Source organism: Homalodisca vitripennis, chromosome 5 (genome assembly GCF_021130785.1).
Source record: "Homalodisca vitripennis isolate AUS2020 chromosome 5, UT_GWSS_2.1, whole genome shotgun sequence".
NCBI classification, from domain to species: domain Eukaryota; kingdom Metazoa; phylum Arthropoda; class Insecta; order Hemiptera; family Cicadellidae; genus Homalodisca; species Homalodisca vitripennis.
The window spans coordinates 65844106-65916194 of NC_060211.1; positions in this window are offsets into that span (position 1 = coordinate 65844106).

Genomic DNA, 72089 nt, shown 5'->3' on the forward strand with positions numbered 1-72089 from the left:
ATTCTTGTTAGTAGAATAGAATGGACTCGTTGGAATGGTTTTGATAACAAAATGATATTTTGTCGTGTCATTAAATTAAAATGTTTACGACAAGTACGTATAGTGCTAGAATCATCCTCAGTATGATAACAAAATATTTTTTTAATCCCCACGGAAGATTAAAGAAACCACATGCTTTTCTCTCTCTCATTCAAGAACTCATTCCATTGTGTTGATTATGAAAATAAAACATTTACATTTGAGACATAATTTATATGAACTTTCTTTGTTGCAAACATGAAAGCTCATTGATGTTATAATTTTATTTATACTGCATTTGAATAATATTTTCATATGAAGAATTGAAGCGTTTGTCCTGTTGAAACATTCCATACATTTACAGGGGATGGATTTCTAAAATGTTTAAAATCTCCTAAGTGGTCTTCCATGTTTAAATATTTTGAGTATATGATACACTTTGCTTTTCATCCCAAAATATTGAGTTTTGATTCAGTAAAACAATTTAATACGTAATTTCTACCAATATATATCCTTCAGTCATACTTCGTTTTCATTTTCTAGATTGAATAATCAATATATGACAATTAAAATCCAAATTTGGCCAAAATGAAAAGTAATTTTATTTATAATGTGAACTAGTGATATCCTTCATGAGGAAATCTTCATTAATCATTGGTTCTACTAACATAAATGGGCATTCCCGCTAAAGGGTATTTATTATATTAGGCCTTAACTAGTAGCATGTAATTATTATTTTCCCCCCAACAGTTTTAAAAAACTACTGGCCGATTGTATCTAAATTTTGCATAGTGAGTCCCTAAAACCCTTCGAAGTTACAATGGCATTAACAAATCGTTAACACTCCATTATCCAAATACACAATCGAAACACCACAAGATGTTAGCAGTATTAAGGAAGAAAAGCAGTCCTTCCGTAATATAAAACATTATTGATAATCTCATATCGTGACCCACGGTATGTGTGTTGGTAATACAACGTGACCAAGTGTTGAAGGTAATAACCCTTAAAAGAGTATTGCCTATAAAGTACAGTAATGAAGTCAGTACCTGTAACCAAATTACTTTCTTTAGTGTCATTTACGATGTAATACACTGACTTGTGGACGATGAAAATGTGCACAGTATTGTTTTAAAACATGGAAACTTTGTTCCCGAAGGATATCCGGCTGGGTAGATATATCTTCCTATTGAATCTACTCAGGGCAAAACAATAAACAATATGTTAATTGCATTTTGATAACCCCATTGATGTCTAAAACACACAAGATGAACATGCAACAACAAATCACTTATAATTTGTGTTTATCAACAAATTTCTTTTTCAAGTACCAAACTAAACTATTTAATAATTTTACCTATTATTCTTATTAAGACATATTTTGCTTGAATTCCTTTTCATTACAACATTATTTTCCTTGTTATTATTGAAATAACAAGGAGTAAGCAGATTCTATGTCCTCGTTGATGAGGGTTAGTCTCAAAGACTACATTGTACAGACATGCTCTCAATATTGCCAAGTATAAATAACCTTATACGAGTATACAGCTGATTACTAACAGGTTCCTCCATAGTTCCCGGTAATGGTCGAACATGAAGGTATACAGATATATATATATATATATATATATATATATATATATATATATATATATATATATATATATATATATATATGGGGTAAGACTTATGCACTATGTAATTTGTGGGTCTAATTTATGCTTCCAATGAACGTGATTCATCTTAGTGCATAATTGGCGGAGTTCAAGTGAGAGTGGCACTGTTGCTAGGCTGCAGCGGTTTGTGCTGCAATGTCTTTCCTGTTTAATATATTAATTAGTTTGTAATCTCAACATAACAAATACTAAATGGAAAATATAGCGTCATATTTACAGATTCTCTCCCTGTCGACTATGTCTGGGAACATATACACACAATATGCCAACAAAAACTAATCGGAACCTGTCGTAGGGGTGCTGTAGAGGTCTTAGGTGAGGCTGTAATGATGGAAACGAGTAATACGATACATTAAATAAATTAGCCACTACAGTATATTACAGTGACTTCGAATCTTTCCCCTCTCCTGATGATCTCGAAAAGTGACTTTGAAATGTAACTCTCATCATAGGCAGGTGATTGTAAAACATGAAATCCTCTTCAATGTTGCAGTGGGCAATGTGCTTGGTATCGGCCTCGGCCACAAAACGTTATCATTGTAGTGATATTAGCTCCGCTGTGGGTGATATATATTTTTCCCCATATCTTTCTTCTTTATTCTTACCATGACCACTAAAATACAAATAAACAATAGAATGTTTATATAAAATAATAATATGAGTTAATATGTATATGGTTATTTTTAGGAACCGTTAAATTTACATATTATAATATATATTTTTCACTTGATAGTAATTGTTCAGTCCAATAATTTAATAATGCAACAAGGTAGAAGTAAGCCACACGGTGTGTCACGTAACAGGCACCCTGATATTTCATAGAAAAATGCATAGTTAATTTCATTATTGAGATGGTCTGGAAACTAAAAGCTGACTAATAAATAGCATTTAAATAATATTGTCAACTCTATTTATTTATAATTAGTATAACTGGATGGCGCTCATATGGTCGTTTCTACTATATTTGTCGCAGAAACATAGAATTTACCTCATATTGGTCTAAAACGAACCGAAAATGCACTTTTTCTAAACCTTTAAGGTACTCATTCGTTTTTTCAGTTATTGAAGTTTGAGTATTTATTAGACTGTTTGAAACCTGATTTGATATGATTTATAACCCTTTCAAAACCTGTCTTAATTAGACTAAACAATCTGCCAAAATTACTTGATACTTTTTTTCAATTCATGGATAATATTCAATGTAAACAATTAGTAATTACAAAATATTGAATTTAGGAACTATCAACTTAAAATTATGAGTCGTTTGGATTAGTTAGATTTTATATGTACCCTCGAAGATTTTAAGGTAATCTAGTAAAATTTTAAAATTAAAGCTAACCTCTAAACTTTGTCTACTTTGTAGGATAATATTCTAAATCGTAGGTAAATAAATGTAATAAACTAAGCATTGTTGGTAAATCACACGTTAAAATTATTAATATTTCACAGAATTAGGTTATACATATCGAAAACCTTCTTAAAACTAGTATTTGAAGGAGCGCATCTTAAATATAAATACGAAATTCCTATGAAATAAGTATGGCACTCGTATTTAACCTGCACGCTTAAACATAGAAGTTTAAAAGGCATAACACCTTCATATTTTTTCGAAGCAATTTTTGTAATTTCATTATTTTTGAGGCCGTGTTTGGACCATGTGACAACGTAACTGTTTTATGTTAAAAAGGGGGTTTTCAGTGTTTATCTGAAGAAAATAACAAATAGTTCTGCAGTAGCATGTAAAATAACATATATTTACATGAAAAAATTGAATTTTATCGTACTGAAGAAATAGAGTAGGAGGTAATGTGACGTAATTAATTTGAAACTAATCTTCGGAAAATGCAGGGTCGTTAATACAATTTTATAACAATATTCTCTTATAGTTTTAAATCAAACTAATTTTGGTTGACATTAAGGTACCTATATATTTTTAAATGTATTGCTACTTATTAAAACTTTAGGCTCGAAGAGCTTGTTAAAATACAGATTTGTTCCATAAGTTCGACGATTCTGATGATAATACTTTAGTTGTACATCTCCATACAGCTACACCCGATCCTGATTATTTACACTGTTATAGCACTAATCAAAAGATATAGCTTAGCTAAGTAAGTGATATGTATGGAGAGAACTTCATATTGCACTCAAAATATGCAAGGTACCTAATCTATGGCTAACCTTACCACGAACAATACATTCGAGGACTTTGATGACCAGTAACAAAACGAGTAAGGAATAACACGCCTTTTCATGACCATGAACACATTCGTGCGTCCCCACTTTATAACATATAACGCGTAAGTATTACGTCAATGTATTCAATTTATTATTGGATTCCCAGTTTTGTGGGATTTTTGACAATTTGAGTTAAAGATGCAATTAAAATTCAAACTTGACGAGCTCTGGGATATGGATAGTTTTAATGCCACAATACACATACGTTTATACTTGTTTCTGCTGCAATATAGGATAGTAAGTAAAATTATTCTAAGAAATTCTCCTTTGATATACAAATATTTATTTTTCAAAGCTATTTACCAACTGTATTTAAGTCATTTTAAAATAAACCTTTGCCACATTTACATTGTTAATGCCCAGCAATCTTCAAAGGTTTTATATCAATTACTAATTTATGAAAAGCTGTTCATTATTCTTAACCTGTACAATGTTGAAATATTCCCCGGTAGCTTTAACTTTTAACGTTGGAATTATTGCAATAACATACGAATATGTTCGTAAAATATTCCCCTGTTTATTTAAAAAATGCAACCCTTCTCTTTAGAAGAGTTGGATTTATTAAATTCATATCAGTTTATGTCTCTTTAAGAGCCCTGATAATTGAAAATTGCTTACAAACGCAGAAATTTTAGTCCAGTATTATAAATATTACTAAATGTAAAGAATACTTAACATTTCCAATATGGGCGAGGCCTTTCGAAACCGAAGGTTTCATCATCAGGTCGCCTGAAAAATTAATAAATTGGAAATGTTATGTATTTTTTACATACAGGAATATTTATAAGTTTCTCCAATTGCTCCAAGAGCCTCCAGTATTATAGTTTTGTTTATTGGTTTTATCATTTAGCCTAGCTGATAAATTGTTGTCTGAAAATGTAGCATATGGATCGTGCGCATTCTGTGGATATTTGTCAAACAAAGCTGCCAATCATCAATTAGCAGATAAACGAACAGCAAATACGGCCAATTAATTACCATTGTTATTATTGGCATTACTATGTTTACATTTAATTGGACCTCGATAATTAGATCATTGAAACAGAGACCGTGTGGCATTCAAGGAGAGCGATGAGTGATCATATTAGCTTGTTGTTGGTAATTTCATGAAGTGAAAACAAACCACTAACTTTGCATGTCCTACATTAGACTCCAATGTTAATATGTTTACAAGAAATTTTAGTGGTATTCGACTGCTTAATATGAGTCAACGAATGTTTCAAAATTCATTCAAGCGGTTTTTTATGATAGGTGGAAGTAGTGATTTAGTTCAAAATGCTGAAGTTGAGAAATCCATGAAATTACAATGAATCTTTACTAATAAGCTATTGACATCTTTATGAAACTTCTTTCCCTTTCCTATTCTACTAGTTATTTGTTAAATTTGTGACAATATAATTGAGAAAGTTCCAACTATTTTTGCTGACTTAAAATTACGCATCAACAGCAGAAAGGAACATCCTGAAAGTTATCTCTAGAGTTGCAGATGACAATGCATCTCCAGATCCATGACTTGAACTGGTTTAAGCTGCTACTACGAGCACTACAAGGAATGTTACAATAATGCTTAACTTATTATATGTTATACATACAATTTCAAATATTTATAATATAATATCAGTAAACTGTTACACATAAACTTTTTTATATCCTACTCTGTAAAGAAAATATGTGTTTAGGTGATGACTCCGAGACAAAAAACCACTTTTCAAGCAGAATTCTTTCAGTTTCTGTCTCTAAATAATTATATATGTAAACCAATTTCTCAAAAATGGTATTACAAAATAGTTGAGCGAACCTTTTTGATAAACACAAAAATATGTATTGTTGGCCGGGGGTCAAATTTAGAGTTCAGATGGACCAAAACATATGTACAATACTTCAACATACACAAGATAGTGATTGCTCAAATACAGTAAAATGTAACAAATGTTTTGATGACAACTGTAAAGATACTAACTTTAGTCAATAAATGAATGATTTTGTGTAGAAATATGTTACCGTTTCAGTTTTAAGGTTATTGCATTGGCTCAGTTATTTTAAATTATTAGTTGTTATACATTTCTGTATATCAGTATGTGCAACTAACCATGTTGCCATTCAATATAGTAAATGTAAATATACTTGGCTCGCTTGCCCCCTAAATTCTGTTTGTTTTGCCTTAAAACCTCTTGTTATTTCTTATTATAATAGTTAAATTTCAATAAAATATCTCCATAGATTAATCATTCCTCAAGATCTTGTTAAAGTTAAATTGTTTAAAAACGAGATAAATATTAAATAAAAAAAAACATGTAAAATGTGTTATTATAAACTTCCTTCTTAACTGCACGATTCGATGAAACTAAAAAAAGCTACTTTGAGTGATATGCATAAATTAGTTTTAAATAGTTTTTTCTTTAATATTTGAACGCGTGTTACCAATTACGATGCTCCTGCAATAAATATGGGCTTTATCATTGGGCTTCTGCGCCGTAAGGATTCTGCTGAAGCCATCCTCATAAACTCTAAGAACATATGCAAAGCAGCGTTTTAAACAATAATAATAAATTTAAAATCACAGTACTCCACATATAACTATATCGCAAGTTCCCCGTTCCTCGATGTACTCGCATTATTCTTCGTTTTTATTTACAAATCTTATTTAAATTTCTGGGTGATGGATCTGTAGTCATGTTTATCTATTTATTATAATCTAAAATATTGGATAAAATGGTTTATTTTAATATCCTTCTTATATCGCCCTTGAATTAAACATTTGGTAGGGCTTATATTTTTTAATTCATTAGATATCATTTGTTTCACTGAACCAACCATAATTAAAGAAACTCACAGTCTAGATGTAAGTCTCAGGAGTATTGAAACAAGGGGCCCCAGGAAATATGGATTAAAATAATAATAATTTATACAAAATACATTGAAATTGATTATGTTTGAGTATAAATTATTTTTTTCTCTGAGTGTATTTGTTAGAAATTGAATATCTGTAACATTAAAACCGTAACTGTAATGTCAAAAATATACCTTTTTTTAGAATGCTGATATATTACTTTGGTGACTTATTAAATTTCAAGGGATTATTTTATAGAAGACAAGAATATATGAGAAATACACAACTTGAATTATCTTTACGCTTACGCACGCCACTTTTGTGAGTTAATAGAAAAAGTAAAAAAGTTTGATTTGGTGTGGTTAGTAATTTGTATATTGTTGTAAATATGATATCCACAATATAAGACCAAGTATTATAAATATTTGATAATTCCTAATGTAATCAAACTAATTGGATTTAAAAATTAACTGAAATTTAATATTTCCGTTTATACATATCAGGTTTTTTTAAACGAGTTTTTATTCTTGTCAAAGCTATGCTAAATTCCATTGCTGAGTGGAAACCACTTGGATGATGTTAAACTCAATGGTCACTTCACATAATACATTGCCTTAACTTAGATAATACATTACACATTCTAAACTAACCATGTTATAACCAGCCAGATATTCCAGACAGTTGAAGTGGCTTTGTATCGCTTTCAATATATTATTTTGGATAATAATTTACCGTAATATCTAATGGCTTGTGGTTCGTAAGAAAATTAACACACTCTATAGTTTGTGCTAACAATCAATATTACAGCATGCAATACAGCTCTTCATCCTAAAGAACTATCTTGTCAATATATTTATTTTTACATACATATATGGTGTTTATTTGCCATCTAAATTATTTAATGGTATGTGATTGATATAATATAAAGAAAGTAATAGTCACAGCTCCTGTCGCTATAGCTGTGATTATATATTTCATGGAATAGCGTAGGTAAATTAAACTTATAAATGATTTTAAACACAAAGCGAGTTTCTTTAATTTCAAACATATGACATAAAAAACTTACATCTATAGAAATAATCACTGTTTTGTGTTTAAATTCCTAGTCATTGCCGATTAGATTATGTTTTAGGAAATTTTCATTTTCAAATACTGTTTCAAATGTCCAACTGAAGTACCCACAATATCAAGCTGAGCAATAAGCATTCCAGTAATGAGGAATTTTCATCAACTTGACTTTTACCAATATGTTTTGAAGTTCGAAATCGCCTTGTTTCTCTACATTAGAAATTGCCATGTACCCACTTTCCGTACTAGCCAAACTAGTTCCGGTTTTGTTTTCAATATGTAATAAATTTTTTTTATTCTAACATAAAATATTCCAAAGTTTATTTAGATTCATTTTCGTGGAAACACTTAGTTTTTTATACTTTTACTTGTTATTTACTTGAGTTTTAGTGCACTGTACTAGTCTTTTTTAGGAGAAACCCACCTAACTGCGGTTACAATAGTTTTGACCTCTTAGGCAATGGAACCTGTGACTACGCTTTAACGAATGTCATTGTGGAGGATTTGAAGACTTTTGAAGGCTTTGGTAGAATATTTATAAAAATTAGATTATTCATAAACAAATGATACATCCTAAAACATAATAGGATCTAAGCTACTACAAAAGTAAAATATTTAAAACAGTACAATGTTATGCTAAAACGATTCGGTATCAACAAAAGTTCATCAGGCACGTTGTCGGGATAAAGCCAATTTCCAAAAATACCTTATTTATGAAAGCTATGAATACTATTCTCGAGTTTGTTAGATTTAATCATAATAACAGCTGTTTGAAGTTCAATGTAATTATTAATTTACCTATGTATCATTTGTGTGCATTAAACTAATATGATGGATGCGTAGCAATCTAACAGCATGGAATCTGTAGTTCCCTTTTATTATTAAAAATTTTTACAATTCTCTAGCGGATTCCTTCAGAACTATTCTTACTTTAATAATGCTAAAGTTTTATAAAAAATATTAAAATTAAACTTCATAATTTACTTGCTACACAATCAATGCAGTAAAAAACAATAAGGATTTGGAAAAGTCCTTATACAATGTTCCATATGTGTTAGCTATAATAGTACGTTTACATGAAACCATTCTGGACCTGAGAGTTAAAGAGGGAAATTGCATTAGATTATTCGTGAATGATTCGCTATGTATTTAAAATCAAGACAGTGAAATTAACTCTCTTCTCCAAAGACAATCACCAGACTACAATGCCTCCAGCGTAAGACGTTCCCCTGTGTTTAGCTTAGAGGGCTAAGAGCTATGTTTAGGGTTATAATTAATATTGTTGCAAAGTTTGCTTTGATTCCACTTCCGCTTCCTGTTATCCAAGTTCGTGTGTTGACAATTACTCAATAAACTCCGACTTCAAAAAGAGATGTTATTCTTTTACAGCTACAGCTAAGTGTGGGGTGTGTAAACTTAAATTAGACCAAGGTGTTTTATATATTTATACACCTATTAAGGTGTATACATTATCCCGACACTAGCCCGACTTTATGTTTTAATTACCTACGAACTTATTTACCCCAAGAAGATTCACTTCCGGCAGTTTTATATATTCCAGTTATTCAAGATCCAAATATTCTTTATTCATGCAAGTATACAAGTATACAGGGTGTCCAGCAACCATTCGAACAAACTTTGCCACATTGTTCAGCAGGCCAAACTAACAAATAATAATATAACAGGTGCCCTATTTCGCTTCGTTTAGCGTCTGTCTGTCTGTATGTGTTTTTACTCTGTATATACAGAATTTCGTCACACTTTGTAGCTTAAAACTATATGTATAACCAATTTGATTCCTATATTTTTAATTTACATTACATTAATTGACATTTAAATAACAAACCTGTTTCAAAAAGATGAAAATCTAAAATAAACATAGGTACACACCCTACTATTTAATAATTGTAAAGTACAGTCATTTACAGTATTTACATAATTACATATAATTTACACTGCTAACACGGTTCTGCCGATAAATACATAAATTAATTAGGTAAACTATCCTGATTTTTTAATTTAAAAACTCGTCTTTTGATTAACAGTTAATTTCTAATAAATAAGATTTAAATTTTGATATAAAATAAATGTTACTAACTTCACAAGCTATTTTTTTGGAAGATATGGAAAAAATTTAATCCAGTGTAAGAGGTCTTTTTTGTGTATCTCAAGATTATGTCTTTCAGTAGTTACTAAACTTCTTGATTTATATCCATGATTACATTCTTGCCTGATAAAAAAATAGTTTTGGTGACAGTATTTAAGTGTTCCATTGCTATATAAATCGTACACTGTGAGTATTTCTAAATTCTTGAAAGAATTTTTAACTGATTGATTAAATTCTAAACCAAGCATAATCCTCATAGCGTTTTTTTGTAATATCAATATTTCATCAAAATTCTTTTTTGAAGTTCCACTATATATTCTTATGCCATATAAAATATGTAATTGAAACAATGAAAAGGAAACTGTCTTAAGAGTCACATCACAGTAGTGTATCATTCTCCTCAGAGCGTACTGGCCGAATGACAATTAAAAAAAATCATATTTAACATGAAAATCCCAAGTCAAATTTTCATCGACTAATAATCCGAGAAACTTTGTATCAGTTAGTTTTTCAACTGTAAAATCTTCTATCAAAATATTAGGGCTTATTGGGTTTCGGTTTTGTCTTGGATGAAATGCGATAAAGATGGTTTAGTGATTAGTAATAACTTACTGTTATTCAAAAATTGTTTTATTTTTGTGGATTCTATTGAAGCTATTTTCTCCATTTCTGTTTGATTTTGTCCTGCAAAGAGTATATTAGCATCAACAGCGTAAAGGCCCATACTAACTGTATTGTTTTTACACAAAGCAGGGAATCCAGTAAAATAGCATACAAACAATAGTGGAACCAAAATGGATCACTGTGGCACTCCAAAATTGATTTTACTAATTGATGACCTATGGTTTTGTATAACATTGTCCGATTGAAATTTTATTTCAACAAACTGAGAACCGTTGGCTAAATAATTTTAAAATACTATATCTCTGTACCTTTAATTCCAAAATTATAAAGGACATTAAGCATTCGTTGTGTGAGACACTGTCGAAAGGTTTTTAAATATCTAAAAATACACCAACAACATTTCTTTTCTACCTATTGCATCAATTATATATTGTACAAAATTTTAACCTGCTGTGGTAGTTGACCTGCCAGCATTTTATTGAGATATTTATATCATATATTTTTGAGAAGGAGAAGGAAGTATTGGAACTGGCCTGTAACTTGATACATATTATAGTTTTCCTTTTTTAAATTTTCTTATAACTTTTGCTATTTTTAGTTTGACAGCAAAAATGCCGGTAATTAAATATCGATTTATCACATTAGTGTGAGTGGTTTAAAAATAGTGTCCTTGATTTGTTTGACTAGACTTATAAATATTTTATCAAAACAAGTAGAACTTTTTCTGAAAGAGTTAATAATTTTTAAGATTTCCTTATCGGTAACTGGGGTAAATTTGAAAACTCTGCTGGTTGGTTGAAATTCTACAATCGCGTCTGGATTTGCAGCCAAGTTAGGAATGACACTTTCTCTCACTACATTTGTAAAAAGTTATTAAATACTTGACAGACTGTGTCAGGGCAGTTTGTTATTGACTGATCATGTTTTATTTTAAAATTTACAATGCCATTTGACTGTTTCTCCACCTCACTATTTATTGATCCGCAAGTCTTTACACAATTTTCAGAATTTACTATTCTAGAATTAAAATATTGTTTTTTTTTTACTTCTCTTGTTTTAGTTTGTGTTTCTTTTTTGGCTTTAAGGTAATTTTAAGGTCATCAGTTCTTTTTCTTTAAATATATGACTTAGCTGTGAAATTTTTTTTCTACCATTCCGTATTTCTTAATTTACCTATTCAAATGGTATGGTAACACTAATAATTATTGTTAAAACTTAGGTAATTACAAGTTAAAATAGTTAAGAAAACAGTCCAAAAACAATTTTATTTTGGGTTCTATGTGGCCTGGTACAACTCCATCCAGGCTTGTTGGAGCAATATTTGGGCAATATTTCGATGAAACAATCCTTTGTTTGGTTAATAGATTTCCTGATAGCTTGCTTATATTTCTGATTAGATTTTGAGGGTTCTTGAACTATTTCTACTAACTGTGCGTTTGATCCGAGAGCTCCGAAATTACACCAGTTACTTTTAAATTTTGGATATTACTGAGACAATTAATTGTCAATTGCAGGGACTGTGCTTTCTGTTGTCCTAGTTGGAACGTCCACCAGTTGTTTTACACCAACAGAATAAGTAAATTATTGAATTTTAAAATGGAAGAAGACATTTTCTTTAATACATTAATAATAAAGTCTCAAATTATGATCAATTTATATGAGGTTGATGTTGAGACATTAAACAATATTTGTAACTTATCAAAAAATACGTATTCAAAACATTTTTAGGTGACCTATATAAATAAACTAGTATGACTGGCCATTTGGTGCATTTAAATTTAACCATACGTAATTCAAAAACTTTTTCTTATAATACAGATTTACATTGAGGTATTTCGTATTCCCTGGCCTCAAAATTGATTTTTGGCCTAATTAAAAGTTAATGTTCCTTAATAACAAATTTTCACTGGTCATATAGTGTGATTGGATTGTATGATTTTGATTCAGAAGCAGTAGATGTCCTTACCCAATTCCAATCGGTATGAGACAAGAATAAATACCCCCTCCCATCAGGCGTTCCTTGTTCCACCACTACCAGTGTTTATTTCTGCAATTTCAATGCACGTGCAAATCTAGCTTGAATTTTGCTCTAATTATTAAAGTTCATGTTAATTGATCATCAATAAATAAATAAATAAATGTGTTAAATTTATTTCACCCATGTGTAACATTTACAGCATTCAAAATATATGTTAACGTGTCTGTTTGCCTATTTAGTCTGTGATATGTGTTTGTGTTATCCCTGTGCTAACCTAATTATGTTTTGGTATTGTGTTATTGTGTATGCGCTATTGTGCATGTGTTATTGTATTGTGTTTTGACGTATTTATATGTTGATAATAATTTATTTTCCTACTCCTTCCAAAATGTAAGTTATTTCATATTGCTTATCGATTAGTCATATCTAACGAATTTCCGTTCCCTAACCTCTCTTACTGCAGTATATACACTCTTACTGTAGTATGGTTGTTTTTATATTACGCGGCAACCACCACAAACTGCAGCCCCTCCCCTCTTCAGTCCAGGCTTTCATACCAATGTCAAACCCTAGCAAACAGTTTATTATTGTATCGATAAAATTCATGTGTTATATTTGGCATGTGTTTACATTAAAAAAGTATAATAATTGAACTAATAAACTTTGACAAATACAACTTATATATCTGCAACAACAAAAACAAAAGTTATAGGCTATGCTGTATAAATATATCTATAACAATTTTTTTTAAACAATCCCATCATCACACCAAAACATTTTAAAAACAAAAAAATGACAATTGTTATGTCAGAATTTGCAAACAAATATATAATTTACTCTGTATCTGAGTTTATCTATAATAGGGCAACCAGATCCACCATAGATTCATGAAGCTTAATCAGGTTACATAAATAATTAAAAACTATTAAGCTAGACTATAACACAATAAATAACATATTATAATAACTATATATACTAGGCATATATGTTTATCACATATATAACAATCTAATAATGTTTATTCATAATATTTTAAAAGCACAACAAAACTATAAAAAATATAACATGGACCACAATAACAGATTAATATACACTACGCTTATCACAGCAATAAACAAAATGCAACAACAGACCCCAACAATAACATAACTAACCTATTAAAAATTACAATATTATGGTATAATTTAACAACAAGTTAATATAGACTATATGTTTATCACAGCAACAATCATTATACAACAGTAAATGTCCACAATAACATTACAATAATAACATACATACATACCTACATTAATCACACATTCTCCTTTACTAATTAAGTTAATATAAGTTAATATTAAGTTAATAATATCAAGAAATGTTTATACAGATCTATATTCCAAATTTATAATTCTTCCATTAACCACCTGTAAACCAGTTTTTTAAACTTCCAATAATTATGTTCTTTACAAATATAATTTGGTAGACTGTTAAATAGGCATGGAAAAATATATTTGGACAATCTTTTACCAAAAGTATTTGTTATTCTATAAACTATGATTTTTTAAATATTTCTTAAAGCTATATAATTGTTCTTACTGTTTGAAATTTTATGTTTATTATCTCTAAAGTAATATACAATGATGCTGTACTTGTAGTAATCCCTTGCTGTCAAGCTATTGGCTTGTATATACAACTGTTTTTCTGTCATACCATTAGCTCTGCCATTCAACATCATATCCAGATATTTCTTTTGAAGCTTTTGTATCTTATTGAGGTGGTTGCATGCAGCTGTTCCATATGCAATTAATTAGTAATTCTACTAATTAATATATTGAGTAATTTTGCTTTCAATACTCAATATATTTTTTAATCTATAAAATACAGCAACACACGAGTAAATCTTTTCCTTGATTTTCTCAATGCGGTATTTCCATGTTAAACCATTATCTATTGTTATCCCAAGATAATCATAGGCACATTAAAAGCTTACAAGACAAAAGAAAATTTTAACATTTTTAAAATTTTATATACTAGAAATTTTCTAGGGTATATATTTGCCAGAAGAATGCCAGCCGATTTTAAATAATTGATATCCATACAATTGTAATAATAGTAAGTTGTTTAACAATAAACATTCCTCAATACTAATAAGTGAGAAGGAGAATGATTTCCCTGTATCAAGTCACTTAACAGTGACAGTTTTATATAAAATGCCTAAATGACTGCTCACAATAAAAAATATATTATAATAACATTTGTTTGTAAATATATCTGGTAAATATAGAAATAACTTAACCATATTGTAAGAACAAAATACATATATCATCAACATTTGCTTAGGTCAAAGATTTTTTATGTCCAGGTTTAATAATAAAAGTTTTGTTTTGACATTGAGTGTAAATGTAAATATATATCTGTAAAAAATGCACGCTATAAATAAAATGGCACAAACTTATTTATGTATCTATTCTAGACAACCAAAATGGTATCTGAATAACCTAATCACGTATTCCATACAAAACCCTGACTACAGAAAAACGTTTTTACGTGTCCACCGATCAGAAAATTCTCCAGAGAAAGTTATCTTATTTAAAATGAAGTGGAAAATGTTGAAATTTGAAACAACATATATCACGTTTTCATAATATACAGTACATCCAAATAATTCGTAATGTAAAAACTAGTATGCTCAAATAATTGACGAATACTTTTTTTTATTGCATACGGTATAGTCAACGGACTAGGTCTAGAAGGAATTAAATATTCGGGTTTTGCCTTCCATACAAATGGGGTGATCTAGAATATTGAGGGCTCAGTTTATGATAGAAGGTGTACCCGGTCTATTTTAAAGATTTGATCTCTATTTTATTCATATTAAATTTTATTAGTACCATTAAATAGAGAAATATATTAATCAGTTATTTTTTTTAATTTTGCTACTATACTTGAATTTATCTAAAATAACTGGAACTTTAACTTTATCATCAAGAACAAATACTATGGGTTTATTATGACTAAGTGATTTAAGACTACTATATTTAAGGTGCTAAAAATCTAATTCTAACAAAAACTAAACGTGCGTACGATATTGGTACACATATTCATTCAGCAGCTCGCCGATCTAGTCTTCCTATGGTTACAAAGCGATTTCTATACTTACATACGATATTATAGTAGAACTTTAAAAGAAAACATGCCTTAGCACCCCCTGGTATGATTTTCATTGCCAAAGAACGCACATGGATTAAAAAACCTAAAGCGATATAATCCGTTATTCACTAACGCTGGAGCTATTCTTAAAACTTCCTGCCCGTCTTCTTTGTGGCCGACCATATATCACTAGTATCGTTTCACTTTAATAACAATCTGTAACTCTCTATAATCCCAAATGTTAAAATAAAACATTGCTTTCATCAAAATTAAAAGTTAAATTTAATAAACTATTTCACTTAGTTTAGTATAACATTGATTTTAGTACCGAATATGATACTATAACTATTTATACATTATTTATTATTCCCCTTATATAATCTTATGTGGTTTTTATAAGAGTATGCCAATATTGATTATTATTGCATACAACCTTTTCTTTCCTAGCAGCAAACGATATTCAAAGAGTTTAGGATTATAAGTTAATTCTTTGACCCCAGAAATATAAGAGTTAGAGAACCAAGATACGTGCCAAGTCTTATGATGTTTCTATCGAGTATTACAGATGAAAGTCACGATTTTAAAAAGTTTTGTGATAGCTTTTTTTATTAAAATTAAGTTATTACCTAAAACGTTTTCTTTGCTTCTCAAATAAAATGCTTCCTTATTACTATTACATATGAGACTTTGTAAATATCACTCATACGATTATGAGGAAATATCTTTTTTAAATTTGTGCAAAGTTAGAGAACAGATGTAGAGTTAACATATCTGAGATAGTAACCAATAACAGACTGCTGCAACTTATTACACGTCGTCGCCGATTTCCACTTCTCAGAGCTCTCTACACAACTTCTTGTACTGAGAAGTTGTAACATATTCGTTTACATATTCTCTTTATGTAACGAGCCTCTTTTTGATTAAATCATACTTTATAGTATTGAACAACTTGTTCAATTTGCTTCCATTTGTTTATCACAAAAGATGGTGAGTGAAAGTATATTTATGTAAAATCAATGTAAATTTTTTATGGTTGGCTGCTAAAACAAATTAAAATTAAAACTTTCGTTGTACACGTGTGGTTTCTATAAAAACTTTAAGAAAATCACTCATCGTAATCTTTTAGAGGAATAATGCGATGTTTCCATAGTTTCAAAACACGTAGTAGTAGAGTAGGGGCCAAGCGCTTCGTTTTTTTTTTGGTGGACAGAGACGATTCTCTGTCATGTTTAGGCTTAGAAAAAGCATAAAATGTCCACACAGAAATAATTGTAAGAGGTTATAATGTATATTTTGTAATATTATTATTAGTTTAAAGGTGTTATCGCAAAATTTTCATAAGATATTTAATTTTGTTTCTTTACATTTTATACCTAATAAGTAACGGTAAAACTGCAGAGAAAATTGTTTTTGATTAGACACAAACTGAGAAAACTTGGAATCTAAAATAAAAAATAAATTATACTGTTAGGAAAAAAATTTTAACAGTGTTTTAGCTATCCCTAACAAACTCATTCTGTTGCGTTATATTGTCTGGACATTTACCGAAATCCAAAAGGCAAAGCTTAATAAATAAAAAAACTCATAGGTTTAAGTGTACAGAAATTTCCTCAGTAACTGATTTTGGTAAGATTTTTCAATGTTTAGCAAAATTTAATTTTCAAAAAATTATAACAAGGTAATAGCACCCTATCAGGGTATAATAATACGCTTGATTTGGTCACTTTTAAAAATGCTCTTTTATTTTCCAGGACAGTGATCCAAATGATTATATATATATATATTATATATATATAAAAATATATATATATATATATATATTATATATATATATATAATCGCTGTATCACGCTATAAACGTATTGTTCACGACATCTATGGATAGATTAAAGACATTCTAAGAAGGGTTTGTATCGTCGTCAAAGTCAGAAATTTAGTTAGGGTTATCTAAACTTCAGTAAAACTTCATAGAACGATACTCACAATAATTGAACTTTGTACTGCGTATCTAGAAATAAAAGTTAAAAAATCGTTTTATGACTATAAATGTATTTACTTCGAGCTAACCCTCTCAGAGTCAAATTTTACTACATAATATATAAATACAATAGAAGGAAATGTACCATTATCGAATTCGATATTGCTTATATAGAAACAAATTTAAATTAATACTAGTAATCGATACAGCGAGGGAGGCGTTGCATTCGCCCTACAATGGAAAACATTCCGGCCCGGAGAGCGACTCTCAATTGGTCAATGTGTACTATTAACAATTACAATTGAGGTAGTCTAAGGTGATAACATTTTAACTTTACGTTCAATAGTTCGTAATTTATTTTGACTACAGACAAAGATGGAAACGTGATTTTACTAACTCTTCTGGAATGAGTCTCCTAATTTTTAAACATTGTAACTTCATAAAGACGTTCAAATTGGTGCACTTAGTTTTTAAAACCATTAAAATGAATAAAAAACTTGTCTCTATCTACTTGCAAAAATTATTAAAAAAAATATTTGTACTTAACAAGAGAATTTGATTTAAAATAAATTATAGATATTATACATAAAATCCATTCGTAATTCATTCACCCCATTATCAATTACTACTAATCGCATTCCAAAAATTCACACTAATAAAAGCTTTTTATCCTTTAGGTTGCTATTAAGATGACATTGCAGGTGTGTTTATAGAACCAAATCATCTATATAATAACTTCATGTTGTTACTTTAGTATATTTATACAGCATACTCAGTATGTATATAATTAGTTTATTCTGGTACTCGAGAGACCGATGTAAATAGGATTAATTCCTTGACAGACAGAAATCGGAACTCCCGATGGATCCATTTTTTATTATGAGGTAAATAGGGAATGTTAGAATGACGTTTATTCAGATTTTTACATGCAGTTCCTGACTAACTTTTAATATAAAACAATGTGATATTTTACAATAATGTTTTTCTTAATCAAATGGATTGTAACGTCTTAGAGTTCTTGGAGAGGTAAAGTTTATAAGTAGTTGATATTTATAAGTTAATTACAGTTCAAAAATGTCGCTAGAATTTGGTTAGAAATACCGCATGTAAGTAAACGATATATACAATGTTTTAACGACTTTTTTAGTTAGATTTTACATTTAATTTTTCCGAACAATGCAATATAATTTTACGATTTAAATTTTATGTATGGATTCCTAATTTTCTAAATAGCTATCATTCATATAGCACATATACAACAATACGAGAATGAACGATGCCTATTAAATTCTTCACGACTAAATAACAGCTTGAATTCAATTGTTTTTAATAATTTATATTTATTATTTTTACTCATATCTGGATTAAAAGCCACAAAATTATCATTTAACACCAAAGGAGTATTTTAATTTATGGCTCCAGTTTCTATAATACCTCTTACCTTACAGAAGTGAACGCAAGGAAGTAAGTGACAGAAACTAATATCGTCTTGCAGTAAGTTATTGCAGTTGTTTCCTACCGCGCTACTGGACATTAGAGAGTTCTGTCTTGGGAAAAGTTTACCAATTTTAGGTTTAATGATCCAAGTAACATAAATAGTTGAAAATATTAGTTATATTAAAAACAATATTCATTCTGTACATATGTTGTACATATTGTTTCATAACACTTATGGTCTTTCTATTAAAATTATTTAAACTTCAACAGAACACTCTTATTGTGGAATTACAATTAAGTAACTTACAAAGAATTATTTATAAATGATTACCAGTAAAGGTGTCTTAGCATGCTATTTTCTATTAAATAGCAGGTACGTCATATGTATAACTCTTATAATGGCATAATACACCATCCTGTTAATGGTTAATTGTTACTGGAAGGTTAATTTTCACTGGAAGATACCCAAATCTAATGAAGTAATTGGGAAATAGCTTCATTTTTTGAGAGAGAAATGTTTTTATGGTTTTTAGAACAGAGAAATTAAAAAATAAACCGTAGTTTAAGATTACCAGGATTACAAGATGAATTAAATACCTAATTTTAATTTTTTTTATCTGTGGTAAACGTAACGTATTTATAAAACTCAAACTTAGATCCTGTACTATGGACAAATTTAATTAATGGGAATAAATAGTTTAGTACTTGAATAATTAAGAAAAGTCTGCTAAAGTAATTATTTTAATACTATATAAATTGATAAAGATCTTTAATGACTGAAAAGTTAGACAGGACTGGCTTTTATATGAGTGCGTATACAAACAATAAAGTTTTTAAGCGTGTTATATTTCTATATATAAATGAGCTTATAATACTATTGTACTGGATTCCAACTCTTAGCCACATTAAAAACAAATTATGTTGAATGAACTATTCAATTAATAGATTATTATAAATTAATATATACACGTCTGTTCTGGTATTCTTATTTCTACTTCAATTTTGTTAAGTGGCAGAAGCAAAGTCGGTTTCCCATGTTCACTATAATAAACAAGCACAAACATGAGAAAATTACGGTAGATATAGTCTCTCTCCCTTCCTACTCCCATTCATTCAACCCTCAAGTTAATTACCGATATCTGAGGTTATACCTGACTAACTTAAATGTACTCTTAAAGTTTGTTTTATTGAAATTATCTCTATAAGGTATATGTTACAAAGTGCAGAGTGTATATGCATGCTGGCTGAGGAATATGTCAATTCTGCTGCTTTTACTGTTTGTGTAGGAAGAATCACACAAAATTATTACTTAAAAGAATTTGGGACACAAAAGAGTTTTGAAAAATGTTAATCTGGTTTTTGATAAAGATGCTGCGTACAATGATAAGGTATTTATGATTGATTTTTATCAAACTAAAAAACCGGAATTTAAACATCATGTGTGGATTCAAAGAATATGGGTAAATCCAAAGTAATTTTCAAATTGAATTGGGCGTCAATGAAAACAGTATAGTTTTATTTCCAAGTTTTATTTCCAATATTTCCAAATTAATTTTCTTTTTACTGTGAAGTCATAAATAACATGTAACATGCAAAAATAATTCGTTTGAACAATGAAAATATAAAACATAGAAACCTGGCTGGTATATTGTCGTCAAATTGATCGAATGGTCCAATTGATCAATACCTGAAAATGAGATTTCACAATTAAACTGGAGCATTTGCTAAAAAAATATTGTATAAATTATATAAAATAATATTCTAATAATATAATTTTTAGTACAAAACCACAGGTAAGCCATTCGTGCTGTTGATTTATTTTTACCTGATCATAGCGTTCATACATCTAAGAATTCTTTTTGTAATTAAAAACAACAGTGATATACTAAATTAAAACACAAATCAAAGAGTAAATATAATAAATTAAACTTTACAAACTGGTTAAACTACAGTTGGAGTGAAACTAACTAAACTATCGCATGTGTTCTGTATATTCAAATTTGTAGTGTGGCGTCATCTGAATTATTTAAGCTGAAGCCAGTTTATCAGTTAGAAGTTAGTAACCTTGTCATTACATCAATGTCAGTATTGTGATTTTGTATTGCTTATGTACTAAATACGTAAAATACATTAAAACGGTAATTTGCTAAAATTTATTTCCTTTCTTCGTTAAAAACAAAGGGAATAACACTCTGACATTTTGAAAACTCTTATTTTCAAAGATTGCAATGCTACTAATTATGGGTTATTCTTAGATGATAGTGTGTACATATTTTAAATGTTTCCTGTTTTCTTAATTTCGATGTTATAGCTGCTGAGCTACAACCGTTTATTTAATAATAAAAAATTGATTAATATTATTTGTAAAGAACTTTATAAACACTCTCTCCTAAAGTTTTACTGTTTATGAATTTAATGATTTAACTCTTAATATGTAATTAAATTTAATATGTAACTCTTCCTTTAAATTCATTCATACGAACCAATATCTTCCAAACAGTAACAGTAATTAGAATAATGATGGGTCAAACAATGTAAAATAAACTGTCATTATTACAATCTCTGCTAGAAGACATAGATGTCCGCTTCACGGGCCTTTACGTCTTGTTTAGGCTTTGTAAGCCTTGTATCATTTAGACTTGTATTATGTACTAGTCATAATCATCCGAAAAAGATTAAATTTTAAACTATTACTATAATAGAGTTTATTGTTTCCAGAAATCAATAAAATATAAAAAGTACATATATAGATTTAAAATGTCTACATTAATCAAAAAGACAATTTCTGGCAAATACGTTATACTTTCAGTCTAATGTATTTTCAACACCACAGTAGCTTTTGCATTGTAACCTACAGTGTTAAAATATATAAAATAGAAGTCTGAAAAATCTACTTCCATCAAAGAGCAACAACATCCAGCCATTGTAATTCACTTTCAGTCTAATGTATTTTTGTTGACGTTGGTCTTTTGACAACATAATACATATTTATTACTAACCTATTTAATATAGATTAACCTTTCAAGAACAACGAGATGTTAAAAACAAAATATAGTTCTTCCAACTATACTAAATAAACTTCTCTATTGGCAATGATACACAGTAACTAACTTGCAATGATGACATAATACACTTCAAGGGATTGTCTAGTTTTGTATTTTAAACAAGCAAATAATTGTTATGGCATTTTTATATATTTTAGCTCACTAGTTTAATATATGCTAAAAGTGTTTTGTATGATAATTATTAAAGATTATATCACTACATTGGGAACACCAACAAATACTAGTAACATTTTATTTTTTTTATTTTGCTACGAAATACAATAATAAAAAGTTATTAGTATTGTGCTGTTCTCAATGTAAGTAAAATTAAGAATAGCTAATACAATCTCCATCTTCGACATTATAACATATTAATTGGCATAATACTTCGGAAACTTCTAGCAACTTTCCACGTACAACTTTACATGTATGTGTAAATATATTCATACAATATTGTAATCATTAGTTATTGTATGAAAATCGAGTAGAATTGTGATTTCCCATCGCAATCAACAAGAAATATCTTTTAGTGTAAGAAATAAACCTATCTATCAATAATGGTAATCTACGCTAAAATTACTTCAATTCATAAAAGAAAGTTTCCATCAGTTCTTGTCTGCGTAATCGTCATCAAACGTCAATAAAAATCAGGAAAATCGACATAAAAGTATAAATTTCGATGTTTGTTGTTTTCAGTTATTGCTGAATTCCTGTTATTTTTATGACAGTTCAACAGATAGCATTGTGGAATTGGGAAATGTGTGTTAACGACGCTTCATCCCACCCGTTTTGTCCGAGAAACAATATAAATGTAGTGGAAGAAGGCGGGAAGTTCAATAAGTCATGTTTAGCTTTTATTGGTTTCTGTCGCTGTTTTGTTACAAGTGTTATAATCTCTTAAGAGTCTTGCAGTATTTTCAATTTATAAAGAACTAGTAGACATGCATTATTGTTTCAGAAGTATTTCTTACTTCGAGAAACAAGTTTTTATTGGTATATATAGTTGTTATCTTTATAGATGTTTACACAGTAAGTTACATATATTTGAAGTTACGTTGGATTATTTGTTTTTAAATATATGTTAAATGTTTTTAAATAAAAAACACATTAATGTCGAGTATTCAAATTTTAGAGAGATCCTTTAAAGTTTGCGACTGATAAATGATAAGAAAATTGGTAATATTTATTTTTATGTACTATAGTCTTAACTATTCTTTATCAATACCTGCCCCATTATTAGATAACTTATAACAGTAATTTATACATGTCTTATAATAAGAAATTGAAAGTTGATAAAAATTTACAGTTAATATTATAGGCAATTCCCCACTCTTAGTTTTTATAAAATATATAAAAAAGGATTATTTGTTTTAATTGAATCCGAACCATAGTAAATAATAATCAGAGTTTTGCTCCGTCAACAAAGTACGTTAAAAATCTGCTCACTTCAGCACGTTAATATTAAAATATTTCTCAACTAACAGACGCTTAACTGGTTAACACTATTGATATTTATTTCTACCAATCAGTTTTTCGTATATTTTTAAATCCATACAAGAATTTTTTGAATACCATGCTACAACTCAGTGGAATAATAAAGTTCTTATGTATGTCTATATATCTTTTCTATTTAGATGTCTGCCGCATGGTATCACGATAGTTAAATTTACTCTAGTCTAGAATTGTTGTGTGATTTCTAAACGCACAAGATTGTTTTATTTTGACCAATTTGGCAGAGGCTGAAAATAACGTAACCTTGCAACAAACAAAATGTCCTTGGCTGATATCTCGAGCGGAATTTTAGCTATGTAATCAATATTTTACATGAAGCTTTTATTCTTGATAAGCAATAGAGAGTATGACGTGCAGCATTTTCATTCGTAGTATTTATCAAAGCGTCAGCAATACTTTTCATTCAATGTTTATCTTCTAGCTGTACGATTGTTCGCAAAATATTTTAAGGCGGGAATGAATTACACATTTGAAATTTTGCATGAAACTACAGGGAAATCTCTTACGCGATACATGGATTGGTATATATCTACCTTGTTTATGGTAAAGTTTAAAATTATTTATCTCCATAAAATGTTCTTTGGTCATATAATATTTGTCTAATAATATTTGTTAAAAACATTTCCTTTTAAAATACAAATATGTTCGTAAATGTTGTTCATTTATAATAAACTGTGCTCGTTCTATAAATTAACTATATAAATCGTGTTCGATAAAGTAATGGAGTATTCAAATGGAAGTGATACGGGAATTATAGTTTCCTTAGTAGTCGAAGGTGCATGTGATAATTTCTTTTTTCTGCATTATGTTAGATTATATTATATTAATTATATTACGATTTTTACATTTAATCGTATTTATGAGATAAAGAAATTTTGCCACTTCAATTAACATTGTAACAATTATAAAAAAAGGGCAAATCTGTATCGGAATTCAATAGCATAAGTCACACAATGTTTTAGAATGGCTATTAAGTTAAAACTTTCTTAAATTCTAGCATTTAAGAAGTAAATCTATAAATTGTATTCTAAATTGACCATATATTTTATTTGTATTATTGTTATTAAGAAGTTTTATAAACGCTTAAAAAGAAAGGCTGGGGAAATTTCTCATTGCACTTAGCCCTTGAAAGATCTTCGCTTTTGCTTCCAGAGTGTTATGATTTTTAGTATGTTTAAAGCCGTGGTGACTTTTAGGATATGATAAGGACCGCCTACTGTCGGACATCGTGAGGAGAATATTAGGCTCCATATCTCAGTGATGCAACCTTGAAAGAATGTGAAGCTTTACAAATTGCTTTACGAGTAGGGAATCTAGACTTGCTGATAAGCACTTTTACCCCCAATTAGTCAACATTACCTGTTAGTTATGTACCAATCCTAGGAACCATTGTGGAACCTATTCTATTCATGCAGTTGAAAGTCTCTCATCGATTTCTGCTGTGCCTACTATAGATTCAACTGGAAATTACTAACTAGCCATAAATGTACCTTTCTTCTTGACTTACTTAAAGTGGGGCAAATTGCGAATGAATACCAAAGAACTAATATTTGATGGATGGTTGAAGAGGTTAACGGGAATAACTACTTAATTTATTCCTGCCTTGCATTCGGTAATTATGTAATATGTATTGTAGTTCTTGTTTTTTTATTCATGAATGAACAATAAACGTGTTTTATTAAGCCAGAAATATGACTAACATTATCTGTAATATATTCTTTAATATATTATAACATTATAAGATCTAAACAATTTAATTTTCAATAAGGGGCATTTACAGTGTTATAATTTTTTTAAGTTCATTATTGTTATTCTATACCCCTAATGAAGGTATAATTAGTATGTGAGCAATTACACAGTAAACTATCAATCTAATCACATAATTTTAAGAGTTGAGGTAGCCAAGTAATTGCCGTTTACCAATATATTTTAAGTTTCAACACGCGAAAACCAAAGCGTGCATCTAGAGAGAACATTTTGCTTTATTTTCAATATACTGCAGCTGGAAGATTAGGGATTGGGACAGCTTTAACGAAGACACACAACACAGAAGATATACGGATCGCCTCCAAACGTATCACATAAGATAAATAAATCTTTTAGTTCAAATGGACTGAATGAAACTCCTTAATTGTTCTTTGGATGTAACTCCCCTGATGTGAGGATTAAAATTCTTATAAGTAAGTGATTCCCATTTAACAGCGACAGGATGAAGTTAATACAAGTTAAATTTAAAAACCCTATTTTAATCATGCTTATACCCATCTTGTTTTATTTGATATTTTATGTAGCTGAGTAGAACTGGCAGAGTTTTGCCGTTAACTCATAAATGGTTTAAACATCTACTGAGAAAGATGCACGTTAGATATACCATATTTTAAAGCATATATATAAATATACACTGTTTAATGAGCTTTATTTTATGCTCTTGTTGTAAATATAATTACACTGACGGTTACGCAAATATGCGGCCTTTTCTTGGCATCGTAATTACTTAAATCCGTTTAGGTATTTCCACTTTTAAAGAAGACTGACGCACAAATGTGCACATGCAAAGATGGTGAAGAGTTCTGAACCACTTGTAAGGCAACCTTAAAATTAATATATTATTCATCTATAGTATATCAGAGCCTTCTAGATACGAGACACGTGCCAAAACAGACCTTTTAGAGTTATTATACGTTGTTTCAAATCACTTAGCATATACATTACGGCCAAAATTTAATATAGGTTCCGGGTGTTTAGACAAAGCAAGTAAACACTGGATCTCTGGACACTAAATATGCCGTGTGCGGTGTGAAATCGTTCCTTATCAACACAAAAATGAAGCTCATATCTTATTGTTTAACACACTCAAACAGATCTATTACAAACAACAGAGTGGAACTTTGGAATTTGTAATAGATCGAAGCTCAAGTGACCAATAATTATAATAACGCGATTTTAATACTGTTAGGCTGTTTTGTAAGTGCAGCAAGGAGAAAATTTCGAACTGCCCAACAGTTTGAGTTTATAATTGTTGAATTATTTAAGTCAGGCTCTATTTTCTTGTCACAGTTAGGAAACCATTTTGTTTGTTTATGTTTGAGTACAAAGATATTTCAGAGGTTTTAATTTATTTACACCGAAAAATTATGGAGACAGGAAACATAACTAATGATAGGTTATGAAACCTATAGTTCTTACTCCCTTCAATTCAACAGAATGGTTCTTTAGATTTGGTACTTACATTTATTGCTTTATAAAACGTATATTTTCGTCTTGGCGAATTCTAATCATACTCTTACAGAAAAACCAAAATTGTAATGATAAATACCACCAATTACTGCTCTCCGAGATGATCACACTCAAGATCAAGCGATCGGGTACAATAGATACACATACTGTAATTAAAACTCAAATTTTTAACACGTAGTTCCGACCTGCTTTTGATCATAAAAATCATTTACTCTGTCTAAAAAAGAGTGAATGCTACATTTTACTAACAATGGTACAGGCAATTCAGTTAAAAATATTTTACGGAAATATATATTCTTTTTTCCCTTTTGTAACTTGACAGGAAAAATAAACATTAAAATAGACTAATACGACCAACAGAACAAGAATAAATAAATGCAAAATATGTTAGTACAATGAGTATAATATTTTTCTAAATGTACATTCAGTTACAAATCATTGTACTCTCAACAAGAGATACATATAGTTACAAAATTAGTACATGTTTACATTCATAAAAAATGCCAAACATACATAAGTTTTTACTGTAATATATGTAGAATACTGTTTATATACCAGAAAAAAGAAACAGGAAATGAACAACCCGCAACAGCTAAAGAAGTAAGAGTACATTGAATATCGTAATAGAAAATATATTGCTTTCCCGTCCACAAAAATGATTTTTGGAAACGCATTTTTACTGACTTATGCAATTTACTCTTTGAATTTAGAAATACATGTTTTACCAATATGTTCAAACAACTTTTATGTGGAATAAAGACTGAAAATTTTTACGGAATTATACTTTGACTGTCATTATAATTAATAATATCTTCATAGAATACTTTAAAAAACTATCACATAGTAAATGTAAAAATATAATCAATTTTGAACCATTTTAAAGCATAAAAAACAGTATTTTCCCCTTTAGTTACTTTCGTTATACCATTTTTATTATATGAATTATAAATGCCATTATTATGCTAGAATAAATTAAAATATTATTTTAAATTTAAAATTATTAATAAAACAGCTTTCTTTAGTTGATTAGTTTATTATGGTACATGATTTATGAGTTTTTAGGTTCAACACAATTCAAACGCAGTTTAACGCACAAGTCAAATATTTGAACTAACGAGAGATTACATTCAAATATGTTAATTTGGTCTTCTATGTTTTTAACAACATGCAGTTTAATATTCATCAATCAATTTTAATAGTAGCTCAGAATCAGTAGTAAAAATACAAATTTGTTATGTAATGAAACATATATACATACGATAGGAATGGGAATTAGGCAGTTGTATGAATGTTGCCGTAGACAGTATAAAAATGTGTGGAATGTTAGGAATGATAACAACTTCGTCCCGTAGGATTACCATATTTGTTCGAAACGTAAACTCCAACGTGTACTGAAACGTAACACAAACTGTAACGTAAACATTTTGTGTACTGAAAAACTGTGAATTTCTAAATTAAAGACCCCATAAATTCCAGCCTAAACGAAATAGATTTATATACACGGACCAACTGTAATATGGTTTTAAATAAATTAACATTGTGAAACTGCTGCAAAAAATTACAAACTCTAGCCATTATTCTTAAAGTTTTAACATAATAATATTAAAATGTTTGTAAACATTGTGAACGTAGTTTATATATTCTTATCATGTAAATATAACATAATAAAGTTGTTCCAATTGCTCCAAGAACTTTCAATAAAAAAATTGTTTTCATTTGAATATCTTTTGTAGATACGTCACAAGGATTTTTTTTGGCAAATGAGTATTGCCAAGTTATATTACATTCTAATCGTATTTATAATCAAACGTATTACTTGTGCAAAAACTATCAATATATCTTGCACTATTGCAGTTTATTGCTTCTTTAAGATGATCGCATATAATGTTTGCTCATTATATTTAAATATAGATTTCCTGCATTAAATTCTTCCACAATTCCTTTTCTTCGCATACAAAAAAATTTCCGTACTGAGAAAGTAAAAATAAAACACAGAGCCACAAACAGTCACGGTTTAAGGTTTGCGTTAAGAGAAAGAAATCACTTTTTTATTACTTAATTCCTTATTAAAATAATGACTCCTTATTATGAATAAACACTGATTCCACTACCCTAATGTTTAATTAATATTCAACATCTCTGCACGATTTTCAATGATGAATATTTCATTAATTTAGCTGACCTAAATTTTGACCTGACATAAAAAACAAAAGTTCTGTATAGATATACATATATATATATATATATATATATATATATATATATATATATATATATATATATACTTTTCTCACTTTAAATTTAAATTGTTTTCTGTTTATTATTTGCAAGATGTGTATATATTTCTACTAGAAGTATACTAGAAAATACCCATTTGCCGTAATACTACAATGCGTATTTTAATGCTAGCACTGAAGTACTCGTATTAATGCTAAACGAACAGTGAGTATTCCTTCGCCTTTGCAAGGTATTTCTGGGTGGTCTATAGAAGATTACTAATAATATAATGTTCATTAAATATGCTTCAATTCATTTTTTTCGTAATAAGTCTATCTACTATAATAGTTTCTAAAACAAATATTCATTATATCAAGTTATAGCAAAGTTAACTATTTGATCTAGCAAATATCTTTAAAATTTTAACTTAATACAAAGGTTCTTACAGGACTTTAAGATGTTACAGTGAACATTGAGGTTAATCTCTCCTGTAGACGATCTCTTGTACTGATTTGTATTTAAAACCATAGATTTATACTTTAGGATTCGCAAAGTTTTTTATTAAAATAAATAAATACATTGTTATAAAATAAAATATCAATAAAACATAATTTGGTCCATAATTAGAATTTATAATTACAAGGTAATTGCTGATGCAATTTCTCAAGAAATAATCCGCGAAGGTTGTTAATGGAATATAGAGACAGTTGATTCTCTGGACGTCGACTACGAGAAACGCCTAAAATAGGGTTGAACAATTATTTTCTTCAGACACTTATGGTCGTCAGACTATCAGGGGCGCCGGAGATGAAGCAATGTAGTTTAGGGAAGATATGGTATTTAGGGCTTCGTCTTGCGATTTTTGCAGTATTTTTCGCTTTTTAGCGTATAATTTTGTTTGAGTTTATTTTCTTGTGTGTAAAAACATGAATGTCTGGTATTTTGCATAAGTACAAGTTATATATTCCATTTAAGATGTCGTTGGGGAAATTATTGTTAAATAATTAGGTTTTCTTTATACGGGGTCAATTAAATTATGTTTAATAAAATTTGGAAAAAATTGGAAGATTGCATGATATTACAAGTTCAACCAAAGGGTGTATTAATGTAAAGTTCACAGTTTTATTATTACTAGAAAGTTGTTTGTTGTAAACATTAAAGTATCCAATACTCAGAATTAATAATATATCAAGATTTCAAGGTACGAGATTTTGAAGAAATATAGTGTAATTACAGTTTTCACTTTGAATCTGCGCCAACTGTAGCAGAAAGTAGAACACATAGTAAGTTTTAATCTAATTCAATTTAGGTTCCCTTATACGAGAGAATAAGTTGATTCATTTCAAGTTAAGTTTAGAAAGCTATTATTTATTTAAATTTTATAAGAGATTTTATTTTATTTTATTTTTACTATTCATTTTATGTTAAGAAGCATTATGATTTAATTTAATTTATTTGAAGCCCTGTTTTCAGAAAATGTTTGGTTGAAGATTATTTTAAAGAATGCCAGTTTTCAATTTTGAACTTTAAACTTTACATAAACTATTGTTTTATTGTTTTTATATTTTGATAAAGTACTGTCCATCTTCACATGTAGCCGGTATTAAACAATTCTAAAACTAGTAACAGAAGTTAAAATAAATTTATTTAAAAAATATTTTTAGAGATGGTGTTGGATTAAATACTGCTCCACTGTAGTTGGTTATAGTTTATAATAGTAAGAGTTTGTACTGTTTATGAGGTAATTTTAATTATTTAACTATGAGTTTGCGAGGTAAAATATGATTTAGCCTAGCGTATTAGAAATATCACTACATTTGAAGTGCGCCATTCTGCTGTAATCTAACAAATAATGTACAAGAATCTTTTAGTAAGTCAAACTATGGAATATAATAACATTTTGCATTGCATTGATTCATTTCTTGTAGTTGCACTATTCAGAGGTTGTTCGATGTACTGTAAGATATTTCAAAAAGAAGAAAAAGATTTTTAAGAAAATTTTGAATTTAATTTATGTAATTTGTGTAAATAAATATAAATGTAAACGAACATGGCATTAAAGGTAGACCTGCTATTGGAGGAGATGTTGTTTGAATTAATATAATGAGGAGTTGACAAATCAAATTAGGACTAATTTATTAAGTAAAGAAAAATCTTAAGACACGTTATGGATCTTCAGATAAAACCAAATCTTTTCTATTAGAAAAATACACTGGATTATAAGAATGAAGTATTAGTTGCTGTGAATGCATGCAAAACTGTACTGTTCGTGTGTAAGGGAATAACTGATAAAAATAATTTTAAATTGTATGATGAAGGTATAACTTACTTGGGGAAACGGTGTGAACAATTTAAAACATATATTTATGTTATTGAAGAAAAAAAAACTGTGGAGAGGGGTTTGTAATATTGATATAATATTATGTATAAAATACATGGATCAAATTTTCATCAGGAAGGGATATGAAAGTGTAATAAAACTGCTTCAAAAATGACGTAGAGGTGGAATTGGGGATAACTTAGAAGAAAATATATTACAGGTTCCAAAGGTTCAATAAGAAATTAACAATGATGTGATTGTTACTGAACGATATACTTTAGGCTATATAAAGTTATCGAATCTGCTATAACGACATTTAAAAATGTTCCAGGTTACTGATGGTTTCAACAAACATGAGATGTAAAACTACATTATGATTATGTTAAAAATCAAAAAGATAACGGTATTTCTTGTCAGTGAAACAGTTGAGATTTTTCAGCGTACTGCTACGGACCTCTGTTAGCCAAGATTTTGGAACTTAAGGGGCAGTATGTAAGGACTAGTGTAATTCATAAAATCTTCTTTAAAACTAACATTTAACTTTTAACTCATACGGAGAAAAAGTTTAATCTGAAAACATTCTCTGCACCCAAATCTAACGAAACTTTAAATAAATATTTAGTAGATATCATGGAATGGGTTAGCCTACTAGCTGCTGATTTCTCAGAGAAGGAAATATTGGACTTATTTAAATTTTGTTTAAAACCTGAAACATGGAACAGATTAGTATTCAAGCAAAATTCTCGAACATTTATCGAACTGGATGGAGTCTACCAATAATTCCAAAATGTAGAATACTGTATGCAGATTATCAGAGGAAAATTCAATAAAGTTTGGGAATTTAGAGCCTAATGCTATCAGTAGTGTCAATGGTAGAGATAAAAGTTGAATAACATGTTATGAGTGCTATAAAGTTTAGCAAACCAATATATACTTTATAGCACTTTTCGAATGGCGCAGTGTAGCGGGTACGGCGGTTATCGCAAGATAACCAGATCAAGCAACGTCGAGCGTGGCCGCTGCTTGGATAAGTAACCGCTCAAATCAAATCAAATCAATCAAATCAATTTTTTATTGTCAGGACATAATCACATGTATAGCAAGAGTCAAGATATTCTAAAATTAATATCTAAAATTTAAAACTTTCACATCGCCTCAAACCACATTCAAACGTACAAATTTTCAGCCAACTCCACATTCATCCAGCCAATATTCCCATTTCCAGCGCCGGTAGTCAGTTTGCTAATTGTGCGGTCACCCAGTCGAATGCCATAAACTCGTCAGCACTGTAAAATGCTTGCGACACTAAAAAGCGTCTTAAACGAGTTTTTAACACCTTAGGCGTAGGGGCATTTCTTAACTGATCTGGCAACTTGTTGATGAACCGAATACCTGCCTGGGAGGGCAAGTGTTCGTAAACCCCCGTCCTGTGTCTTCCAGTTCGGTAGGCATCTCTGCCTCTTGTCTCATACTCGTGTATGTCACGGCCCCGGGTTAATGCACATTTGGACAAACAAAATGAGCTTGTCTCAAGAATGTAGAGACAAGGCAGAGTCAACAGTTGCAACGTTTTGAAGGCTTCTTTGCACGATTCTCGGAATTTCATTTTTGCGATTATGCGAATCGCTTGCTTCTGAATTTTGAATGCTCGGAAGAAATGGTTGTTTGCGCTGGCTCCCCATAACACCAGACCGTAAGTGAGGTGGGGGTAGATCAAGCCATAATACGCCGTCATCAGTACCTGAGTAGGGCAGTACTTGGCTAAAGACCTCAAGACATAAATGCCTGAGGACAGTCTGGAGGCCGCTGAGCGATCCTGTCCTTGCAAGCGGCCTGCCTACCCGGCCATTGGTGGTGGTTCGGAAGTCACCTTTAAGCCATTGGTCCCCAGGTTGTGTTAGAGAGGACTTCTTAGCCCTAACTTCGCCTGGTAAAATAAGACATTCTTTACTCTTTACTTTACTTTAGACTTTAGTATCAGCCAAAACAAATTCAGCAAAATGCAAACAAACATTTTCTATTTGATTAAATACTGGTTAAAAGCCTTATGAGGAAAATTTGTTCACTTAAATCTGAAGGAAAAGTCCAAACTTTCCCAGACAATTGTTAAAAATGTACAATAATATTATTGCGTGACGCAATAATAGGTAACATAGATGCAACTAATGGCATCAGCAACATCAGTACCGTATATATTCTTTCATCATACATTTTTAGCCGCTTCATATGCAAGGATATATACAAAACACTATAACTTACGTGCGTGAATACGGGCGACTAGATATTTCTATCATATATATGTAATCCAAACTGGGGATTAGTATGATATATCTATTTAAACTTTTGGATAAAGGTCTTTCTGCAAATCATATTTAGCCCGCTGTTAAAAAATACCAGTGTTCGTTCCTCAGGTGCCAGAATTGTGAACATTACTGCAATATAGTATGGGATGGATATTATTTTAAAATTTTTGCTACGTATTCAAAATTTAGCGCAGGGAATTAAGAAATATGTAGAAACAACTCTTTTTGTACATTAAAGCTAAAACTATACTCAGATAATTATTTTAGATAAAGGACCACATAGTTATCTCAAATCACGTTTAAGAAAATATATTGTATTTAGCACCTATTTTGGTTAAATTTTATACTAGACTTATAATACATTTATACCTAAAATAACATTACCTAAAGTGATATGCCAAGTTTGTTTTAGTAAGAAGTTCTGCGTAATATTCAACCGAAATAATCACTTACATGAAAAACATTTACGGATTATGCTATTACCCGTTTTAATAGTTATTGGTACACTGATGAAATATGAGTTGAAATGAAAGCAATGAGTAACTGAGCAGTGTATATTAGCAAAACTTTACTTCAATGGCTTTCTTTTGAAAACATGATATGAATGTAGTGGAAGAAGGAAGGGCATGCAATAAGTCACGGTCGAGCTTTTATTGGTTTCTGTCGTTGGTTTGTAAACCAGTGTTGCAAACTCTCAGCGCCTTGTACCCTTCTCAGTTCTTTGTCAGCTAGTAGACGTACACTGGTTATTCAGAAACTTTTCTGTTATATAAAAGAATATATCTAGTTTTATGGTTGATATGCTAATACATTATATATAATCTTGTAGTATGGTTCATAGTGTAATTTTTTTTTACTGATTAGTAACAAACAAAAACCTAGAATACCAAGTATCCATATTTATTTCTCATATAGGATTTTTTTTATTTATCCATTTCATTATATTCTTATTATTATTTAAAAATGATTTTTTTTAGGTATTATTAATATTTTTGGTTCTTATTAAAAATGGAAGTTGTAATATTATTTTGTGATATGATTGTATAACTATATTTTTATTTTTTTTATAAGTATCATATTTATAAGTTTTTCGTGTTTATATTAATGTTCAATTTATTGTCTTTAGTAAAGTAGATTAGTGTTAATATTAATTTGGTTAATATTTGTCAATAATTATTGTTCAGGTTAAGTGTAAGAAAGGGCCATGAGGCCCCAACTTTGCCTGTTTATATGAACAATTTTTTAATTTTTTTTAGAAATACAAATCTTAGCTTAGATGACCGGTAATCTATTTTCGTTTAAAAATATGTAGTCTAATAACTTCTTATTTGGTAACGAAGTACGGGAATTCAGTTAGTACGTATATAAGTAGACTTAGACATAGCAATTCAGACTGAAATGGAAAGATGTACATAAACCCGGATCTGTATATGTAATAAATATTCATCATGAACATATTCATAAAATAATTTAACTAACAATGTTTAAGTGGTGAAATAGTTGCTGTACATTGATAAAATGAAAATATAAATAACTTCAATTGGCTTTAATGTTAAAAATACGATTTGATTACGATGTACTCCAGTAATACACGTCAGAACGGAATCCGTCGCAACTTCCCAATACAAGAGTTTGTGAAGCGAGCGAGAACACCACGACTAGCTGAAGTTGAAGGCGAGATGCAATAAGTTACAGCCGTCTTTTATTGGTTGCCGTCTCAGATTTGTTAACCTAAGGGCAGCTTGTTGCTGCCCTCTTTTACAACTTAGAATTGCACGTTCTTTAATTTATGAATATATGCGTAATTTCAATTATGGATACGTTTCATATATACAAATAGATGAAAACTGAGTTCACTTCAATCCGTAAAACCCCTTAAAATAATCAATTAATTTAGGATATTATGTCTTTTCAAATATAATATTTTAAAAATAATTTGTAATTAAGAAGAGAAATAAGGTTAAAAGAATTTTTAGGCTATTACACATTAAATCAATCCGTACTTTATTAAACAAATTATCAGTTACTATGGACACTCAACAAAGCACATTTATAAAAGCTCTTTTTTCCTTAAATTGCTATGAAGATGTCATTGCAAGTGTTTTTTTTTATAGAAAAATTTTATCCTCAAAATAACTTCATTACATGCGACGCTGTTAGTGAAAAATATATGCAACATACTCCTTATCTTAATCTTAATTCGTTTATTTTGTGTGTGCAAGAATCAATGAAATCTGGGTTAATCTTTGACAAATAGAAATCAGAACCCCAGATGGAATAATGTTTATCATTAGGTCAATACAGAATGAAATAATTATGTAAATTCACAAAGTTTTTATATGTAATCCTTGACTAACTTTGAATGTAAAGTATTGTGACATCTTAAAATAATAAGTGTTTCCTCTATCTAATAGATTCTAACTCTTTAGAGCTTTTTAACAGGTAAGGTGTATAATTGGTTTCATATAAAGTAATTACAGTTCAAAACTACCATTAGAATTTGGTTAGGAATTACTCATCTAAATATAGAATTTAGACAACATTTTAACGTTTTTTAACTTTATTTTTTAAATTAGATTTTGCTGTAGAACAACAATACATTTTTGTGATTAGCATTTCAACCATACATTTCTGATTTCCTAATTATCTATCAATCATAGTGCACAAACCAATGAGATTTATAAAATGCTTTATGAATAAACAATGGCTTAAATTTAATTTATTCATAATGTATATTTATTACTGTTACGTTCATCTGGATTGAGAAAGACGCAGCATACAATTTATCCCTGAAGTAATATTTTAATTTATGCCTCTATTTGCTATAGTAACTCTTACATTACAGAAGCGAACGCAAGGAAGTAAGTGACAGAAACCAATATCATCTTGCAGTAAGTTATTGCGGTTGTTTCTCAACGTGCTACTGGACATTAAAGAGTTCTGTCTAGGGAAGAGTTGTCTAACTTTCGGCTTTCTTTACTTAGAGGAGATCAAGAACCACTAATTATTTACAAAGAATAGTTTTTATACATCAATTAATAATAGTGGCTTATTATGCTGTTTTCTATAAAACATCTACGTCATATAATCTACGGTATATAATTTATAATGGCATATAATACAATCCTAATAATGAATTATTGTCACTTGTAGATAATCCACTTTCCTGATAATTTCAGAATAGCTCAACCAGTGAAAAACATAAATTTTCACGACAAATACCATAATATTAGAATGAATAATTCAAAGGTTAAGTATAAGGTCTTTCTAGAAAGGAACACATTTGAGTCAAAATTTTGCAAGAGATGCACTGTACGATGAATGTATGGTTTTTTATGTAGTAGCACAGTAAATTGAAGTATGTCGCCCTGAAAAAAAAGATTTGCTCCGAGAGCAAATCCATCAGAAGTATTGTCTAGAGGTTGAAACAAGAATCTACCCATTTTGTACACAAACTTGTTCCTCCGACTTCATAAATTTAAATTTATAATTTTATAAATAAGCTTATGTACGTATAATGTGACAAAACGGTTTCTAATTCAAACACTTATCAAATATATATTCTTTCGCAACATTAACAAAATTTCTCAAAACACATCGTTAATATAAGTGCTTAAAGGACATTGTAATGTTCCTTTATTAGTTCATTTTTGCAACGCCATAATTCGTTGAAAATAGAATTGTTCTTATTCACTTTGCAGTAACAAGAACAACTGTAACGTTTCACTACGTGTTTATACGGAACTGTTAGGTGAATTAAATTGCATAAACAAAGAATACGGATATAATAATAACCATTCATTGCTTATAATAATAAGATAATGAATGGTCTAGCCTATATATCAAAGTTACAATCGCATAATTAACTTAAATAAAGACGCTGCGTGAGTGAAAGAGAAATATCACAGGTAATCTCAGGCCCGCCTAAAGGGATCTGATACCAACAAAGACAGAGCTCATACTCCTACTTTGTAGGAAGAGATGATTAGACCTTAGTCTCTTAGCCACAATATTATTTGTAGGATTTCTCTAGAGTTCTACTACACGTTCCGACCATATACATTATATTATTATTCAAAATTAATTTCAAAACGTACCTTATATTTTTGCTGATTTTAGTGTAATATCTAACAAATCCTTTGTACTCAGGTTTGTCTTGGTTTTAAAGATAAGATTTATCACACATTTTATTTACTAGATAATAATAATAATAAGTTACAATGCGCTCCGTTTGTTATACATGATAGTCAAATATTCTAATTTACTATCATCATATTCTAATCTAACACCACATAGGTCATTAGAATATCAGTGCACAATATTACAAAATTTACTTTTAGAACAATATCACACGATTCCAATGTTTCAGGTTTTAATTGCACACATTTATTATAATATTTTAATAGGCCATTCCTAGTATAACGTCTGTAAAAATGAATTTATTGCAAAAACAATTTAGTACACAATATAAGGACCTGAATGCAAAAAGAGTATACTCATAAAATATACGGAAACAAATATTAAACAAATTAATGTAGAGACTATGAAAGCCAAAACATAAAAATGATTTAATTCGTTCGAATTTATTTTGTAGTTTCTGTGTAAGACAAAACCTAAATTTATTAATATCTTCAATAATGTGCGTCTTGGGAAGGTGATTTTATATGTATCATGTATTTGCATTGTCCTCAGATTTATGACAACGTATCTTTCAAAAATGGTTTAAATGTAATTATTGTGTTATATTGTAGGACTTATTAATTTCTACTTTATCTAAATATTGAAAAACAACTAAGAGAGCCAATAAAATGTAATTTTTCCACGTAGAAGGAGAAATATTAAACCACAATCTGCCTATATCAATTTGAAGTAGCAATTGTAAATGTTTAGTACACGGAAAAGTCACTTGTCAGGCGGATCTCGTATTTAAAAATTATAGAATGCATTATTTAAAAATGCCGATACAATATTTTAGGTTTAAGAGTACCGAACTTAAAAAAGAGCTAAGTATTCTTCAAGTAAGCAATAATTAACAAGAAGTTCCTTCCCGTAACGTTCTGAACAGTATAACAAATCTTACGCAGGCTCCTGCAGCCCATTTGTGTGTAAATGGCGTTTCTTTGTCTGCTCCGTTTGCCTATTAATCGCAGAGCTTTGCGTTGTATTTCAATAGTTTGTTAAGTTAGGATAAGGTTTTTCCCTACTGATTATCTTAGTAATATTAGTTTTGTTTGCAAACAATACACAAAACAAAATTATCTTCCGTAAAGTTTTAACAGTGCATTACCTACAAAATATAAATATATACATTTTTAAATAGATAATGGCTATGTTTTCAATTCAATAAAACAATTTTAACAAAAACAAAAAAAATCATACTACTCATAAATAAATAAACTCACAGTAATACAGTCACAAAGTAACATTATTCACCACTCATAAAAATCGGTACTATAATCCTCCAAAGCTATTGAGAACTGAGTCACTTCTCATTTCCTGTTTATTTTAAAGTAAAAATATTCAAGATGGAACAGTATGCGCTGCATAAAAATATCTTCCAATTTATATTTACAAACCATCCCTTCAACCTCATTTACTTAGTCATTCCACTACAGTAATAATACTAATACAATACCGATAACCCCAGAGGCTATGTTCTATTTCAATTTACAGGGAATCAATGGTCACACACTATATTTTTAGAACGAATAACCTCTATATAAAATTCAAAATGATAGATTACGTTTCTAATAATTATAAATTTTTTATATTAATCAACGACTCAAATTTTATATTTATTTGAAAATGAAAAGGATTTCAGCACTTTATGGTAAGAAGGGATTTCTTATACCCATAAATTATTATAACTTGTTCATCATCATCAGAACTATTTATTACTCAAATAATTTAGATGTATTTACGTAAAATTAAATGCATGTAAAGTAAGTTTTCCCTCGATTAGCAATACTAGAGGGTAAGATATAGTGACACGTATACTGCAATGTATTGAATGCTTTTATGAAAGTAAATACATGTTTTTATTTTAATTGGATATGAATTGGAAAACATTTTCAATATATTTTCCTGTGTTACCTAGACACTTTGGCCACCGATCTGTAAGTTTCAGTAGTCCCTGGTTATAGAAAGTTTCATGGTAAATTGTAAGCGAACTGTGCACGCGTTCCTCGACTTCTTCATGGCTCTCAAATCATTTTCTTCCCAGAGATTCCTTCATATTCAAAACATGTCACAATAAGAAATAAAAATAATCATAGTGGGAGGCACTGTAAGGCTATTAGGAGGTTTTTAAGGTTTTCCTGCATATTTCTTGCAGATTAACTCTTGTTAAAAGCTGCGGTGTGAACCATCATTGTCATGCAGGGGAATGGCATATTTTATGAGCACGTTTCATTTCATTATTTCGATAGGTGAATTTCGCTGACCGTAAAAACTGACAGTAGTAATTCGCATTTAATGTAATTAAAAATTTAGAAAATCGACCATTAAAATTCCTTTAAAGTCTAAAGAAATCGTTGAAAGGACGTTTTCAGCAGAAAGGAAAGTTTTGGCGTTCACAGGGTAACCTTAAACCTGTCTATTAAATACTTAAATTAAATAAAAGATTGCATTCACAGTGTATGTAAAGCATTTAGCTCGGAATTTATTTTGGCCAGGGGTGGTATATGTATAGGTTGTAGGTAAAGAAATATCTGGACGATTATGATAACCAGAGTTTTTATAGGCCGTAATATTCTAGGGGGTAGGTAAAAAATAGCTGGACGATTGTGATAGACAGACGTTGTATAGGCCGTTATATTATATAGCCGGAGTTCAACTTAGGGAGGATCAAGGGCCAAAATTGAAACCTTGAACTTAGCTGTTGGCTATATATTAATGTTCTAAATTTTAAAAATAAATTTTCTGAACTTTTTAGGTTAGTTTATCTGATGGGTATATTTTAAAGTATTTTCTATAATATATTCAACTCTATCTAATACTTTATGTAAATAAAGGCAAAATAGTGTTTATTCACTGGAAGTGACCTTAAATCACAAAGTAAGAAAGTAAAGGTGGGGTAGTAGTTGGTTTTACGGGCCATTGGGCACAAGTTAGTTCTTCAGGCAAGTTAATGGGCTCACAGCCAGTACTGACGCGATGTTCGGTTTCACAGTTTATTCTTATCGATTAGAAACAAACAAAAGGTGGTTATAAGTGCTGTTCGTTTTAAATTAATTTTGAATGAACGTTAGAAAATAATTTAAAACTATTGGAGTAGTTCAATAAATAAACATGCTTAAAAGATTATTATTGTATAGCTTACTATCTGAACAGTTTTCGTACTTTTAAAGTTGATAATAAAGTATTTTATAAATTATATTATTCTCATAAAAGTGTGCAGGTTTTAATAATAAGTTTTGTTTGTTCCATATTGAACAATACAAAAAAAAGTAAAAAGATTTGTAGTTTTTTGTATACATAAATAAATAAATACAGAGGGATAAAAAAGAAAGCTTTTAATATTGACATAATAGTACTCGTATTAATGCTTTGATCTTGATGGTCGCTGCATTGGTAATAAGAATAATTCTTACACATAACAAACACAATACTTGTGAACTTTACATTCATTAAAAACAAATTATAGACTGCATTACGTGAACTGTCACTTTCGATTTTTTTGTAAGACATCACTATTATCACAGACTGATATTATGCCTCTTAATAGAAAACATTACGTGGACTGTCACTTGTGTTTTTCTGTTATAACATATCACTATTACCAAAGATATTTAGCCTCTTTTGTTATTTTTATTGGATGGTTTAGTGTATCAATTACTTATTATAGAGAATCAGGGAATGTGTTAACTATATTTACTGTAGTTATTGTATAGTCGTCATAAACGTTGACTGTGACAGTCATGTACTTTAGTTCTAGGATTGTTAAGTGGAGATAACAATGTAGAACAGCAATAAAAATATTAATTGCACTTTGTGTTTGATCAGTTTTTAAATTAGATTCAAAAGAAAACATGATCATTTGGGTCACTGGCCACGAGATTTATGGAGATTTCTGTTGCAGTTCACAAGGCTGGTGCTTTAAAACTTACGCCACTAAAACCACCTGGTCCGTAAAAGTCAAAAGATTACACATAAAAGTAACTCGGAAACACTAAATATTGCGGCTTTTAGGAGATCTCAACCTGTAGAACCTCCTCACCTCTGGTACCTCTCGGCCCATGTGAGCTCTCATATCTAAAACCTCTCACTCACTGGTAAGTTCTGGCCTTCGAAAATCCTCGGTATCTGGTAAATCGTTCTCTGGTAGGTCAGCCTGTCTTACTCCCCGCCTCTAGCAATCCAACTATGTCCTCCAGATGTATTTATAAAATGTATTCAATCGTAGGATTCCACCACTTGTCTAAAAATTTACCGACATCTCATTTGGTATAAACATATATCACGAAAACAACTGAAACTTGATTAAAGTGTAAACAGGTGTTTATTTAGTAGTGTAGTAAACGTTCTGACCCCGGGGCTCCACCTAGGTTTAGGTTGCATACAATGAAAATACTTTTTTAATTCACTTGTAAAACGTCAATATCATATTTCGTAGAGATTCATTTAGGAATAAAGCTGTAACCATGGTGATAGATGATGCGTACGTTCACAATGTGACATAGGTAGTTAGGATATCTACTTATAATGTAATTGAACACTATAAACTGGTTTGTACTCAAATTTTAAGACACAGTATCACGTATACGTATTTTTTATAAGGAGATATCGAGTTAAAGGAATAGGGTCTTGTAGCATTTGATAACATTTATAACTGTTAAATACCTAAATAACAAATCTAGACTAGCGCATTACTTTAACCTAAGATACGCTTTAGGAATTTCGTTACGTCAATGATATAAGGAAATGGTCTACTGGCACTCACACAATGAGTCAAGATATACATCACTCAATGATATCGTACATTAGACGAAAATATAAAGACTAACTGTGGTGTTTCATTCCCCCAGCAACAATAACTACCTCATCAACCCTCTACACCCTCACCCACGTAGCTGCAACTCAATTACTGTTATCTAAGATGACACCTGGCTAATTCATGTGCGTGATTTGATCATTATTACTGAAGAATCTGTTACTGTTACTTTAGAAGTTTTTAACTTAGAATATATATTTTAATTCAATCGATTTAACTTTACTTGATACAAAACATCGTAAGTTAATTCTTTTAAGTATTATAGCTCATTATTAAAATTGTTTCTAAATAAAAAGAAAATGAAATGTTGATATGGAATTATGCCAAAATATTTTTACAATGTTGAATATCTATCATAATAAACTTAAATACAAATATATAATATACATAGTTAATGTTTTAAGGTGGTGCAAACACCATGGTGGAAAATTGTGTGTTCAAAACACACAAATGAACCGCATTTACGAAAAAGGCTATATTTTTTTTATTTCTAACAATTAAATATTCATAGCCTCCAGAGAAAAAGAAGTGATGCCTCACATATGTTGTTTCGGTATGTGCCAAATATTATTTTTCGTAATTTCAAATGCACTTACAAGGAAGTTTGATTGATGTAGTATCTATACACACATCCATTTAGCTCCATTAGTCAATATCGGAAAGGAGTCAGCATATTTTTAAGGGGCATAGTAATTAAAAGTTTTAGTTTCTATATTATATTTTTTATATAAACTTAGAATTAAAAAGACCTACTTTATCAAGAGCAAGTTTAATTGAAATGAATCGTACCGTACACTTTATTTATTAAAAATTCCTTAGTACAATTTTATCTTTTATAATACATACAAATATCAAACATTATCACAATTTAGTGACTTCTGTAATGTCCAAAATCAATTTCAGTTTTTTAAATTTATTCTTTGAACAACTAACACAAGTTCATTACTAAAAAGCCCATAAATAGTTTGAGCGTACTGAACGTTTGTTTTAAGAACGTATTTTATTAATGTTATTTTATAAACGTTATATTTTTTTATTTGCGTGGGTTTTTAGATGGTTGTATCCACATATAGGGAAATTTAACTACTCCTCAAATTAAAAATGTTCTGAAACAAAGAGATCCGTAGTTATACTCTGTACAAATTACTTTCTGTCAGCTAAATTTAAATATAAAAAATACATGTGTTTGTTATAGAAACAATATGAAATAATAATTGTTTGTTCTCGTGCAGATTAATTTCAATTCATAGCTAAAACCATAATCTGTTACTAACCAAATCATGATAAGTTTACAACATACTAGCCTTACAAGTTAAGAAATCATGTAAAAACTTGTGTTCTTTTTTGTCAGTACTCATAGCACCAGAATTTATACTGTGATAGATCAAGACTCTGGTTTTGACACAATTGAAGTTGAAGTTACAACTTTAGATGTCTTAGTAGTTGGATCGTTCGTCGGCGGCATCAGTCGCCATATAAATCTTTGTCGTTGTTTCAAGATGTTCATCAAAACCTTGGAGGCAAATTCGTAAACTTGTGTACACGCTTTGGTTAGCCACAGAGATCGAATCTGGAGTATCAAGAATTTTCAACAGTCCATACCTACGCCAATTAATAAAAAAACTCAAGCCAAACGCAAAAATTTGATACCGTAGTTTCATTTATATAATTCATCGGACATATACACCATGCTAAATTCAGTTCATAAGGTGCTATGTAATAAATATTGAAAGCAATGCACAGGATCTCTCATGCCCTGTATTACAGTATTCACTAACTGGGCTCAACCAACCTAACAAAGGTACCGAACAACAACTATTAAATAATCACAAATATGTGTGATTTTGCCAGTTAGACAACGCAGGTTTGTAAGTTACTTGTTGCTTCATATACTGGCTTTACTCTAGAACGGTTTCTTTTGCATATATAAAGGATTTCAAGGATTCTTAAAGAGTTATTCACTGTATAATTGTAATTCCAAACTCCATGCACATTAGAACTTTTCATAGTATGACAATTTTAATATGTATGTAATACATCATGTAATATAATAAAAAACTTGGTACTATCAGCTGATAGTAGTAAAGGCAAACATAAAAAATGTATAGAGACTCCAAAGAATATCTTAACACTGTTGATCGTATGGTGAAAGGTTACGTAAATTTTCATCTATATAAACAAAAACTACATAAAACAAATTCATTTTATGATAGGGATATGTTTATTAAGTTTGATAGTGCATTATAAAAAGATTTAGAAAATAATGTTATTTAATTTTTATTAAAATAAATTATATACTTCACTCTGAACAAAGAATTGTATTGGTAAATAACTACCTTCAGTACTACAAGTAAATCACTTATGTTTAAATTGTATTGCATGGTAAAAATTTGTATGAAAAAGGTTTCAAGTATATTATCAGTTAAAAGAGATAGTTTTCATTTAAACACTTTGACCTTTAGCCAAACAAAGATCCTACAGTCGCGTAAAAGAGTTGTAGCTCCATTAAACCTTACGTATCGTCATTAGTGAGATTGTAGCATGTCTATCAGTTGTTGTAGCTGCACAATAACAGAGACATAAATAGTTCTTTATTTCTTGGTAGTGAGTCTCAGACTAAAATATTAAGCAATTCATTTGATAGTGCATTATAAAAAGATTTAGAAAATAATGTTATTTAATTTTTATTAAAATAAATTATATACTTCACTCTGAACAAAGAATTGTATTGGTAAATAACTACCTTCAGTACTACAAGTAAATCACTTATGTTTAAATTGTATTGCATGGTAAAAATTTGTATGAAAAAGGTTTCAAGTATATTATCAGTTAAAAGAGATAGTTTTCATTTAAACACTTTGACCTTTAGCCAAACAAAGATCCTACAGTCGCGTAAAAGAGTTGTAGCTCAATTAAACCTTACGTATCGTCATTAGTGCGATTGTAGCATGTCTGTCAGTTGTTGTAGCTGCACAATAACAGAGACATAAATAGTTCTTTATTTCTTGGTAGTGAGTCTCAGACTAAAATATTAAGCAATTCATTAGTTTTTGAAAATAATTATAAGATTACTAAGATTATATTTATTCTAATTTCGTAACATTCCCTAGACGTTGACCAGTGTATTTTAAATACTGTTGGGAGAGAATAACGCCACAAAGTTAGGTGGCCTAAAATTAGTGAATATCTTTCTATTTGTTAGAAAATTTCTAGAGAAATGGAGGTTAAGTAAATTTAGTATTAAATAAAAAAATATATTTTACCTTTCTAACGCCTTCTTTTCTTGGAGAAAGGGAGTGTTTCAGAGTATTCTCCAGGTGATCACGAATATGACGTAAGATGCAGCTGAAGTGCGATCAGTGCTTTCTATAATCTGGGTTTTTGTACATAAATTCGGCTATTGGCATGTACACAAATTTATTAAATGTAAATAAAAGTCGTTTGACAGGTATTTGGTCTTCCGATCATATGTTAGTTTGGTTATTTAAACGCAAATGTAACAGAAACCGGCCGAGTACAATATAATTAAATGGTATAAAGTAAGGGTTCTGTGGTGTAGTGGTAGCGTATTCACCCGGCAAGTTAAATATTAGGGTTCGAGTCCTGGCTGAGCAAGTACTCTTTGTAGTTCAATGATTATTGAAATTAAATTCGGCTATTGCCATTTATACAAATTTAATTAATTTAGTGGAGCTGATAAACTAAAGATTAACTGAAAAAATGTGATTATCATATTAAGTTCCAAGATGACATGTTGTATACATTTTTAAGCGTTATAAAGTAAATGTGATAAGTTATTGAATCAAATATTAATACCTCTTATAAAATACACGATACTGAGTATTGCTCCTATGGCTTAGTTGGCCAAGTTTGGTGGTGCGTGGGGCAAGCAAACCTTCCTTCTATTCGCACGTGCTCCACCTAATCTTCTCTTAGTATGTAAGCTGTGCTGATTAAAAAACTATAAACAACTGGTGTATTCTCCTACAAGAATGAGTATTGCGTGATGATTTACATATACCAGTCCAGTCCTCTCTAATTTGCAAGCAATGTCTGAAACAGAGATCGATGTTACAGAGATGTTGAAATCAAGAATATACAAGAAAGTTATCACCTTTATTATTCCCCTTTTCAGAATTATGACCCTGTAATACTATGAAAGAATCATGAATATAGTTTGTAAACGATGCCAAGTGTACAAGAACTAATAACCTTTAATCAATTTGTCTAGTGTTGTCTTATGCTGAATATCTAGTACACAAGTTTAATATATATCTACAAGTTATTCTCGTAAAAATAGTAAATCAAGCATAGTTTGAAGGGATTTTAGTTCAACCTATCCTTTTCCGTTCAATTCACTTAACACATTGGCTGCCAACTAAACCAATACTGTAAATGTAACTATGTTTTTAAGATGGATGATCCTAGTATAAGGATATGACCATTAAAATATACAACTCGTTTTATTGCTCATTTATATTCATACATAGTTTATAAATTGCAAATAAAATGAACCCCCAGCCACCCCTTAGTTTTGTATCATGTCCAAGATTGAGATAGCTTGTAGACAGATAAGTTTGAAGCATCTAACTGTTTAAGGGACATAAAAGCAAAATGAAATGGAGACTTTGGATGCTGAGTATTAGACTGCAGATTTCTGAAGTTCTTGCAGACCATCTCTGGAAGTTAAGTTCGAAACTGGATGTAGAGTATGTGACTGCAGACTTCTTACCTTCTTACAGCATGGTGTACAGGTACAAAATATGAGACCTTGAATGTATTTCTTAGCTTGATGTTATAAAAGGGGTTTTGATGTATGGTGATCTATGATTTTTTTTATTATTTCCAGATGGCATTATTATACCATCATTATACTCACTCTTATGCAAGGTACCATAATATCACCTTTGGTCACTGTTATCATAATATCACCAGGGGAACACTGTTCGACTTGTCTATATCACTCTGTTGCTGACCAACATCCCATACAAAGTGGAAATCGTACCGGAGCTCGGCTTTTTTATAATTTTAAGTCAAGGGAGAAGACGAAATTTAATAGTGTTTATTGCCTCCATTTAAATTTAAAATGCACTTATAAATGCATATTACCATAGTAACAAAATTGTTCAACTGTTGTTTGAAATATATTTTGTAAAATAGATTGTCTGAATATTGATGTTGGCATCAACTACTCAGAAATGTTAACTTCTTGAAATTTGTTATATAAAAATTAATAAAATTGTCACTATAGTAAGAAATATAAATAATAATAAAATATAGTTTTAATTAAATTTTCTTATTTGTAATAGATTGAAAATATAAATCAATATGAAACCTTATAAATATACAATACAAAATATTGATGGACGGGGAGAGCACACAACTATAATATATCTCAGGTATCTTACAGCTGTGATAGACGATAAGGACACACAGGCGTATTGCAATCAGCCAACCCCTACCCTGATGGTACGCAGGGAGAGCACACAGTTACATTCCATCTGTTGTAACCTTCTGCTCAGAGAGCACACGTGCGTTTGACCAAACCTTCATCTATATGACGGGAACGAGATAAAGTTACCATGTAGCATTGTTATTGAGATCTGGAACATTTTACTGAAATTTAGTTTTTTTTTATCTTCTTAACGTTTTAAAAAACATAAATGATCTTTTAAAGGATAAATGAGTTTTACTTTATATAATGATAAATAACAAAAACTCATCTTCCACTGTTATTTTAGCCACTTTATGTATCAAAATAGTTTTAGTATTTTCCAAATACTATGGAAAATGGCGTGTAAAGTTATACAATACTCAATGTATACTGAAACCATGCACATGATGAACAAGTAAACACTGTGCATTAATTTAGGTTTTAGATTTACGTCAAACGAAACTAGCCCTGATAATACAAATGAATTTTTCATACGACTAATCCCCAACGAAACTCATAAGTATACTATAAAAATGTATGGTATTCTGTTCATTCGAGGAACAATAAAGTGTTTCTGACTGATAAGAAATAATTTTGTTTTATTAAAATGGCATAATACATATATCACGTAGATTAAAATATAAGCCTCAATATAATTAACCCCCCCCCCCCTCAAGTATATTACCCCCTTTATTTCAAGTATATTTACTGACGTGAATAACTTTGACTTAAATATTCAATAATACCATTAAACATTCTGGGAAATAATTTTAGCTTTTATTTTTAATAATTATAGTTAGATATAAAAAGAACCATTTGTACATTTTTAAATGGTGAAATCATTAGTAACTGCCCTTAAAATTCCAGATGTCGTTGATTAAACCTTAAGACTAATAAAGTAATTAAATTAAGACAAAGAGTGTAACCGCTAAAAGAAAATTAAGCTTCTCAGTCTTTTTTGAACCTCCTTAACTACTTAAAGACTGTAAATGCATACGTTTCTACTAAAAGCTTTTCAATGCTCCTAAAGTTGCTGCGACTACATCACCCAATTGCAGTTAATGGAATGCAGTACGAATTTAGCTTTTCACTCAAATAATATAAATCTTGTTGCTAAACTGAAAAATTCTGCTCTACAATTAAAAACTTAGAGATTATCTTTTATAATCCTATATTTTATTAACTTAATACCCACAGTATACTGAATATATTGTGTATTACACTCATAATTATTGTATTATAAAACAAGGAACTGAAATAAGTTATGTAAATATTTTAATTTTCTTATAAAGTATTATGATTAACAAAACCCAAGAAAATTAGATAAAACCCATTAAACAAAGCTTGAGTGTCTGCATAAAATAAATAAAAAAACGTACAATAACAGCTTACAAAACAAAAGAAACAACTAACAACAGCTGTTTTTTGGTCTGCCAACTGTTTTGTTATCAGCATTCTAAAGCCAAATTTAAAAACCAACCTATAAACAGCCTTACTCAAAAGTGTTGATTAACATCAGAATATAGTATGTAAAAAATATTATTTATATTTATTTTACTCTAAACACAACTTTTTTATTATAAATTTTCATCTTGAATGTACGTAAAATTAAAAGAAAAAATTACTGATACATACTTTGTTATTAAGATCTAATGTCATAGATACGTAGCTTTTCATAAGAAGTTACCATCTAGACTAATTGGTAGCATTCGAATAATCAAGTCGCATATCAATAAAACTGGAATACTTAGAACTAAGATATATGCTTTAATGTTCCTACTTTACAGCCCACACATGAGTGATTGGATATCGCCCACAGATATCATAGATAAGACGCAAGCAGAAATATTAAAACCGTGAAGTTTGATTCCCCTGCTTCAATAACCACCTCATCACCCTCCGTTACCTCACCCACGTCAACTGTACCTTAATTATGATTATCCAAGCTGAGGTTGCGTGGAACGTTGACTTGATCATTAGGGTTATATAGAAGTAGTGAACTTCAGAAGTTTATAATAGTGTCACGTACTGCACCTTCAAAAATTACTAGATCTAATCCCGCCTTCGCAGGCTTCCAGGGGTCAGAAGGGGGATGAGGCTGCTTGGCTGTGAGAGGGAAAATCCCACGAATAAAACTCTCTCAACTTAATAATTCACTTTATTAAACCATTTCTCGTTAACCCTGACCTACTACTGTTGCCCGTAGCAGTGACAACCGCCCGCCGCGACACGCACCTTACCGGCTGGACACCACCGCAACCGCTGTCTTGTCGACCGTGGCTACCGCGCGCTCCGCACCTCGATAAAGACCCGACTGCACTGAATGACCCAGAGGTGACACTCACTGACCCCTCTCCTCTACACCAGACGGCGGGAGATGGGCCCCGTCGTCACAATAGTAAGGATTCAGAACACGATCAATTAGTACAATTATATAACATAAGTTACCCAATTACACTAAATAAGCCAGTTGCTACATTGTTTTTCTACTGATAGGTTTTATAAGTTATAAGGTACCTTCAAGAAAAGATTTAGAATATGCAGATACGTTACGTGGATGAAGAATATCAGAGCAGTTATTACAACATTTACATTAAAGCGCAGATACGAAAAACATTTCAGTTGGAGGAAAGGGAAAGTGGGGTGGAGAGAGAGAGAGAGAGAGAGAGAGAGAGAGAGAGAGAGAGAGAGAGAGAGAGAGAGAACGCATTTATGACGTAGAAAATGCAGACGTAATAGTTGAATTGGGTGAAAAGAATCGCATTCTAAATGGATAAATGCGATGAAGGTGGGAAGTTATAATGTTTCCATCAACCTTTGAGGTACTTATATGAAAATTGACTGAAGGTAAATAATACACCATAGCATATTATAAATAAAAAAATTTGTAGTTAGACCAAAAGTCAAGAAGTTGTGTTTGTATTAATATCACAATACAGTTCTAACATTTAAATGCATAGCTCATTGCAATTTCAATAAAATATATTTATGTCTTTTTCACGTGTAACATATTTTTATGTTTAATAACGTTTAGGTCTGTGAGACCAGAAAGAGTTGTTTGTGCGACCATGCACGAATGAATCGATATCACCACTAATACCGTATATAAGCCGTAAACAGAAACATTAACCATTTCATTACTCCAGCGATAATATTTACACCATCACCTCTCCATGCCCTCACGCACGACAGCCACAACTTAATTACGGTTATCTCAGATGACACCTGGCATGATGGATGATGGCATGAGCGTGACTTGATCATTAGGGTTGAATGGAAATATTTTACTTTAGAAATTAATAGTCTTAGGACTTAGAACTAAAAGTAATATCCAAATGAAATTAAAGGAGACGCAATTATTACAATTTAATTAATACAAATTAGTCCATTTATTTAACTGTAATTCCTTTTTATTTTGCAGTGGCTTTTTTATTATTGTGTCTCGGAAATAAAAAGATGTAACTAGACCTATCTTTTTGATACATAATGCCACAGCCATACATGATTTACTTCATACAATATTTTCTGTAAACCTACGAGTACTTGAGAACCAACAACATGAGTTTTTTAGAATTAATAATAACATTAATACTTGTTTTTAAACATTTACGTTGTGTTTAACTCTTGGCTAGACCCACAACCTTTAAATAAACAAACCATTATAGTCTGATGACATGACAGCCTTACGATTTGAACAAATTGCTCAGGGTCTGCTAGTAACTGTTTCACCGGAAGTAATGTTTTTGAGTAACTGAACACGCATGATAATAACTGAACATTTATTTTATGATATATCTGAATTCCAATTTTAAAAAAATTAGAGGTGAAGTTGCAACTGGAGACGACTTTTTTTTGGTGGTTCGATCGCCGGCAAAATTGAATGCCGTGTAAACAAGATTTGAAATCCGCATGGCAGTGATGTCTTGTGAACAGCTGTGCTAGTTCTTTTTCCGGGAATTACGGCAGAGTATCCTATCTTCCCTTGTCACCATATGAATCTCCGAGATGCTTTGAATATGTTCAACAATGTAATAGAAGTATAAGGGCCTAGTAGTTTAATATTTATTTATAGGTTTTTCTTTTATAATAATAATTTCGAAGTAAACTTCAACTCACCGTCTTTCACTAAACATGTCTACTGAACCCTAGACTAAAAGTCGTATTAACACGTAAGCTGTATTTCATAAATTTTTCAGACACATATTCACTCTACTTTTAAGATAAGGTTACGTCTAAATATACAGATGTTCTAAGCTTTCTATTCAATGATTCGGTAGTTAATTGGATAATGTACATATGCAGCTGATTTATAAGTAAAACTATATTCGTAAGTTTGGCAAAAGCATTGGTTAGACATAGCGATAGAATCTGTGATTTTTCACAGTTGGCATTTACGCCAATACATTTATCGCATCCAAAAACCCACGAGAAACACAAAAAGTTCTAGAACCGTATTCGCTATTTCTAAAAAAACCCTGAAACATTAACACTGCTTATTTTATATGGTAAGATAACATTATTAAATATCTATACACACCTGGGATCCTTTCCTTTCTGTATTTTTTCTCTAACTGGGCATAAACCAGCCAAACAAAGCTAATGAACAACAGCTACTAAACAAACACAAATACGCGTGACATTACCTGTATTATACAGTAGCAAACAAAGCAGGTTTGTGAGTTACTTGTTGTTTGATATCCTGGCTTTACACTCGAACAGTTATTTTGCATACATAAAGGGGCTTGGATTTAGTGATACTTTAATAATTACCCAAAGAGTGTGGTTTTAATTCTCAACTCCGTATAATGTGCATTAGACCTTTATATAGTATTACAAGTTGATATTTATATATTCTAAGAAAAGCTTTACCTATGTGTAAATTATTTTATAAATAAATGTAAAAAAGGTTTGGTCGCAAAAGATGGTAATAGACACTAACACTGCGGTTCTCGGGTGAAATACTGTAGCATGAGTGCTCTCGCAGTGTGCTATTGTATTCAGTTTTATTTTTGTATTTTTATTTTACAACATAATTAGATTGTAAAAGGTACATATGTACTAAAGTAACAAATGATCTAATTGTTAAAAACTAACAAATAGTACCATAGTTTAAATAATATTAATATGTAATATAGTATATTATTATTATATAGGTATTAATACAGTCATAAATTACAACAAAAATAAATCATTACCAAAAATATAATTACAATTAAAACAGGAAACACTGAAATGATATGATATAACATTAATAATTACTGCAGTAGGCGTTTGTACACGTTATTTACATAAATTTGTATCCTTATCATTACTATAATGATATATAATTTATATAATAATTTATAATGATATAAATTAGAAAACAGTCTATCTATTATTTTTATTAGTTATTTTAGTAGAAATCTTTCCATTGAAAATCAGAGTAAAAATAATTGCTCAAAATTACTTCATTCCGTGAAAAAAACTGGAACGCCTATGCTCGCGTGGAGCGGAATAGCACTATAAATACTGGAGCACTCATGATATAAATCAATAGAAAATTTACTACGACAACATGGGGGGAAGTCGGAGGAAGGAAGGAATCTCATCTAAAAGTCAATGGTTTGTTTAAATTGTATTTCGTCCTACAAATATGTACAAATTATAATTTCAGTATATTATGTAAATACATAGATAGGCTGTTGATGCCTATTAATTAACCCACCTTCTTGTATTTTATGTGATATGGGCGGTTGGTTTTTATGAAATCAGATACCGAAAGAAGGTAGGAACAGTGCAGATGTGTACGAATAAGTTGTTCACGACAAAACCAGCTGTTATCACGATTTGTGAATATATTCCCATTAAGTTCATCACTCTCTGTGAAAGCAATCATTTTAAGGTATAACCATTCATCTGAAAGTTCCAGGAAACACTAAAAACACATATGAGGGGTGGTGGTAAGACCACGTCGGACCAGAGCCAGAAACTTAGGTGTCGTGTAAAAGTAGATGGAGCTAAAATATGTAAAGAAATATAACCTGTCTATGTTTCTGGCTGATCGTGGAAATTTTCGAGATCTTATATTCCATAAATAAAAGTTTTTCAACTTGAAATTTTTTTTAAAGACTCTTGGCACTACAACGCTATCCATAAATGTCCTGTTGTGGAATGTTTAAAGACGATAAAAGATAAATAAAGATCCACTTTTGAGAAGTGTTTCTGACTAATAGGCTTGGATCCGTATGTCTGCACTCAGCTTCGGAAGTCATGGTGTGTATGAATAATTTGGTGAGTTAATATAGTTAGGTTAATGAGTGATCGCTAGTTTAAAGAGTCCAGAATAAAAGTGTCCGACTCAGCGTGACCGCTACCACTGTGCTCTAAATCAAGAACAAGGGTCCAGGAGATTACCAATCATGGTCTTAATATATGCACGATTTATTGGGGGAGGTGGGGAATATTGCATTCCATTAAAAAACACTTTCATCACAAACTGTTTTTCAATATTATTGTATTAATTATATATTAAAATGTACTCTTTTAAGAAAATATTTACATGTTTACACTCCCTTTTGGCGAAAACTTAAACAAAAATCATCGATAAACTATACAAGAACAGTTGTAATTCTTTATACTAACCTAATATTTAGTAAAGGTTCAATCTATCAAAGGCTTTTTCATGTTAATTCCACATTGATTAGTAGTGCAGTTTACGTGGCGTTCTAAATTTATTGACCAAACGTTTCGAAAGGCGATGGACATTTTTAACATCTTTTCATAAATATTTCATACCAATCACAGGTTTTAATTCAAGCAACTACAAAATACGTATTCTATCTGTCATTGTGTACCACCGGATCATTTATTTAGTCCATCAGTAAAATGTCGAAGCCCACTTGAATTAGGATACATTAAAAAAAAAAGTATAATATTTCGGGTACGTATAACCATACAGATGTATTGAGACAAATTAATGCAGCAAAATATATGCTTAATAAAACTTAAACGTGATAGTTATAGTATTGTTTAATGCAGTTTTAATTTGTTACATTATTTCTGGAAGCCGAAAAATATTCTCAAATTTACATAATGGATTAATTTATTCTAATTACTAATATTAAAATGTGCGTTAATGTGTGTTAGTTTAAGATAAAATATTTATTTGTGGTATACACATATTTGAAAATACACCCCCTACCTGTTCTTGTATATTAGAAGAACAATGACAATAAATAGATTTTGCGTTATTATAAACATTTAAATTTAATAAAAGTATATTATCTTTTCTACACAAAAGATTTAACTACACAAAATAAATAATTTATCCAAGAAAATATGAAATTTCTCATTCCTTATCGACTTAGTTTTGCGTGTAACAATGTGTACGCCACACCAAGTGCAACATAAATTATAGCATGAAAAGTTTCATGTGTATAGCTCATTTAGTTAGGCTTCATGTCAATCTATGTCATATGTTAAAACACCATATGAATATACTAACTTTATTTATCCTGCAGTCATCTAACCGATATATAAGACCAATGTGAATATTCAGCTTTATCCCAAGGAGCGCCATGCACCATCGTCAAACTTAATGTTATCTCTATAGAAATGATAGTTCATTGATTTCTCTGAAGCGTTCGACTCAGTGAATTATGAACTGTTTCTTGCCAAATTAAATTTCTATAGGTTTAATGAAATCGCTATAAAATGGTTTGGCTCATATTTGAGCGGACGGAGTCAGGTGACGAAGGTAAAAGAAAACTGCTCTTCCTCGCTGTCGAAGGATACAGGGGTTCCTCAAGGGTCATGTTTAGGGCCTGTTATGTTCATTTTATATACTGCTGATCTTGAACTTGCATTTTCCTCGTGTTCACTCTACTCCTATGCGGATGACTCTCAGATGCTTCTAACATATCCCCCTCCAGGTGTCCATGAAGCGGTGCAGTGTTTCAATGCTGATCTGCGTAGGGTTAAAGAGTGGTCGGAGGGACATGGCCTAAAGTTGAATGCAGATAAGTGTTCTGTGGTGCATTTTTGCTCACCATCCATTAAAGAGACCATGAACAGGAGTATTCTCTCTGTTTCTGTTGAGGGTATTTGTTTGGAGGTTCGTGTTTTTGTTAAAGTCCTGGGAGTTATAATTGACAATCAGCTAAACTTTCTTAAACATGTTGAATTGATTTCTCAACGTGCAATGTGTAAATTGAGAGTTTTGAATAGATACAGAGCGTTAATTCCAATGCTTTCAAAGCTGTATATTGTAAATTCTCTGGTATTTCCATCAATATATTACGCCCTTCCAGTGTTTGGTAGCTGCTTAACTCAAGAGGCAAATGTCATCCTTGCACGGATACAGAACAGTGCACTGAGGTTTGTTTATAATCTAAAAAAATTTGACCACATCTCACCTTATCGCAAAAGAGCAAATTTACACTCTGTTCAAGATATTTGTAGGCTCCAAACTGTGACATTGGTGCATAAGGTTTTGGTAACTGGTGAACCCTCTTACCTGAGACGGAAACTAGTGGCGCGAGCGACTCTAAGAGAACGGCACACTCGACAGGACGACAAGCTGCAACTGCCGCGTGTGCGGTTGGAGGCTACAAAAAGGTCCTTCTCGTACTTTGGACCCCAGGAGTACAATGCCTTACCACCAGTTATAAAGACTTTGTTTGTTAAAACTGTATAGGTACCTTAATGATGTATTGTTGTTTAAGTATGAATTTTCTATGTAAATTACCAGCACGCAATATTTGGGTGTCACAGTTTTAAAATACGAATTGTACTGTTATGATTAGTTTGACGTGAGTCGATTTGTAAAACAGATTGTAAACTGAAATCCGCTCAAGAATAAAGGCCTTATTTATTTATTTATTTTATTTATTTCATTAGCATTTCAAGCCTATAGGTTAGTTTGTTTTTGTGGCATATCTAAACAATTAACTTATATTTAAAAAATCACAAGTAAAATATAATGCATAAGTTTGTCATAATAATATTAGTTTGTAAACGCTGAAGTTAAGTAGTTAAGCTTCACTACTAGAGTCACGTGACATAATAATTAGGCAGACTGAGACTAATTTTACCGGACTGACGTTACTCAACAATGTTACGTATACAAAGTAGCCAATCAGCCAGGACATATCAACTAGCAACATATACTGCTAATTGACGACCACATCATCAGCATGTTTGCTTTAATTCGCCCATTGATATATATCGAATATACAATCATATACAGAGTGTCCACAAAACGGTGTCAAAAATCTCTGTGGGTGATTACGCATTATTTAAAAAAAGTCATATAAACTACGGTCGTGTATTGTCTCGTATAGCCACTAGTCGCCACTTTTTATTTTGCATTAAATATATAAACTTTAAAATTAGTTAAGCTAAAGAAACCAAATCTAGCAACAAGCTTTAAAAAAAAGGAAAAAAAAATACATTAGCAAAATATCATCTGTTCAAAATAAAAAAAAAAAATCTATTACAGTTATAAAACACTTGCACTACAATTTGTAGTCTGTGCTTTTGATGTCGAAACGATGCGGAGGCTTCGTTTTGAGCTTATTCGTCATTCGTCACCGACTATAGTATATATAGAGTCTAATACTTGATTTTTGGGTTTAATGTAACATAGTAGATATTATCACTCTTTCATTTGTATTTATTTAAAATATCAAGTAAACATTATTGACATGTTGCTACATTAACATTTATTCACGACAAACCTGTATATGCCAACAATTAGTTTTTCATTGCGTATTAAAAACACATTTAAAAGGTCTCTTCGTTTCATAACTGCTTTAAAAGTTCATATCTAGCAATAACTGATTGAAAAAGAAAGAAGCCTGAGTATTTTCCAACAAATGTTATCTCATGTCATTAAGAGTCTATTCAGCGTGACAAACGTCAAACCGAAGCTTTCTTGTATTGTGTTATTATAGGTTATATATGCGTATGGAGTAGTTGCTGTAGTATTTCACCTCGTAAATCCAGTTCCTACAATATTCTAGGTCATTATTAATATACAGTAGTAAATATATGCAATTTATATTACAAAATAGACATATCATATCAGTAGCAATTGTATACTCTTGCTCATGGTTTTATAGCAAAGAACGAAAGAAATACAGCATTGGTATTATAACATGAGAAAACTTAGTAATATCATAATTTTAGTAATAATCAAATTGCACTAAATAGCTAAAAAAGAAATATTTTAAATGAGAAAGTAAACAATACAGACGTGAACAAATATCTAACTATGTACCCAATACACTGAAACAATAAAATACCTTCTACATACATATTACAAAAATAACATAGCAATAAGGAATTATTATTGTTTGTAGTTTCCCAATTGGGTATCATTAGAATTATATTGATATCATACCTCCAAAATAAAATCATGATATAACCGTGTACTTAATGTTTGCCTTAGATTTATGTAAGACAATTTTGTCAGACCTTATTTACAGGACGATTCTAAAAGAAATAAAACATTTTTGAATGCAGATTTAAATATGAACAAACTTATATTTTTGTATATTCTATCTAAAAGTTATCATTTTTTAATCCGTTTGACTTATATAAGTGGTGATTAAGTTATAATTGTTTCAAAGTAACAATTAATACTATGAAGCTGAAATTATAAAACGTTGTTACAAAATAGCAAAAGGACCTACCGTGTGAAGAAAACTACCCTAATTTATAATATACATGTGGTGGTGACATAATTTCTGTAAATATTCTGACTATTTAAAGTCATCAATTTTTAAATTTCAAGACGACTCTGGAAAATTAGTGGAATAGATTATTTTATTGTTTAGAAAAATGTATAGGAAATTATTATTAAACATCGGGTTACTTCAATGATATTGGATTTTTATATTCAAAATATATTTTAGGTGCGCTCTGGTTTTATGATAAGGAGGAGCTCTTTATCGCTGATTATGGGGTGTTTAAGTGACAACAGAGCATAGTTGCAGTCATTAAGGCCAGGCTGTCGCTTTATTTTTGTCCCCTATAGGTGCAATATCACTGGCAGATTGATTATAGAACGCGTTTAGTCAGCTTTTAGTAAAAAAATAAACATGAATTAAAAACTATAACGTTATAATTGAGTTGTTATTCAGTTATAATAGTTCCAAGTTAACACAAACAGTATATGGACATTTAAACTATTAATGTCTATACGTGTCCATAAGCGTTCAATAAAACAGATTTACTAATTGACGTCGGTCATTACTCATAGCTGATTTCATTATATAAAAGAATTAAATACTAAGATTATTTAAAATAAATATATGAATAATATTTTTTGCAAGGCAGTACAATTTCAACGTTTAGTAATATTTGAATCAATTTTATATAATTTCACTTTTTAATTGAGCAGTCTAAAAGCTTACAATTGATTATTTCAGGTAAATAATTGGTAAAATCCGTGTTATAGTGTAAAACTATTAAACTTTAATGAACCGAATATAACGAAACAATAAGATAAAAATACTAATAATTAGTATTCTTAAGAGTATAAATATTAATATTTGTTATAAATATTGGATCAATAATCGATTTAAAACCAACGCATCGTGGAATTGTTTGTTTTTATAACCCATTAAAATTATACTACTATTAAATTAAAATAATATGTTTTACCGTAGAGAGAAATTAGGAGGTTGGATTATCTCAACCATTATTGCCAGAACTTAGTTAGCGGAGATATAATCGGAATACAGATGGGGAAACTGAAACCAACTTTATAGTAATATCGATTACAACACAACCATTAGTTTAATGATAAGTTGATGATTCTCCACGTGCATTCATTTCAACCATGATATCACTCATTCAGATTATTTATTGCAGAAAAGTTAGTCTGGATTGTACAGTTAGGTATATTGGGTTACTTAGAACATAAAATTTCCAAGAATTTGTAATTTATGAATATTCTATTCTGTCTCAAATGTATTGTAAATAAGCTAATTATTGTAATATTTAATCTGCAGCCTAACTCAATTTCCATCGTTCGTTAACTATATTTGTAATTCTTTAAGAATACTAAGATATGTTTTCTAGGCTGACAGATACAAGGCCTTACTTAACAAAGGGCCATTAAAACTTATAATTCTACCGTGGCACCATAACGAATGGTTACTGAAACGGTCCAAACCTTAAGGGACGTGTTTGTTCTCTGTTTGAAAACCCGTCTTTATGTTTCAAAACGAAATGTTGAGAATCTAACAGCTCTTTTTGCTGCATACGTTCATAGCGTATACACTTGACAGTAAAGGATCAGCAACATATTTCCTTAAGTAAAAGTACTATATTCTGTAATAATGGGGGATTACAAGGGGGATTCCCTTAAAGACGAAGGAAATATCAAACCAATACAAAACCTCCACGTGTATAGTATTATTTATACATTGTAAAGCGATATTGGTTTTATTAAGTTTCTTCTAATTTCTAATGGCTATATATTGTTTAATTTGTTAAACCATCATAGAAGCCATTCTAAAGAAGAGTCCATTCAAGTGGTCTTCATTCTTGGCATCACTCAATATAGTGAACTGAAAGAAGTGACTATGCTAAAACGGAAGTAGACGTATAAATGATAAGAATCTGTGACCAAAAAGCAATATATAAGTTGCCCCATTATTGAGTAGAAATACAGCGAACCGAACATTTTATTGATAGACAATAAAAACAGCTTAAAAATAAATCAGGCTATAACTATTAAATCAAAGAAAACCTTTTGTGTGTACAATATACGCCGTACACGTATATTGTACCACTATTACGTATATTGTACCACTATTACGTTATTATGTCCAGTTTCTCGTTCCGAGCCCATCAAAAATTCGATTATAAGAAGATTTAGAGTACCTAAAAGTCAGTATTACAGTTGGCGTAGGATTTACCCCTTGTTATAAGTGAAGTAAATCGCTTATTTTAATAATCTACCTCCTTTTAATATATTTATTATACAATGATATGTATAGCAATCGTTGGGCCGAGTAATAGAAAGATGATTATTCTAATAGACCAGAATAATTGTTAATCATTCACTATTATTTTTACCACAAGCATATATAATGTTGAAAGGAACTTGATATTAATAAAATTCTGCATCAGTGTTATGCAAATGCATACATTGACGTGTAATGACATATATTATGGTTTAGTTTGCTAGTTTTAACGCGTTGTGTAACAGGTAAATCAATTTCACCGGATTTAAAGGATGAAAATTGGCAGTATTTGTAACACAGTTCTGTCGATGAACAATTAGCAGATATAACACAGCAAATACAGTCAATTATCAGTGATATTATCGGCATCACGGTGTTTAATCTTGGTTTGTTTGGTTTGGTTGATGAGGTTGGTTTGGTCCGATACACAGAGATCTATTATTCTAATACTCGGTAATTATTCTATAGTTTAATACACTTAGACCTGAGATAAGTTGATTAAACTTCGTATGAGTATAAAATATGTTTTTAGATAACACAGTACTACAATTATTAGTTGAGATCTCTTCACATTCCAATAAGTTTATAAATTTGAACGTGCCTTTGACTGTTTGTTTTGTTTTCACGCATAAACTACTAAACCGATTGTACTAAAATTTTACATGGACATTCTTGCGGTTCATGGGGTGAAAATAGACCTACTTTTATTTCAAAATCTCTCCAAGCTACGCCATAGTTGTAATTGAAGTAACGAAAATCTGATTTTCGTCTCTAAATTTGTGTAATATGAATTGCATGAGCCTTCCAAATATAATCTACTGATTTTTGTAAACATTGTATTATTTGTTAAAATTTCTAGTAATTAAGTTTTTTAAGAATTAACCATAATTAATAACACCGTTTTAGGTTTCAGCAATTAGGCAAATAGTAATCTACCATAGAAAACCTACTAAACCATAAAAAAGTCAGAATTTTACTCCAAGGACTCCTTTTGAAATATTCGACAATAACTATGCTAGATGGAATTCCATGGAATTTTTGCTACTATGTATCAATTCTAGCTCTAAATGTTTTAAAGTATTAAGAAGCCTTTGCTATTTATTTAAAGACTGTTACGAAACCCATTTAAGTTGTCTTTTGAGCAAAAATACTAAAAGCGAAGTAAATTTTAAAAAGACCAAAAATACACACTTTTGAACATATTCTCTTGACCGTGGGAAAAAAGAAAACTCAAAATTTGTGCCGGAAATATAATTCACTCAATCTAGAAGTGCTCAAACAGGTGCAAACCTGCGAAATTACGTGCGAAGATGCGGGCAATTTCTAGTTTTTACAACCATTATACAATACAATACAATATACTTTATTGCCAGAAACAATTTTAACATTGCATAGCATGCGTCACATAATAATAATTGTATATTCATTAAAATAATGAAATGTCTTATGCTAACGATTTAATTTTTAAAATATTGTAAACAATATCGATTTTAGTTAACAATAAAAGTTGTCAAGCAGTAAAATTAATATATAATAAAAATAACTTTGGATATCAGCGCCCCTGTACTACCGCACATTGGAGCTAGTGAGATGGTCCATGAATTCACCAACTGTATAAAAAGAATGAGACACTAAAAAGTGTCGCAATGTAATTTTGAACCGATTTAGATCATTTATTGATTTTATTTCTTCAGGGAGCCCATTTAGAAACTTTATGCCGGCTTGAGAAGGAAGTTGCTCATATCTTCTCAATCTATGCTGAGCAGGTCTGACATTTTCTCGATACCTCGTATCGTAGTTGTGAATGTCACGACCTCGAACCATTTGGCTCTTAAACCGACAATGTACAGTAGTCTCCAGTATATACAAACATGGCAATGTTAGTATTTTGAGCTCCCTAAATGAATTTCTACACGACTCTCTAAAGTTTCATTTAGCAATAATTCTAATAGCTCTCTTCTGTAAGACAAAAAGTCTGTGGAAGTCACCATTTGAACAGCCACCCCACAATATAATACCGTAGGATAAATGTGGGTGGACCAAACCGTAATATGCAATTTTCATTAATTGATCTGAACAGTATTCGGCAAGACCTCTCAAGAGATAAATATTACTTGATAGTTTCGCACAAACACTGTCCACATGGTTCCTCCAAGTCAACCCTCTATCGAGGTATATTCCCAGGAGTTTCGTACAGTCAACTTCATCCAGGACCTTGTCGTCCAACATCACAGTAGGTCTGTACTGAAATGGTGCAGTGCTTCCACCAAAAACCATGTAATTTGTTTTCGAACAATTAAGTTTCAAGTTTATGTTTTCAAAGTATTGTGTACATACATTTAATTCTTCGTAAGCTTGAATTTCAACTTGAAATTTTGACTTGCATGTGAAAGAGAGAGTCGTGTCATCTGCATATTGGACTATGTGTCCTTTATGAATCTTTGAATTCAAATTGTTTACGTACACCAGGAACAAAACTGGTCCGAGGATGGATCCCTGAGTGACCCCATATCTAAGACTGGTTGTACGTGAAAATGAATTTTGAACTGATACTTGTTGTTTTCTATCGGAGAGGTATGACTGAAGCCACTTTAGCGGCAAACCTCTAATACCGTTACTGTGCAATTTGTTGAGTAGAATGGTGTGATTCACACAATCGAAAGCCTTAGTCAAGTCAAGGAAAACGCTGAGCGTTACTGTTTTATTGTCCAAGCTATCAACAATCAGCTCAATTAAGTGCGTGATTGCATCGATTGTGGATTTACCTCGCCTAAAGCCAAACTGATTTGGAGATAATATATTATTTTTCTCAAAAAAATTTAGCATCCTACTTAAGAAAAGTTTTTCAAAAACCTTACTTAGCACTGGTAGGATTGAGATTGGCCGATAATTATTTACTTTCAACGGATCATGTTTCTTAAAAATTGGAATTACTACAGCTCTTTTCAGTGCCGTAGGAAACATGCCTTCTTGGAAAGATGTATTGATTATCATTGTCAGTGGTTTCAGCAGAGGCATGTAACATTGCTTGAAAAGTCATGTCGACACGCCATTTACGTCAGTTGACTTCGACACCCTTAGAGAACGCATCACGCCAGCCACTTCCTCCTCTGTTACAGGAGTTAACGCCATTGACATGACGGGACTTGGTGTTTGACTCGTTTCAAAAGAACAGCTAAGATTTTGATTTGAAACATTAGAAAAAAGTCATTAAAAATGTTTGCCACATCTGAATGGTCCTTAATAATTTCCCGATTGATTTCAATTTCTATAGGTTTATTGGGTGCCTTAGTTTTGTGCTTATTAATTATACCCCAAGCGGTTTTTTGTACATTTTTTGTTACCTTAATTGCTTTATTAAATTCATAGGCTTTGGCCGCTTTAATAACCTTTCGATAAATTAATTTATACTTTTTTACAAAATTTTTGAATTCTACACTTGTTGATAGTTTTGATTGTTCCCAATACAACCGTAAATTATTTCTAGAAACAATTATTCCTGGAGTAATCCAATTAGTTTTTCTTTTCTCTTTATAATTAATTTTTTTTAATGGACAGTATACATTTAGATTGTAAATGAAGCAATCATTTAAATAATCGAACATTTCCGACGAGTTTTGGATTTTTTTGAATTGCCAAAGTTCTCGATTCAACCGTTTGTTTAACAGGTTAATGTTAGAAGGACGTGTATCTCTTCTATATATAGTGACGTCTTGTGTTTTTTTAACCTGTTGACTGATTTTGATTAATTGCGCATCATGGTCAGATATGGCAGTGGCTACAACGGACACGAACGTCCCTGGTATGTCGGTCACAACGTTATCTATAGCTGTCTGAGAACCACCAAACACTCTCGTAGGTGAATTCACCAACCATCCCAGATTGAAGCTAGCCAGTAAATCTCGGAACTTTCTGGTTTTGCTACAACCCCGATTCAATACGTTAATATTGAAATCTCCAGCTATCAGAAATTGTCGATTTTTTGATGTTAACTCTACTAGAAAATTCTCAAGATATTCAAAGTATTTGCTTTCCGAGCTTTCTGGAGATCTATAAACCACATAAACCGAGATTGAGCGACCATTACTGAGACTAACAGAAATACCCGAGAGCTCTAATACCTTTTCCTCCACTTGAGTACCATCCAACCTTTTAAATTCAAAACATGGTTTGACAAAAACAGCAACGCCGCCTCCTTTAAAGTGGGTCCTATTAAGACTATTGGCAAGTGTGTAGTTTTCTATAACAAAGAGATCAATATTTTTGTCATTAAAACCGTGTTCGGACAAAAGCAGAATATCCGGTTTGAGCTCGTCACAGAGTAACTCCAGCTCCTGGAGTTTATTAGTTGCTGATTGCGCATTTTGGTGTACGATAGTTAAAATTCCCGAGCTTGAGACATTTTGCAGGGGCGATGACAATCCTTTATATCGTTGCCGTTCATGCAAAATGTTGTATGTAAAAAAGTGTACTTTTCAGGAAACAAAAAAAACATGATAACTTTTAACGTAATATAACTATGTGGTTTGTAATAAATAAATGTATGTTTAAAATGATATTGGTTAAGCTCAAATATATATAAATGTAATATAACCATTTTTCTTAAGTTTAAGTGAACATACGACTTTTTGCAGTTAAAATCATTTATTCGGGCTAACATAACGTATTTTGCATTACAACATAGGACATTTTGCACTTAATGTAGACTTAAGTCAGACTTAAAACGAAACATAGGCCATTTTGCTTTGAAACATAGACATTATTTTGTGAATTATTAAGGTTTAAAAAAGAAAACAGATACATAGTTTTAAGAACAATACAGTTTTATCGATACTTACTACTCTACTAGAATTAGTACTTAAATGCACAAACAAACGTAATATTAAATAGAATAGGACACGTTGAGAAATGTGTAGTATTTTGGCCATATTTACAAATTTGATCTGCATTACATTTACTTAAAAAAATTATTGCAAGTTAAAACATTGCTATTTTACAAGTAAAACATGTCTGCATTGGCTTTTGTCATCGTTACACTCGTGGGGAAGTGTATCATAAAAATTATGGTAGTCCTCATTAATAACTTTTTTTAAATACTGCAAATCTTCAAACTTTCTTGTAGTAATTTTTATTGGCGACTTGTAAAGACTACATAAATTTTCAAAAGCAGTATGTGTTTTGGGTCGTCTTGGAAGGGTTTGCCAATTGTCTTCCAAATCGAGCTTGAAGTAAATGCAGCCTTTGAAATAGCGAAACGCACACACATCAGAGACTATGGGATCACCTTTCTTCATGCCAGGCCGCACACTAGTATAGTAGCCATTTGAAAAGTCAATAAAATCAGTGTACTTCAGTACTACAACATTAAACTCTGTTGGTTTGCTCCTTGCTTCTCGAATCGATCTGACATAGTCAAAGGGCACGTAAAACTCCTTTCCTTTAATTTTTTTCTCGATCTTACTATGGACCGAATCTACCTCCATTTGTGTATGTCCTACTTCAAGGTATTTTTGATATATTGTTGCTTTATTAACATTTGAAAGGTGAAGTAGTGCATTTGAGACCTTCTCGCACCTATTCTGATACCCGCACCCATCTGACCAAATTATGATTTCAGAAAGGTTTTTTGCACAAATTTCTTTTTGTAAGAATTTGTACAGAATGGAAGCAAACACATCACTTTCTAAGCTACCATTGGCCTCATGCCACAAAAAACAATTTACTTCTGCATTTTTCACATTATAAATTGTATAATTATGCAGTTTTAGTTTAGTTTTGTAGTATGCAGAAGAACTCATTATGTTAGGTAATAAAAGAACGGCTTGAACATCAACTGTGTAAACGCCCAATGATTCGTTACTTAATGCTCTTTCCTTATCTTTCTCCTTTTCTGCCCTGGATTTCTCTTTTTTATTTTGATGTATTTTGAATTCTTCATCAGACACAGTTCCTAGTTTATGCTTAATGCATGTTTCACATTGGTCTTTTTTGGGTTGGTAGAGATCAATGTTAAGCTTATACATAACCCTAGAAAATACTGACCAACTAGCACTTCTACTGTTGTCAACGCAAAAATTTTGCTTGTATTCCTTGAAGAGCGCTACTTTACTTTCCCATACTGGTTCAAGGTAAAGTTTTTGGCTTGAGGCCCTGCAGTAGTGGGACTCCATCTTTGGGAGACTATGGAAGAACTCTTCTACCGAGCGAGACTTAACATCCTCTGAACCTCGCTTCTTCTTAGATTTTGCAACAGGAATGACAGGATTATTAACATTTAATGGTTCAAAATTGTATTCCTCTAACTCAGTATTATCATGTGACAGTTCACGAAGCCATGACTGAACACTTCTTTCACCCACATCCAATGTGTGTAAAAACATTTTCTTGCAAACATTAATACGCATGTTGTCTTTGATTAGATGATATTTGTATGTTACATTTCTTTTAGTTGAGTCAGTCAGAATAGATGTTTTACGTCTTTTAGTAATTTTCTTTCTTTCTATCAAAGAGGAGATGTAGGCTTTTCTACCAGACCAATTATTTAAAACTTTCCAAAAATATTTAAAGTTTTTCTCTCTGTCTTCCTCCTGCAGACTTGAACATGACAAAGAGTTGGTATTCTTACTACTCCACTTACACGTACAGCGACATTTCATTTTCCTACCTTCCTTGTCAACACTCAATGTAAACTTTCCATTATTTTTTTTTAAGCCCTTGTAACTTTCTCCCCGCATCCTCTTTTCTTTGTTGACTTGTCTTTGCCATTGCTGTGGATTAGATAAACCTTTCCGACTTCTTTTACGTTTCTGTTTTATCCCTCTTATTTCTTGCCCTCGAGCTTCATTTCTATTTTCTTCTCCTTCTCTGTTTTTAACTACACTATCTTTATTAGTATTCAGTTGGGTATCACCTGTTAATATTTGTTCAAAAACTACTGTTTCTTTTTCTGTGCTGCTTTCTGGTTCTTGTCCGATTTGCTGTTGTTTTTCATAGTTTGTTACTTTCTGAACTGCTACGTGTTTCAGCAGACTTACTTTATTAATTTTCTTCGATCTTCTTTTCTTTTTTGGTTCCTCATCACTGCTAGAAACCTCACCAAAGTCACTACTGGGAGCGTAGTTGTACTCATCTGAATCCGAAAATAAAGGACTGTCACTATCTGACAATTCTTTGTAGTTTACAATTTGGCAGAGTTTTGTTTTTACTGTATTTGAAGTGTTATTTTCAATATTGGTAGTAGGCTTAGGACTTACAAAATAAGTATGCTCATTAAGGTTTGTTGTACTGTTGTTGTCGATGTTCACAATACCAAACTCACGGTCCATGGATTGTCGAACCTCTGGTGAGACCTCATTTTCTGCCAACGCCAGTTCAACTAAGCGCCTGCCTCTGAGAGCCATAATTGATAATCTGAAAGAATACAACAGATGTAGCCTAATTACTGTAGTAAAATACTAATTAATTTTACTGAGAAAAAATGTAACTAGGGATAAATTATTATCTAATAGCCGAAAAATAAATATATTAGCATTAAAACAGTATTTTAGGTATAGCCAAAATATAGTTGGTTACAAAATGATAAGCATAGTGAAACATTCAGAAATATTCAATTTTACTGATACTTTGATTTTATACGACACCGTTATGTCAGGATATGCCAACACCGCGACCAGTTATCTATAATAGGCCTAACTTAGGTCTCAATAGCGTTGTGAATTCATTACTCTCTAAAGTTTTGCCCCATATATATTATCGTAATGTACTTTACAGTATCTAAGTTTCAGTTAGATATAAAGTCTTGATTAGCGCCTAAAACTTTTGATAAACTAATCTAATAAACATAAATCCTGCAACAATCAAACCCAACAAGGTAATATAATTTTATAATTCCTTATTAAACGTTTAATAAATTCAAGTACAGTTACAAAACTGTAGGCCTAAAATAAATTTAATTAGGCTTAGGCCTAGGATAAATAAGCCCAATATACTTAAATAGTATGTTAGATGTAACTGTAATATAATACAACATTAAGTAGTTTAAATTAAGATTTTATAACTACATAATCATTTGATTCAAAAAGTCTTAAGTATGAATTGAAACAAGCCTTTTGACAAGAAAAACTTACGACATTTTGCAGTAATAACATTAAACACTTAATAAAACAATTTACATAAGTTTGTAAGTAAATATAATAACGCCCCAACACATTGGCAACATTAGAATCCTATAAAGAATCCTTTTTCAAACCAAATCAAACTAAAAAATTGTTTTTGTTGCAAAAATATTCAACAACCATAACCTCACTTTCACTGACAAATTACTTTTAGATGTCAAATCGAGCATTATTGTTATAATTTACAGTAAAAACATTAATATATCTGCCTAAAAACAAACCAGAACTTTTAACAAACAGCAGCTGAGTAAAAATAAGAAATTATACTTTATTTCACTTACCTATTATTATGTTAGAGCTGAGTTGCCAATCAATCAACAATCCAATGACAACATGAGACAATTTGCAGGAACAGGTGGCTTGACATGAAAACATATGGCATTTTGCATTTTGCTACAGCTCTTTTTCTATTGGTCAAAAACATATGACATTTTGACACAAGTTCCGGATAGTGAAGTCAAAACATATGATGCAATAAAAAAAAAATGGAAATTTTAACATAAGACATTTTGCACGAACGGCAACGATATGTGTTAAAGGCTCTTTTACGTTTACTAAAAAATGTTTCTTTGAATTGGTGTTGCAAACTCCATCTGGATCAGGCAGGCCTACGCATTGAGTACTCAATGATTGAAGATGTGAAGTGCGCTGATTTTCAAAGTTCTTTTCAGAAACATCACTTGCAGTTGAAATTGCAGATGGCTCCGTCGCAGCCGCATGACTACTGTTGCAGGTGGTCTTGAGGGCATCAGAGTAGGTGTCATACTGTTGCATGGATACTGGTGGAGAAGGAAGAGTTGTTCCATTGTCCATCCTCAGAGGAGCTGAGGCAGGCGTCGAGGACATCATGCTGTTAGTGACCCGGTTAGATAATTTGGGTATTTCTCGTAGGACAGGAAGAGACTCATTTATAGGCTGCGAAGTGGCTATATCTCTTGGTTCTGACTGTGTTGAAGAGTTTACTTTTGTATTTTGCAGTGCACAGTTCGAGATTCTTCTGCTTATTTCAATTTTTCCGTATTTATTAAGATGCAGTCCGTGGTTGGTAAAAAATCTTCTTCCAAAGTCTTTTATATCGACAACCCAAGTACCATAGAGTTTTTTAAGTTTACTATTTGTGAGATTTATTTGATAGTTTAGATAGTTCCTCCAATGTAGATCGTGTCTATGGAGTATCGGCACTATTATCCATTGCGTGTGTTTGTTTGTTTGGACAAATTGAGTTATAAGTTTTGGTAACTGTTTTGCAGGACGATTATTGCGTGGTGTACAAGATGATACATCATTTGTTCCTACAAATATTACACCTATATCTGTTTCTGTCATTTCACTTGACATTTCCTTGGCATTTCTCAATATATGATTAGATTGAGCGCCAGGGTTAGAACAAACAAACACCGTGTAGTTATTACACACAAATCCTTCAAGGTGCTGACATAAATCCTTTCCGTGACTGTCCGAGAATACATATAGTTTTCTTGTGGGTCCCGGTGCAATGACTTGTTCCTGTGGCATGTTTATATTCTTCTTCATTTTGTTTTTACTTCTTTTTCTTCTTCTTTTCGACTGTGAGACGGTGAAACTCTCATTTAACTCAGATGTTAGGACCGGCAGATCATTTAGGGAAGAGAAATTATTGGCAGAATGAATCTCCAACGGCTTACTAACAAGACTGTCCTCGTTCCTTTCCCGTTTACCAACTGTAAGAAGAAGCTCTTTGTGCAATTTGAGGAGGTCATTATATTTTTCATTAACAATAACAAGTTCAGTCTGAAATCCTAAGTTAATTTCTTCAAATTCAGCCATTTTGATCTGCGCTACGTTACAATCTCTACAAATTCTCGAAGATTCACCTAGCGGCTCGGTTTGAGTACTGTTGTCACAGCAGCTTGATATCTCATTCTCCTCACCTACCGTTACTGATTTAGCTGTACTTTTATTGGGTTTATCTTCTGCTATCTCCAGGAGCCTTTTTAATTCCTGGATATACGAGATCAAGCTAGACTGTCTGTCAGTTAATTCGGATATTCTAGCCAGAAGTTGATCTTTAGATCTAAGGCTGTCGTCATCAGTTTGAGTCTCTACAGTATAGCATTTCTTTTTATTAATCAGCTCCGAAATGAGAGGTGATAACGTTGGTGTCATTGAGGAGCAGGAAGATGCTGGGCGAGGGGTGGCAGGTGATTGTGATAATGTGTGCATAGTAACAGGGTGCGTACCACTGTGTTTTTTATTGCACACAGTCAGTTCAGTTCGATTTTGGTCAGTCCGTACAGATGCACCACACGTGCGGCCCAAACAGCGCCAGTTTATGTCTCCATTTACAAGAGTACGGTGTTCTCTATATTTATATCCATCGTAATGAAGACACGGTTTACCTTTTTGGGAAAGTTCAATGGTAAACTTCATTATTTATTAGTATTTTTGGAAGTATTATTAATTAATTAGTTGTTAAATTAAAGTTGTAATAAATAAGCGCGCCCGTAAAATATCGATGCACCTTTCTTACAAGGGGAATGTTAATTGCCTACTTTAAGTTGAAGGCTGGTCAATAATACAACGGTAGCGGTAGCCTCTAATCAGTCAACGCTTATCAGTTTGCTTGACTAATCTTGAAGCCTGGGTCGGGTAAATCTTGAGCGTCCTGTTGGCCTTATAAAACCATAGTGTGCATGCGCCAACTATCAGATCTGTGACGTAGCCCCCTTCTTCTTGGAATTCAGACACTAGTTCTACGAATAGTTTATCTTAACAAGGAAATTCATTCACTGATAACTTACAGTGTAAGTCTGGCTATGTCCGTCTCCTGCTAAT